We start from the raw sequence: 72,089 nt of genomic DNA on the forward strand, positions 1-72,089 counted from the left end.
GTATAACGTTATATAGTATTACGTTATAACGTATAACGTTATATAGTATTACCTTATAACGTATAACCTTATATAGTATTACGTTATAACGTATAACGTTATATAGTATTACGTTATAACGTATAACGTTATGTAGTATTACCATATAACGTATAACGTTATATAGTATTACGTTATAACGTATAACGTTATATAGTATTACTCTATAACGTACAACGTTATATAGTATTACGTTATGACGTATAACGTTATATAGTATTACATCATAACGTATAACGTTATATAGTAATACGTCATAACGTATAACGCTATATAGTTTTACCATATAACGTAAAACGTTATATAATAATACCATATAACGAATAACGTTATATAGTATTACGTTACAACGTATAACGTTATATAGTATTACGCTATAACGTATGACGTTATATAGTATTACGTTATGACGTATAACGTTATATAGTATTACATCATAACGTATAACGTTATATAGTAATACGTCATAACGTATAACGTTATATAGTATTACCATATAACGTATAACCTTATATAGTATTACGTTATAACGTATAACGTTATATAGTATTACGTTATAACGTATAACCTTATATAGTATTACGTTATAACGTATAACGTTATATAGTATTACCATATAACGTATAACGTTTTGTAGCATTACCATATAACGTATAACCTTATATAGTATTACGTTATAACGTATAACCTTATATAGTATTACGTTATAGCGTATAACGTTATATAGTATTACCATATAACGTATAACGTTATATAGTATTACCATATAACGTATAACCTTATATAGTATTACGCTATAACGTATAACGTTATATAGTATTACGTTATAACGTATAACGTTATGTAGTATTACCATATAACGTATAACGTTATATAGTATTACGTTATAACGTATAACGTTATATAGTATTACCTTATAACGTATAACCTTATATAGTATTACGTTATAACGTATAACGTTATATAGTATTACGTTATAACGTATAACGTTATATAGTATTACTCTATAACGTACAACGTTATATAGTATTACGTTATGACGTATAACGTTATATAGTATTACATCATAACGTATAACGTTATATAGTAATACGTCATAACGTATAACGCTATATAGTTTTACCATATAACGTAAAACGTTATATAATAATACCATATAACGTATAACGTTATATAGTATTACGTTACAACGTATAACGTTATATAGTATTACGCTATAACGTATGACGTTATATAGTATTACGTTATGACGTATAACGTTATATAGTATTACATCATAACGTATAACGTTATATAGTAATACGTCATAACGTATAACGTTATATAGTATTACCATATAACGTATAACCTTATATAGTATTACGTTATAACGTATAACGTTATATAGTATTACCATATAACGTATAACGTTATATAGTATTACCATATAACGTATAACCTTATATAGTATTACGTTATAACGTATAACGTTATATAGTATTACGTTATAACGTATAACGTTATGTAGTATTACCATATAACGTATAACGTTATATAGTATTACGTTATAACGTATAACGTTATATAGTATTACGTTATAACGTATAACGTTATATAGTATTACGTTATAACGTATAGCATTATATAGTATTACCATATAACGTATAACGTTACATAGTACTACGTTATAACGTATAACGTCATATAGTATTACGTTATAACGCATAACGTTATATAGTATTACCATATAACGTATAACGTTATATAGTATTACCATATAACGTATAACGTTATATAGTATTACGTTATAACGTATAACGTTATATAGTATTACGTTATAACGTATAACGTTATATAGTATTACCATATAACGTATAACGTTATATAGTATTACCATATAACGTATAACGTTATATAGTATTACGTTATAACGTATAACGTTATATAGTATTACCATATAACGTATAACGTTATATAGTATTATGTTATAGCGTATAACGTTATATAGTATTACGTTATAACGTATAGCGTTATATAGTATTACCATATAACGTATAACCTTATATAGTACTACGTTATAACGTATAACGTTATATAGTATTACGTTATAACGCATAACGTTATGTAGTATTACCATATAACGTATAACGTTATATAGTATTACGTTATAACGTATAACGTTATATAGTGTTACGATATAACGTATAACGTTATATAGTATTACGTTATAACGTATAACGTTATATAGTATTACGTTATAACGTATAACGTTATATAGTATTACCATATAACGTATAACCTTATATAGTATTACGTTATAACGTATAACGTTATATAGTATTATGTTATAGCGTATAACGTTATATAGTATTACGTTATAACGTATAACGTTATATAGTATTACCTTATAACGTATAACCTTATATAGTATTACGTTATAACGTATAACGTTATATTGTATTACGTTATAACGTATAACGTTATGTAGTATTACCATATAACGTATAACGTTATATAGTATTACGTTATAACGTATAACGTTATATAGTATTACTCTATAACGTACAACGTTATATAGTATTACGTTATGACGTATAACGTTATATAGTATTACATCATAACGTATAACGTTATATAGTAATACGTCATAACGTATAACGCTATATAGTTTTACCATATAACGTAAAACGTTATATAATAATACCATATAACGAATAACGTTATATAGTATTACGTTACAACGTATAACGTTATATAGTATTACGCTATAACGTATGACGTTATATAGTATTACGTTATGACGTATAACGTTATATAGTATTACATCATAACGTATAACGTTATATAGTAATACGTCATAACGTATAACGTTATATAGTATTACCATATAACGTATAACCTTATATAGTATTACGTTATAACGTATAACGTTATATAGTATTACGTTATAACGTATAACCTTATATAGTATTACGTTATAACGTATAACGTTATATAGTATTACCATATAACGTATAACGTTTTGTAGCATTACCATATAACGTATAACGTTATATAGTATTACGTTATAACGTATAACGTTATGTAGTATTACCATATAACGTATAACGTTATATAGTATTACGTTATAACGTATAACGTTATATAGTATTACGTTATAACGTATAACGTTATATAGTATTACGTTATAACGTATAACGTTATATAGTATTACGTTATAACGTATAACGTTATATAGTATTACGTTATAACGTATAGCATTATATAGTATTACCATATAACGTATAACGTTACATAGTACTACGTTATAACGTATAACGTCATATAGTATTACGTTATAACGCATAACGTTATATAGTATTACCATATAACGTATAACGTTATATAGTATTACCATATAACGTATAACGTTATATAGTATTACGTTATAACGTATAACGTTATATAGTATTACGTTATAACGTATAACGTTATATAGTATTACCATATAACGTATAACGTTATATAGTATTACCATATAACGTATAACGTTATATAGTATTACGTTATAACGTATAACGTTATATAGTATTACCATATAACGTATAACGTTATATAGTATTATGTTATAGCGTATAACGTTATATAGTATTACGTTATAACGTATAACGTTATATAGTATTACCATATAACGTATAACCTTATATAGTACTACGTTATAACGTATAACGTTATATAGTATTATGTTATAGCGTATAACGTTATATAGTATTACGTTATAACGTATAACGTTATATAGTATTACCTTATAACGTATAACCTTATATAGTATTACGTTATAACGTATAACGTTATATAGTATTACGTTATAACGTATAACGTTATGTAGTATTACCATATAACGTATAACGTTATATAGTATTACGTTATAACGTATAACGTTATATAGTATTACTCTATAACGTACAACGTTATATAGTATTACGTTATGACGTATAACGTTATATAGTATTACATCATAACGTATAACGTTATATAGTAATACGTCATAACGTATAACGCTATATAGTTTTACCATATAACGTAAAACGTTATATAATAATACCATATAACGAATAACGTTATATAGTATTACGTTACAACGTATAACGTTATATAGTATTACGTTATAACGTATAACGTTATATAGTATTACGTTATAACGTATAACCTTATATAGTATTACGTTATAACGTATAACGTTATATAGTATTACCATATAACGTATAACGTTTTGTAGCATTACCATATAACGTATAACCTTATATAGTATTACGTTATAACGTATAACCTTATATAGTATTACGTTATAGCGTATAACGTTATATAGTATTACCATATAACGTATAACGTTATATAGTATTACCATATAACGTATAACCTTATATAGTATTACGCTATAACGTATAACGTTATATAGTATTACGTTATAACGTATAACGTTATGTAGTATTACCATATAACGTATAACGTTATATAGTATTACGTTATAACGTATAACGTTATATAGTATTACGTTATAACGTATAACGTTATATAGTATTACGTTATAACGTATAGCATTATATAGTATTACCATATAACGTATAACGTTACATAGTACTACGTTATAACGTATAACGTCATATAGTATTACGTTATAACGCATAACGTTATATAGTATTACCATATAACGTATAACGTTATATAGTATTACCATATAACGTATAACGTTATATAGTATTACGTTATAACGTATAACGTTATATAGTATTACGTTATAACGTATAACGTTATATAGTATTACCATATAACGTATAACGTTATATAGTATTACCATATAACGTATAACGTTATATAGTATTACGTTATAACGTATAACGTTATATAGTATTACCATATAACGTATAACGTTATATAGTATTATGTTATAGCGTATAACGTTATATAGTATTACGTTATAACGTATAACGTTATATAGTATTACCATATAACGTATAACCTTATATAGTACTACGTTATAACGTATAACGTTATATAGTATTACGTTATAACGCATAACGTTATGTAGTATTACCATATAACGTATAACGTTATATAGTATTACGTTATAACGTATAACGTTATATAGTGTTACGATATAACGTATAACGTTATATAGTATTACGTTATAACGTATAACGTTATATAGTATTACGTTATAACGTATAACGTTATATAGTATTACCATATAACGTATAACGTTATATAGTATTACCATATAACGTATAACGTTATATAGTATTACGTTATAACGTATAACGTTATATAGTATTACCATATAACGTATAACGTTATATAGTATTATGTTATAGCGTATAACGTTATATAGTATTACGTTATAACGTATAACGTTATATAGTATTACCATATAACGTATAACCTTATATAGTACTACGTTATAACGTATAACCTTATATAGTATTACGTTATAACGTATAACGTTATATAGTATTACGTTATAACGTATAACCTTATATAGTATTACGTTATAACGTATAACGTTATATAGTATTATGTTATAGCGTATAACGTTATATAGTATTACGTTATAACGTATAACGTTATATAGTATTACCATATAACGTATAACCTTATATAGTACTACGTTATAACGTATAACGTTATATAGTATTACGTTATAACGCATAACGTTATGTAGTATTACCATATAACGTATAACGTTATATAGTATTACGTTATAACGCATAACGTTATATAGTGTTACGATATAACGTATAACGTTATATAGTATTACGTTATAACGTATAACGTTATATAGTATTACGTTATAACGTATAACGTTATATAGTATTACCATATAACGTATAACCTTATATAGTATTACGTTATAACGTATAACGTTATATAGTATTATGTTATAGCGTATAACGTTATATAGTATTACGTTATAACGTATAACGTTATATAGTATTACCTTATAACGTATAACCTTATATAGTATTACGTTATAACGTATAACGTTATATAGTATTACGTTATAACGTATAACGTTATGTAGTATTACCATATAACGTATAACGTTATATAGTATTACGTTATAACGTATAACGTTATATAGTATTACTCTATAACGTTCAACGTTATATAGTATTACGTTATGACGTATAACGTTATATAGTATTACATCATAACGTATAACGTTATATAGTAATACGTCATAACGTATAACGCTATATAGTTTTACCATATAACGTAAAACGTTATATAATAATACCATATAACGAATAACGTTATATAGTATTACGTTACAACGTATAACGTTATATAGTATTACGCTATAACGTATGACGTTATATAGTATTACGTTATGACGTATAACGTTATATAGTATTACATCATAACGTATAACGTTATATAGTAATACGTCATAACGTATAACGTTATATAGTATTACCATATAACGTATAACCTTATATAGTATTACGTTATAACGTATAACGTTATATAGTATTACGTTATAACGTATAACCTTATATAGTATTACGTTATAACGTATAACGTTATATAGTATTACCATATAACGTATAACGTTTTGTAGCATTACCATATAACGTATAACCTTATATAGTATTACGTTATAACGTATAACCTTATATAGTATTACGTTATAGCGTATAACGTTATATAGTATTACCATATAACGTATAACGTTATATAGTATTACCATATAACGTATAACCTTATATAGTATTACGCTATAACGTATAACGTTATATAGTATTACGTTATAACGTATAACGTTATGTAGTATTACCATATAACGTATAACGTTATATAGTATTACGTTATAACGTATAACGTTATATAGTATTACGTTATAACGTATAACGTTATATAGTATTACGTTATAACGTATAGCATTATATAGTATTACCATATAACGTATAACGTTACATAGTACTACGTTATAACGTATAACGTCATATAGTATTACGTTATAACGCATAACGTTATATAGTATTACCATATAACGTATAACGTTATATAGTATTACCATATAACGTATAACGTTATATAGTATTACGTTATAACGTATAACGTTATATAGTATTACGTTATAACGTATAACGTTATATAGTATTACCATATAACGTATAACGTTATATAGTATTACCATATAACGTATAACGTTATATAGTATTACGTTATAACGTATAACGTTATATAGTATTACCATATAACGTATAACGTTATATAGTATTATGTTATAGCGTATAACGTTATATAGTATTACGTTATAACGTATAACGTTATATAGTATTACCATATAACGTATAACGTTTTGTAGCATTACCATATAACGTATAACCTTATATAGTATTACGTTATAACGTATAACGTTATGTAGTATTACCATATAACGTATAACGTTATATAGTATTACGTTATAACGTATAACGTTATATAGTATTACGTTATAACGTATAACGTTATATAGTATTACGTTATAACGTATAGCGTTATATAGTATTACCATATAACGTATAACGTTACATAGTACTACGTTATAACGTATAACGTCATATAGTATTACGTTATAACGCATAACGTTATATAGTATTACCATATAACGTATAACGTTATATAGTATTACCATATAACGTATAACGTTTTGTAGCATTACCATATAACGTATAACCTTATATAGTATTACGTTATAACGTATAACCTTATATAGTATTACGTTATAACGTATAACGTTATATAGTATTATGTTATAGCGTATAACGTTATATAGTATTACGTTATAACGTATAACGTTATATAGTATTACCTTATAACGTATAACCTTATATAGTATTACGTTATAACGTATAACGTTATATAGTATTACGTTATAACGTATAACGTTATGTAGTATTACCATATAACGTATAACGTTATATAGTATTACGTTCTAACGTATAACGTTATATAGTATTACTCTATAACGTACAACGTTATATAGTATTACGTTATGACGTATAACGTTATATAGTATTACATCATAACGTATAACGTTATATAGTAATACGTCATAACGTATAACGCTATATAGTTTTACCATATAACGTAAAACGTTATATAATAATACCATATAACGAATAACGTTATATAGTATTACGTTACAACGTATAACGTTATATAGTATTACGCTATAACGTATGACGTTATATAGTATTACGTTATGACGTATAACGTTATATAGTATTACATCATAACGTATAACGTTATATAGTAATACGTCATAACGTATAACGTTATATAGTATTACCATATAACGTATAACCTTATATAGTATTACGTTATAACGTATAACGTTATATAGTATTACGTTATAACGTATAACCTTATATAGTATTACGTTATAACGTATAACGTTATGTAGTATTACCATATAACGTATAACGTTATATAGTATTACGTTATAACGTATAACGTTATATAGTATTACGTTATAACGTATAACGTTATATAGTATTACGTTATAACGTATAGCATTATATAGTATTACCATATAACGTATAACGTTACATAGTACTACGTTATAACGTATAACGTCATATAGTATTACGTTATAACGCATAACGTTATATAGTATTACCATATAACGTATAACGTTATATAGTATTACCATATAACGTATAACGTTATATAGTATTACGTTATAACGTATAACGTTATATAGTATTACGTTATAACGTATAACGTTATATAGTATTACCATATAACGTATAACGTTATATAGTATTACCATATAACGTATAACGTTATATAGTATTACGTTATAACGTATAACGTTATATAGTATTACCATATAACGTATAACGTTATATAGTATTATGTTATAGCGTATAACGTTATATAGTATTACGTTATAACGTATAACGTTATATAGTATTACCATATAACGTATAACCTTATATAGTACTACGTTATAACGTATAACGTTATATAGTATTACGTTATAACGCATAACGTTATGTAGTATTACCATATAACGTATAACGTTATATAGTATTACGTTATAACGTATAACGTTATATAGTGTTACGATATAACGTATAACGTTATATAGTATTACGTTATAACGTATAACGTTATATAGTATTACGTTATAACGTATAACGTTATATAGTATTACCATATAACGTATAACGTTATATAGTATTACCATATAACGTATAACGTTATATAGTATTACGTTATAACGTATAACGTTATATAGTATTACCATATAACGTATAACGTTATATAGTATTATGTTATAGCGTATAACGTTATATAGTATTACGTTATAACGTATAACGTTATATAGTATTACCATATAACGTATAACCTTATATAGTACTACGTTATAACGTATAACCTTATATAGTATTACGTTATAACGTATAACGTTATATAGTATTACGTTATAACGTATAACCTTATATAGTATTACGTTATAACGTATAACGTTATATAGTATTATGTTATAGCGTATAACGTTATATAGTATTACGTTATAACGTATAACGTTATATAGTATTACCATATAACGTATAACCTTATATAGTACTACGTTATAACGTATAACGTTATATAGTATTACGTTATAACGCATAACGTTATGTAGTATTACCATATAACGTATAACGTTATATAGTATTACGTTATAACGTATAACGTTATATAGTGTTACGATATAACGTATAACGTTATATAGTATTACGTTATAACGTATAACGTTATATAGTATTACGTTATAACGTATAACGTTATATAGTATTACCATATAACGTATAACCTTATATAGTATTACGTTATAACGTATAACGTTATATAGTATTATGTTATAGCGTATAACGTTATATAGTATTACGTTATAACGTATAACGTTATATAGTATTACCTTATAACGTATAACCTTATATAGTATTACGTTATAACGTATAACGTTATATAGTATTACGTTATAACGTATAACGTTATGTAGTATTACCATATAACGTATAACGTTATATAGTATTACGTTATAACGTATAACGTTATATAGTATTACTCTATAACGTACAACGTTATATAGTATTACGTTATGACGTATAACGTTATATAGTATTACATCATAACGTATAACGTTATATAGTAATACGTCATAACGTATAGCGCTATATAGTTTTACCATATAACGTAAAACGTTATATAATAATACCATATAACGAATAACGTTATATAGTATTACGTTACAACGTATAACGTTATATAGTATTACGCTATAACGTATGACGTTATATAGTATTACGTTATGACGTATAACGTTATATAGTATTACATCATAACGTATAACGTTATATAGTAATACGTCATAACGTATAACGTTATATAGTATTACCATATAACGTATAACCTTATATAGTATTACGTTATAACGTATAACGTTATATAGTATTACGTTATAACGTATAACCTTATATAGTATTACGTTATAACGTATAACGTTATATAGTATTACCATATAACGTATAACGTTTTGTAGCATTACCATATAACGTATAACCTTATATAGTATTACGTTATAACGTATAACCTTATATAGTATTACGTTATAGCGTATAACGTTATATAGTATTACCATATAACGTATAACGTTATATAGTATTACCATATAACGTATAACCTTATATAGTATTACGTTATAACGTATAACGTTATATAGTATTACGTTATAACGTATAACCTTATATAGTATTACGTTATAACGTATAACGTTTTGTAGCATTACCATATAACGTATAACCTTATATAGTATTACGTTATAACGTATAACGTTATATAGTATTACGTTATAACGTATAACGTTATATAGTATTACCATATAACGTATAACGTTATATAGTATTACCATATAACGTATAACGTTATATAGTATTACGTTATAACGTATAACGTTATATAGTATTACCATATAACGTATAACGTTATATAGTATTATGTTATAGCGTATAACGTTATATAGTATTACGTTATAACGTATAACGTTATATAGTATTACCATATAACGTATAACCTTATATAGTACTACGTTATAACGTATAACGTTATATAGTATTACGTTATAACGCATAACGTTATGTAGTATTACCATATAACGTATAACGTTATATAGTATTACGTTATAACGTATAACGTTATATAGTGTTACGATATAACGTATAACGTTATATAGTATTACGTTATAACGTATAACGTTATATAGTATTACGTTATAACGTATAACGTTATATAGTGTTACGATATAACGTATAACGTTATATAGTATTACGTTATAACGTATAACGTTATATAGTATTACGTTATAACGTATAACGTTATATAGTATTACCATATAACGTATAACGTTATATAGTATTACCATATAACGTATAACGTTATATAGTATTACGTTATAACGTATAACGTTATATAGTATTACCATATAACGTATAACGTTATATAGTATTATGTTATAGCGTATAACGTTATATAGTATTACGTTATAACGTATAACGTTATATAGTATTACCATATAACGTATAACCTTATATAGTACTACGTTATAACGTATAACCTTATATAGTATTACGTTATAACGTATAACGTTATATAGTATTACGTTATAACGTATAACCTTATATAGTATTACGTTATAACGTATAACGTTATATAGTATTATGTTATAGCGTATAACGTTATATAGTATTACGTTATAACGTATAACGTTATATAGTATTACCATATAACGTATAACCTTATATAGTACTACGTTATAACGTATAACGTTATATAGTATTACGTTATAACGCATAACGTTATGTAGTATTACCATATAACGTATAACGTTATATAGTATTACGTTATAACGCATAACGTTATATAGTGTTACGATATAACGTATAACGTTATATAGTATTACGTTATAACGTATAACGTTATATAGTATTACGTTATAACGTATAACGTTATATAGTATTACCATATAACGTATAACCTTATATAGTATTACGTTATAACGTATAACGTTATATAGTATTATGTTATAGCGTATAACGTTATATAGTATTACGTTATAACGTATAACGTTATATAGTATTACCTTATAACGTATAACCTTATATAGTATTACGTTATAACGTATAACGTTATATAGTATTACGTTATAACGTATAACGTTATGTAGTATTACCATATAACGTATAACGTTATATAGTATTACGTTATAACGTATAACGTTATATAGTATTACTCTATAACGTTCAACGTTATATAGTATTACGTTATGACGTATAACGTTATATAGTATTACATCATAACGTATAACGTTATATAGTAATACGTCATAACGTATAACGCTATATAGTTTTACCATATAACGTAAAACGTTATATAATAATACCATATAACGAATAACGTTATATAGTATTACGTTACAACGTATAACGTTATATAGTATTACGCTATAACGTATGACGTTATATAGTATTACGTTATGACGTATAACGTTATATAGTATTACATCATAACGTATAACGTTATATAGTAATACGTCATAACGTATAACGTTATATAGTATTACCATATAACGTATAACCTTATATAGTATTACGTTATAACGTATAACGTTATATAGTATTACGTTATAACGTATAACCTTATATAGTATTACGTTATAACGTATAACGTTATATAGTATTACCATATAACGTATAACGTTTTGTAGCATTACCATATAACGTATAACCTTATATAGTATTACGTTATAACGTATAACCTTATATAGTATTACGTTATAGCGTATAACGTTATATAGTATTACCATATAACGTATAACGTTATATAGTATTACCATATAACGTATAACCTTATATAGTATTACGCTATAACGTATAACGTTATATAGTATTACGTTATAACGTATAACGTTATGTAGTATTACCATATAACGTATAACGTTATATAGTATTACGTTATAACGTATAACGTTATATAGTATTACGTTATAACGTATAACGTTATATAGTATTACGTTATAACGTATAGCATTATATAGTATTACCATATAACGTATAACGTTACATAGTACTACGTTATAACGTATAACGTCATATAGTATTACGTTATAACGCATAACGTTATATAGTATTACCATATAACGTATAACGTTATATAGTATTACCATATAACGTATAACGTTATATAGTATTACGTTATAACGTATAACGTTATATAGTATTACGTTATAACGTATAACGTTATATAGTATTACCATATAACGTATAACGTTATATAGTATTACCATATAACGTATAACGTTATATAGTATTACGTTATAACGTATAACGTTATATAGTATTACCATATAACGTATAACGTTATATAGTATTATGTTATAGCGTATAACGTTATATAGTATTACGTTATAACGTATAACGTTATATAGTATTACCATATAACGTATAACGTTTTGTAGCATTACCATATAACGTATAACCTTATATAGTATTACGTTATAACGTATAACGTTATGTAGTATTACCATATAACGTATAACGTTATATAGTATTACGTTATAACGTATAACGTTATATAGTATTACGTTATAACGTATAACGTTATATAGTATTACGTTATAACGTATAGCGTTATATAGTATTACCATATAACGTATAACGTTACATAGTACTACGTTATAACGTATAACGTCATATAGTATTACGTTATAACGCATAACGTTATATAGTATTACCATATAACGTATAACGTTATATAGTATTACCATATAACGTATAACGTTTTGTAGCATTACCATATAACGTATAACCTTATATAGTATTACGTTATAACGTATAACCTTATATAGTATTACGTTATAACGTATAACGTTATATAGTATTATGTTATAGCGTATAACGTTATATAGTATTACGTTATAACGTATAACGTTATATAGTATTACCCTATAACGTATAACCTTATATAGTATTACGTTATAACGTATAACGTTATATAGTATTACGTTATAACGTATAACGTTATGTAGTATTACCATATAACGTATAACGTTATATAGTATTACGTTCTAACGTATAACGTTATATAGTATTACTCTATAACGTACAACGTTATATAGTATTACGTTATGACGTATAACGTTATATAGTATTACATCATAACGTATAACGTTATATAGTAATACGTCATAACGTATAACGCTATATAGTTTTACCATATAACGTAAAACGTTATATAATAATACCATATAACGAATAACGTTATATAGTATTACGTTACAACGTATAACGTTATATAGTATTACGCTATAACGTATGACGTTATATAGTATTACGTTATGACGTATAACGTTATATAGTATTACATCATAACGTATAACGTTATATAGTAATACGTCATAACGTATAACGTTATATAGTATTACCATATAACGTATAACCTTATATAGTATTACGTTATAACGTATAACGTTATATAGTATTACGTTATAACGTATAACCTTATATAGTATTACGTTATAACGTATAACGTTATGTAGTATTACCATATAACGTATAACGTTATATAGTATTACGTTATAACGTATAACGTTATATAGTATTACGTTATAACGTATAACGTTATATAGTATTACGTTATAACGTATAGCATTATATAGTATTACCATATAACGTATAACGTTACATAGTACTACGTTATAACGTATAACGTCATATAGTATTACGTTATAACGCATAACGTTATATAGTATTACCATATAACGTATAACGTTATATAGTATTACCATATAACGTATAACGTTATATAGTATTACGTTATAACGTATAACGTTATATAGTATTACGTTATAACGTATAACGTTATATAGTATTACCATATAACGTATAACGTTATATAGTATTACCATATAACGTATAACGTTATATAGTATTACGTTATAACGTATAACGTTATATAGTATTACCATATAACGTATAACGTTATATAGTATTATGTTATAGCGTATAACGTTATATAGTATTACGTTATAACGTATAACGTTATATAGTATTACCATATAACGTATAACCTTATATAGTACTACGTTATAACGTATAACGTTATATAGTATTACGTTATAACGCATAACGTTATGTAGTATTACCATATAACGTATAACGTTATATAGTATTACGTTATAACGTATAACGTTATATAGTGTTACGATATAACGTATAACGTTATATAGTATTACGTTATAACGTATAACGTTATATAGTATTACGTTATAACGTATAACGTTATATAGTATTACCATATAACGTATAACGTTATATAGTATTACCATATAACGTATAACGTTATATAGTATTACGTTATAACGTATAACGTTATATAGTATTACCATATAACGTATAACGTTATATAGTATTATGTTATAGCGTATAACGTTATATAGTATTACGTTATAACGTATAACGTTATATAGTATTACCATATAACGTATAACCTTATATAGTACTACGTTATAACGTATAACCTTATATAGTATTACGTTATAACGTATAACGTTATATAGTATTACGTTATAACGTATAACCTTATATAGTATTACGTTATAACGTATAACGTTATATAGTATTATGTTATAGCGTATAACGTTATATAGTATTACGTTATAACGTATAACGTTATATAGTATTACCATATAACGTATAACCTTATATAGTACTACGTTATAACGTATAACGTTATATAGTATTACGTTATAACGCATAACGTTATGTAGTATTACCATATAACGTATAACGTTATATAGTATTACGTTATAACGTATAACGTTATATAGTGTTACGATATAACGTATAACGTTATATAGTATTACGTTATAACGTATAACGTTATATAGTATTACGTTATAACGTATAACGTTATATAGTATTACCATATAACGTATAACCTTATATAGTATTACGTTATAACGTATAACGTTATATAGTATTATGTTATAGCGTATAACGTTATATAGTATTACGTTATAACGTATAACGTTATATAGTATTACCTTATAACGTATAACCTTATATAGTATTACGTTATAACGTATAACGTTATATAGTATTACGTTATAACGTATAACGTTATGTAGTATTACCATATAACGTATAACGTTATATAGTATTACGTTATAACGTATAACGTTATATAGTATTACTCTATAACGTACAACGTTATATAGTATTACGTTATGACGTATAACGTTATATAGTATTACATCATAACGTATAACGTTATATAGTAATACGTCATAACGTATAGCGCTATATAGTTTTACCATATAACGTAAAACGTTATATAATAATACCATATAACGAATAACGTTATATAGTATTACGTTACAACGTATAACGTTATATAGTATTACGCTATAACGTATGACGTTATATAGTATTACGTTATGACGTATAACGTTATATAGTATTACATCATAACGTATAACGTTATATAGTAATACGTCATAACGTATAACGTTATATAGTATTACCATATAACGTATAACCTTATATAGTATTACGTTATAACGTATAACGTTATATAGTATTACGTTATAACGTATAACCTTATATAGTATTACGTTATAACGTATAACGTTATATAGTATTACCATATAACGTATAACGTTTTGTAGCATTACCATATAACGTATAACCTTATATAGTATTACGTTATAACGTATAACCTTATATAGTATTACGTTATAGCGTATAACGTTGTATAGTATTACCATATAACGTATAACGTTATATAGTATTACCATATAACGTATAACCTTATATAGTATTACGTTATAACGTATAACGTTATATAGTATTACGTTATAACGTATAACCTTATATAGTATTACGTTATAACGTATAACGTTTTGTAGCATTACCATATAACGTATAACCTTATATAGTATTACGTTATAACGTATAACGTTATATAGTATTACGTTATAACGTATAACGTTATATAGTATTACCATATAACGTATAACGTTATATAGTATTACCATATAACGTATAACGTTATATAGTATTACGTTATAACGTATAACGTTATATAGTATTACCATATAACGTATAACGTTATATAGTATTATGTTATAGCGTATAACGTTATATAGTATTACGTTATAACGTATAACGTTATATAGTATTACCATATAACGTATAACCTTATATAGTACTACGTTATAACGTATAACGTTATATAGTATTACGTTATAACGCATAACGTTATGTAGTATTACCATATAACGTATAACGTTATATAGTATTACGTTATAACGTATAACGTTATATAGTGTTACGATATAACGTATAACGTTATATAGTATTACGTTATAACGTATAACGTTATATAGTATTACGTTATAACGTATAACGTTATATAGTATTACCATATAACGTATAACGTTATATAGTATTACCATATAACGTATAACGTTATATAGTATTACGTTATAACGTATAACGTTATATAGTATTACCATATAACGTATAACGTTATATAGTATTATGTTATAGCGTATAACGTTATATAGTATTACGTTATAACGTATAACGTTATATAGTATTACCATATAACGTATAACCTTATATAGTACTACGTTATAACGTATAACCTTATATAGTATTACGTTATAACGTATAACGTTATATAGTATTACGTTATAACGTATAACCTTATATAGTATTACGTTATAACGTATAACGTTATATAGTATTACCATATAACGTATAACGTTTTGTAGCATTACCATATAACGTATAACCTTATATAGTATTACGTTATAACGTATAACCTTATATAGTATTACGTTATAACGTATAACGTTATATAGTATTACGTTATAACGTATAACGTTATGTAGTATTACCATATAACGTATAACGTTATATAGTATTACGTTATAACGTATAACGTTATATAGTATTACGTTATAACGTATAACGTTATATAGTATTACGTTATAACGTATAGCGTTATATAGTATTACCATATAACGTATAACGTTACATAGTACTACGTTATAACGTATAACGTCATATAGTATTACGTTATAACGCATAACGTTATATAGTATTACCATATAACGTATAACGTTATATAGTATTACCATATAACGTATAACGTTTTGTAGCATTACCATATAACGTATAACCTTATATAGTATTACGTTATAACGTATAACCTTATATAGTATTACGTTATAACGTATAACGTTATATAGTATTATGTTATAGCGTATAACGTTATATAGTATTACGTTATAACGTATAACGTTATATAGTATTACCTTATAACGTATAACCTTATATAGTATTACGTTATAACGTATAACGTTATATAGTATTACGTTATAACGTATAACGTTATGTAGTATTATCATATAACGTATAACGTTATATAGTATTACGTTCTAACGTATAACGTTATATAGTATTACTCTATAACGTACAACGTTATATAGTATTACGTTATGACGTATAACGTTATATAGTATTACATCATAACGTATAACGTTATATAGTAATACGTCATAACGTATAACGCTATATAGTTTTACCATATAACGTAAAACGTTATATAATAATACCATATAACGAATAACGTTATATAGTATTACGTTACAACGTATAACGTTATATAGTATTACGCTATAACGTATGACGTTATATAGTATTACGTTATGACGTATAACGTTATATAGTATTACATCATAACGTATAACGTTATATAGTAATACGTCATAACGTATAACGTTATATAGTATTACCATATAACGTATAACCTTATATAGTATTACGTTATAACGTATAACGTTATATAGTATTACGTTATAACGTATAACCTTATATAGTATTACGTTATAACGTATAACGTTATATAGTATTACCATATAACGTATAACGTTTTGTAGCATTACCATATAACGTATAACCTTATATAGTATTACGTTATAACGTATAACCTTATATAGTATTACGTTATAGCGTATAACGTTATATAGTATTACCATATAACGTATAACGTTATATAGTATTACCATATAACGTATAACCTTATATAGTATTACGCTATAACGTATAACGTTATATAGTATTACGTTATAACGTATAACGTTATGTAGTATTACCATATAACGTATAACGTTATATAGTATTACGTTATAACGTATAACGTTATATAGTATTACGTTATAACGTATAACGTTATATAGTATTACGTTATAACGTATAGCATTATATAGTATTACCATATAACGTATAACGTTACATAGTACTACGTTATAACGTATAACGTCATATAGTATTACGTTATAACGCATAACGTTATATAGTATTACCATATAACGTATAACGTTATATAGTATTACCATATAACGTATAACGTTATATAGTATTACGTTATAACGTATAACGTTATATAGTATTACGTTATAACGTATAACGTTATATAGTATTACCATATAACGTATAACGTTATATAGTATTACCATATAACGTATAACGTTATATAGTATTACGTTATAACGTATAGCATTATATAGTATTACCATATAACGTATAACGTTACATAGTACTACGTTATAACGTATAACGTCATATAGTATTACGTTATAACGCATAACGTTATATAGTATTACCATATAACGTATAACGTTATATAGTATTACCATATAACGTATAACGTTATATAGTATTACGTTATAACGTATAACGTTATATAGTATTACGTTATAACGTATAACGTTATATAGTATTACCATATAACGTATAACGTTATATAGTATTACCATATAACGTATAACGTTATATAGTATTACGTTATAACGTATAACGTTATATAGTATTACCATATAACGTATAACGTTATATAGTATTATGTTATAGCGTATAACGTTATATAGTATTACGTTATAACGTATAACGTTATATAGTATTACCATATAACGTATAACCTTATATAGTACTACGTTATAACGTATAACGTTATATAGTATTACGTTATAACGCATAACGTTATGTAGTATTACCATATAACGTATAACGTTATATAGTATTACGTTATAACGTATAACGTTATATAGTGTTACGATATAACGTATAACGTTATATAGTATTACGTTATAACGTATAACGTTATATAGTATTACGTTATAACGTATAACGTTATATAGTATTACCATATAACGTATAACGTTATATAGTATTACCATATAACGTATAACGTTATATAGTATTACGTTATAACGTATAACGTTATATAGTATTACCATATAACGTATAACGTTATATAGTATTATGTTATAGCGTATAACGTTATATAGTATTACGTTATAACGTATAACGTTATATAGTATTACCATATAACGTATAACCTTATATAGTACTACGTTATAACGTATAACCTTATATAGTATTACGTTATAACGTATAACGTTATATAGTATTACGTTATAACGTATAACCTTATATAGTATTACGTTATAACGTATAACGTTATATAGTATTACCATATAACGTATAACGTTTTGTAGCATTACCATATAACGTATAACCTTATATAGTATTACGTTATAACGTATAACCTTATATAGTATTACGTTATAACGTATAACGTTATATAGTATTACGTTATAACGTATAACGTTATGTAGTATTACCATATAACGTATAACGTTATATAGTATTACGTTATAACGTATAACGTTATATAGTATTACGTTATAACGTATAACGTTATATAGTATTACGTTATAACGTATAGCGTTATATAGTATTACCATATAACGTATAACGTTACATAGTACTACGTTATAACGTATAACGTCATATAGTATTACGTTATAACGCATAACGTTATATAGTATTACCATATAACGTATAACGTTATATAGTATTACCATATAACGTATAACGTTTTGTAGCATTACCATATAACGTATAACCTTATATAGTATTACGTTATAACGTATAACCTTATATAGTATTACGTTATAACGTATAACGTTATATAGTATTATGTTATAGCGTATAACGTTATATAGTATTACGTTATAACGTATAACGTTATATAGTATTACCTTATAACGTATAACCTTATATAGTATTACGTTATAACGTATAACGTTATATAGTATTACGTTATAACGTATAACGTTATGTAGTATTATCATATAACGTATAACGTTATATAGTATTACGTTCTAACGTATAACGTTATATAGTATTACTCTATAACGTACAACGTTATATAGTATTACGTTATGACGTATAACGTTATATAGTATTACATCATAACGTATAACGTTATATAGTAATACGTCATAACGTATAACGCTATATAGTTTTACCATATAACGTAAAACGTTATATAATAATACCATATAACGAATAACGTTATATAGTATTACGTTACAACGTATAACGTTATATAGTATTACGCTATAACGTATGACGTTATATAGTATTACGTTATGACGTATAACGTTATATAGTATTACATCATAACGTATAACGTTATATAGTAATACGTCATAACGTATAACGTTATATAGTATTACCATATAACGTATAACCTTATATAGTATTACGTTATAACGTATAACGTTATATAGTATTACGTTATAACGTATAACCTTATATAGTATTACGTTATAACGTATAACGTTATATAGTATTACCATATAACGTATAACGTTTTGTAGCATTACCATATAACGTATAACCTTATATAGTATTACGTTATAACGTATAACCTTATATAGTATTACGTTATAGCGTATAACGTTATATAGTATTACCATATAACGTATAACGTTATATAGTATTACCATATAACGTATAACCTTATATAGTATTACGCTATAACGTATAACGTTATATAGTATTACGTTATAACGTATAACGTTATGTAGTATTACCATATAACGTATAACGTTATATAGTATTACGTTATAACGTATAACGTTATATAGTATTACGTTATAACGTATAACGTTATATAGTATTACGTTATAACGTATAGCATTATATAGTATTACCATATAACGTATAACGTTACATAGTACTACGTTATAACGTATAACGTCATATAGTATTACGTTATAACGCATAACGTTATATAGTATTACCATATAACGTATAACGTTATATAGTATTACCATATAACGTATAACGTTATATAGTATTACGTTATAACGTATAACGTTATATAGTATTACGTTATAACGTATAACGTTATATAGTATTACCATATAACGTATAACGTTATATAGTATTACCATATAACGTATAACGTTATATAGTATTACGTTATAACGTATAACGTTATATAGTATTACCATATAACGTATAACGTTATATAGTATTATGTTATAGCGTATAACGTTATATAGTATTACGTTATAACGTATAACGTTATATAGTATTACCATATAACGTATAACCTTATATAGTACTACGTTATAACGTATAACGTTATATAGTATTACGTTATAACGCATAACGTTATGTAGTATTACCATATAACGTATAACGTTATATAGTATTACGTTATAACGTATAACGTTATATAGTGTTACGATATAACGTATAACGTTATATAGTATTACGTTATAACGTATAACGTTATATAGTATTACGTTATAACGTATAACGTTATATAGTATTACCATATAACGTATAACGTTATATAGTATTACCATATAACGTATAACGTTATATAGTATTACGTTATAACGTATAACGTTATATAGTATTACCATATAACGTATAACGTTATATAGTATTATGTTATAGCGTATAACGTTATATAGTATTACGTTATAACGTATAACGTTATATAGTATTACCATATAACGTATAACCTTATATAGTACTACGTTATAACGTATAACCTTATATAGTATTACGTTATAACGTATAACGTTATATAGTATTACGTTATAACGTATAACCTTATATAGTATTACGTTATAACGTATAACGTTATATAGTATTACCATATAACGTATAACGTTTTGTAGCATTACCATATAACGTATAACCTTATATAGTATTACGTTATAACGTATAACCTTATATAGTATTACGTTATAACGTATAACGTTATATAGTATTACGTTATAACGTATAACGTTATGTAGTATTACCATATAACGTATAACGTTATATAGTATTACGTTATAACGTATAACGTTATATAGTATTACGTTATAACGTATAACGTTATATAGTATTACGTTATAACGTATAGCGTTATATAGTATTACCATATAACGTATAACGTTACATAGTACTACGTTATAACGTATAACGTCATATAGTATTACGTTATAACGCATAACGTTATATAGTATTACCATATAACGTATAACGTTATATAGTATTACCATATAACGTATAACGTTATATAGTATTACGTTATAACGTATAACGTTATATAGTATTACGTTATAACGTATAACGTTATATAGTATTACCATATAACGTATAACGTTATATAGTATTACCATATAACGTATAACGTTATATAGTATTACGTTATAACGTATAACGTTATATAGTATTACCATATAACGTATAACGTTATATAGTATTATGTTATAGCGTATAACATTATATAGTATTACGTTATAACGTATAACGTTATATAGTATTACCATATAACGTATAACCTTATATAGTACTACGTTATAACGTATAACGTTATATAGTATTACGTTATAACGCATAACGTTATGTAGTATTACGATATAACGTATAACGTTATATAGTATTACGTTATAACGTATAACGTTATATAGTATTACGTTATAACGTATAACGTTATGTAGTATTACCATATGACGTATAACGTTATATAGTATTATGTTATAGCGTATAACATTATATAGTATTACGTTGTAACGTATAACGTTATATAGTATTACGTTATAACGTATAACGTTATATAGTATTACCATATAACGTATAACCTTATATAGTATTACGTTATAACGTATAACGTTATATAGTATTACGTTATAGCGTATAACGTTATATAGTATTACGTTATAATGTATAACGTTATATAGTATTACCATATAACGTATAACCTTATATAGTATTACGATATAACGTATAACGTTATATAGTATTACGTTATAACGTATAACGTTATGTAGTATTACCATATAACGTATAACGTTATATAGTATTACGTTATAACGTATAACGTTATATAGTATTACGTTATAACGTATAACGTTATATAGTATTACGTTATAACGTATAGCATTATATAGTATTACCATATAACGTATAACGTTACATAGTACTACGTTATAACGTATAACGTCATATAGTATTACGTTATAACGCATAACGTTATATAGTATTACCATATAACGTATAACGTTATATAGTATTACCATATAACGTATAACGTTATATAGTATTACGTTATAACGTATAACGTTATATAGTATTACGTTATAACGTATAACGTTATATAGTATTACCATATAACGTATAACGTTATATAGTATTACGATATAACGTATAACGTTATATAGTATTACGTTATAACGTATAACGTTATGTAGTATTACCATATAACGTATAACGTTATATAGTATTACGTTATAACGTATAACGTTATATAGTATTACGTTATAACGTATAACGTTATATAGTATTACGTTATAACGTATAGCATTATATAGTATTACCATATAACGTATAACGTTACATAGTACTACGTTATAACGTATAACGTCATATAGTATTACGTTATAACGCATAACGTTATATAGTATTACCATATAACGTATAACGTTATATAGTATTACCATATAACGTATAACGTTATATAGTATTACGTTATAACGTATAACGTTATATAGTATTACCATATAACGTATAACGTTATATAGTATTATGTTATAGCGTATAACGTTATATAGTATTACGTTATAACGTATAACGTTATATAGTATTACCATATAACGTATAACCTTATATAGTACTACGTTATAACGTATAACGTTATATAGTATTACGTTATAACGTATAACGTTATGTAGTATTACCATATAACGTATAACGTTATATAGTATTACGTTATAACGTATAACGTTATATAGTGTTACGATATAACGTATAACGTTATATAGTATTACGTTATAACGTATAACGTTATATAGTATTACCATATAACGTATAACGTTATATAGTATTACGTTATAACGTATAACGTTATATAGTATTACGTTATAACGTATAACGTTATATAGTATTACCATATAACGTATAACGTTATATAGTATTACCATATAACGTATAACGTTATATAGTATTACGTTATAACGTATAACGTTATATAGTATTACCATATAACGTATAACGTTATATAGTATTATGTTATAGCGTATAACGTTATATAGTATTACGTTATAACGTATAACGTTATATAGTATTACCATATAACGTATAACCTTATATAGTACTACGTTATAACGTATAACGTTATATAGTATTACGTTATAACGCATAACGTTATGTAGTATTACCATATAACGTATAACGTTATATAGTATTACGTTATAACGTATAACGTTATATAGTGTTACGATATAACGTATAACGTTATATAGTATTACGTTATGACGTATAACGTTATATAGTATTACGTTATAACGTATAACGTTATATAGCATTACCATATAACGTATAACGTTATATAGTATTACCATATAACGTATAACGTTATATAGTATTACGTTATAACGTATAACGTTATATAGTATTACCATATAACGTATAACGTTATATAGTATTATGTTATAGCGTATAACGTTACATAGTACTACGTTATAACGTATAACGTCATATAGTATTACGTTATAACGCATAACGTTATATAGTATTACCATATAACGTATAACGTTATATAGTATTACCATATAACGTATAACGTTTTGTAGCATTACCATATAACGTATAACCTTATATAGTATTACGTTATAACGTATAACCTTATATAGTATTACGTTATAACGTATAACGTTATATAGTATTATGTTATAGCGTATAACGTTATATAGTATTACGTTATAACGTATAACGTTATATAGTATTACCTTATAACGTATAACCTTATATAGTATTACGTAATAACGTATAACGTTATATAGTATTACGTTATAACGTATAACGTTATGTAGTATTACCATATAACGTATAACGTTATATAGTATTACGTTCTAACGTATAACGTTATATAGTATTACTCTATAACGTACAACGTTATATAGTATTACGTTATGACGTATAACGTTATATAGTATTACATCATAACGTATAACGTTATATAGTAATACGTCATAACGTATAACGCTATATAGTTTTACCATATAACGTAAAACGTTATATAATAATACCATATAACGAATAACGTTATATAGTATTACGTTACAACGTATAACGTTATATAGTATTACGCTATAACGTATGACGTTATATAGTATTACGTTATGACGTATAACGTTATATAGTATTACATCATAACGTATAACGTTATATAGTAATACGTCATAACGTATAACGTTATATAGTATTACCATATAACGTATAACCTTATATAGTATTACGTTATAACGTATAACGTTATATAGTATTACGTTATAACGTATAACCTTATATAGTATTACGTTATAACGTATAACGTTATATAGTATTACCATATAACGTATAACGTTTTGTAGCATTACCATATAACGTATAACCTTATATAGTATTACGTTATAACGTATAACCTTATATAGTATTACGTTATAGCGTATAACGTTATATAGTATTACCATATAACGTATAACGTTATATAGTATTACCATATAACGTATAACCTTATATAGTATTACGCTATAACGTATAACGTTATATAGTATTACGTTATAACGTATAACGTTATGTAGTATTACCATATAACGTATAACGTTATATAGTATTACGTTATAACGTATAACGTTATATAGTATTACGTTATAACGTATAACGTTATATAGTATTACGTTATAACGTATAGCATTATATAGTATTACCATATAACGTATAACGTTACATAGTACTACGTTATAACGTATAACGTCATATAGTATTACGTTATAACGCATAACGTTATATAGTATTACCATATAACGTATAACGTTATATAGTATTACCATATAACGTATAACGTTATATAGTATTACGTTATAACGTATAACGTTATATAGTATTACGTTATAACGTATAACGTTATATAGTATTACCATATAACGTATAACGTTATATAGTATTATGTTATAGCGTATAACATTATATAGTATTACGTTATAACGTATAACGTTATATAGTATTACCATATAACGTATAACCTTATATAGTACTACGTTATAACGTATAACGTTATATAGTATTACGTTATAACGCACAACGTTATGTAGTATTACGATATAACGTATAACGTTATATAGTATTACGTTATAACGTATAACGTTATATAGTATTACGTTATAACGTATAACGTTATGTAGTGTTACGATATAACGTATAACGTTATATAGTATTACGTTATAACGTATAACGTTATATAGTATTACGTTATAACGTATAACGTTATATAGTATTACGTTATAACGTATAACGTTATATAGTATTACCATATAACGTATAACCTTATATAGTATTACGTTATAACGTATAACGTTATATAGTATTACGTTATAGCGTATAACGTTATATAGTATTACGTTATAATGTATAACGTTATATAGTATTACCATATAACGTATAACCTTATATAGTATTACGATATAACGTATAACGTTATATAGTATTACGTTATAACGTATAACGTTATGTAGTATTACCATATAACGTATAACGTTATATAGTATTACGTTATAACGTATAACGTTATATAGTATTACGTTATAACGTATAACGTTATATAGTATTACGTTATAACGTATAGCATTATATAGTATTACCATATAACGTATAACGTTACATAGTACTACGTTATAACGTATAACGTCATATAGTATTACGTTATAACGCATAACGTTATATAGTATTACCATATAACGTATAACGTTATATAGTATTACCATATAACGTATAACGTTATATAGTATTACGTTATAACGTATAACGTTATATAGTATTACGTTATAACGTATAACGTTATATAGTATTACCATATAACGTATAACGTTATATAGTATTACGATATAACGTATAACGTTATATAGTATTACGTTATAACGTATAACGTTATGTAGTATTACCATATAACGTATAACGTTATATAGTATTACGTTATAACGTATAACGTTATATAGTATTACGTTATAACGTATAACGTTATATAGTATTACGTTATAACGTATAGCATTATATAGTATTACCATATAACGTATAACGTTACATAGTACTACGTTATAACGTATAACGTCATATAGTATTACGTTATAACGCATAACGTTATATAGTATTACCATATAACGTATAACGTTATATAGTATTACCATATAACGTATAACGTTATATAGTATTACGTTATAACGTATAACGTTATATAGTATTACCATATAACGTATAACGTTATATAGTATTATGTTATAGCGTATAACGTTATATAGTATTACGTTATAACGTATAACGTTATATAGTATTACCATATAACGTATAACCTTATATAGTACTACGTTATAACGTATAACGTTATATAGTATTACGTTATAACGTATAACGTTATGTAGTATTACCATATAACGTATATCGTTATATAGTATTACGTTATAACGTATAACGTTATATAGTGTTACGATATAACGTATAACGTTATATAGTATTACGTTATAACGTATAACGTTATATAGTATTACGTTATAACGTATAACGTTATATAGTATTACCATATAACGTATAACCTTATATAGTATTACGTTATAACGAATAACGTTATATAGTATTATGTTATAGCGTATAACGTTATATAGTATTACGTTATAACGTATAACGTTATATAGTATTACCTTATAACGTATAACCTTATATAGTATTGCGTTATAACGTATAACGTTATATAGTATTACGTTATAACGTATAACGTTATGTAGTATTACCATATAACGTATAACGTTATATAGTATTACGTTATAACGTATAACGTTATATAGTGTTACGATATAACGTATAACGTTATATAGTATTACGTTATAACGTATAACGTTATATAGTATTACGTTATAACGTATAACGTTATATAGTATTACCATATAACGTATAACCTTATATAGTATTACGTTATAACGTATAACGTTATATAGTATTACGTTATAGCGTATAACGTTATATAGTATTACGTTATAACGTATAACGTTATGTAGTATTACCATATAACGTATAACGTTATATAGTATTACGTTATAACGTATAACGTTATATAGTATTACGATATAACGTATAACGTCATATAGTATTACGTTATAACGCATAACGTTATATAGTATTACCATATAACGTATAACGATATATAGTATTACCATATAACGTATAACGTTATATAGTATTACGTTATAACGTATAACGTTATATAGTATTACGTTATAACGTATAACGTTATATAGTATTACCATATAACGTATAACGTTATATAGTATTACCATATAACGTATAACGTTATATAGTATCACGTTATAACGTATAACGTTATATAGTATTACCATATAACGTATAACGTTATATAGTATTATGTTATAGCGTATAACGTTATATAGTATTACGTTATAACGTATAACGTTATATAGTATTACCATATAACGTATAACCTTATATAGTACTACGTTATAACGTTAACGTTATATAGTATTACGTTATAACGTATAACGTTATGTAGTATTACCATATAACGTATAACGTTATATAGTATTACGTTATAACGTATAACGTTATATAGTGTTACGATATAACGTATAACGTTATATAGTATTACGTTATAACGTATAACGTTATATAGTATTACGTTATAACGTATAACGTTATATAGTATTACCATATAACGTATAACCTTATATAGTATTACGTTATAACGTATAACGTTATATAGTATTATGTTATAGCGTATAACGTTATATAGTATTACGTTATAACGTATAACGTTATATAGTATTACCTTATAACGTATAACCTTATATAGTATTACGTTATAACGTATAACGTTATATAGTATTACGTTATAACGTATAACGTTATGTAGTATTACCATATAACGTATAACGTTATATAGTATTACGTTATAACGTATAACGTTATATAGTGTTACGATATAACGTATAACGTTATATAGTATTACGTTATAACGTATAACGTTATATAGTATTACGTTATAACGTATAACGTTATATAGTATTACCATATAACGTATAACCTTATATAGTATTACGTTATAACGTATAACGTTATATAGTATTACGTTATAGCGTATAACGTTATATAGTATTACGTTATAACGTATAACGTTATGTAGTATTACCATATAACGTATAACGTTATATAGTATTACGTTATAACGTATAACGTTATATAGTATTACGATATAACGTATAACATTATATAGTATTACGTTATAACGTATAACGTTATATAGTATTTCGTTATAACGTATAACGTTATATAGTATTACCATATAACGTATAACCTTATATAGTATTACGTTATAACGTATAACGTTATATAGTATTACGTTATAGCGTATAACGTTATATAGTATTACGTTATAACGTATAACGTTATATAGTATTACGTTATAACGTATATCGTCATGTAGTATTACCATATAACGTATAACGTTATATAGTATTACGTTATAACGTATAACGTTATATAGTATTACGATATAACGTATAACGTTATATAGTATTACGTTATAACGTATAACGTTATATAGTATTACGTTATAACGTATAACGTTATATAGTATTACCATATAACGTATAACCTTATATAGTATTACGTTATAACGTATAACGTTATGTAGTATTACGTTATAGCGTGTAACGTTATATAGTATTACGTCATAACGTATAACGTTATATAGTATGACCATATAACGTATAACCTTATATAGTATTACGTTATAACGTATAACGTTATCTAGAATTACGTTATAACGTATAACGTTATGTAGTATTACCATATAACGTATAACGTTATATAGTATTACGATATAACGTATAACGTTATATAGTATTACGTTATAACGTATAACGTTATATAGCATTACGTTATAACGTATAACGTTATATAGTATTACCATATAACGTATAACATTATATAGTATTACGTTATAACGTATAACGTTATATAGTATTACGTTATAGCGTATAACGTTATATAGTATTACGTTATAATTTATAACGTTATATAGTATTACCATATAACGTATAACCTTATATAGTATTACGTTATAACGTATAACGTTATATAGTATTACCATATAACGTATAACCTTATATAGTACTACGTTATAACGTATAACGTTATATAGTATTACGTTATAACGTATAACGTTATGTAGTATTACCATATAACGTATAACGTTATATAGTATTACGTTATAACGTATAACGTTATATAGTGTTACGATATAACGTATAACGTTATATAGTATTACGTTATAACGTATAACGTTATATAGTATTACGTTATAACGTATAACGTTATATAGTATTACCATATAACGTATAACCTTATATAGTATTACGTTATAACGTATAACGTTATATAGTATTATGTTATAGCGTATAACGTTATATAGTATTACGTTATAACGTATAACGTTATATAGTATTACCTTATAACGTATAACCTTATATAGTATTACGTTATAACGTATAACGTTATATAGTATTACGTTATAACGTATAACGTTATGTAGTATTACCATATAACGTATAACGTTATATAGTATTACGTTATAACGTATAACGTTATATAGTGTTACGATATAACGTATAACGTTATATAGTATTACGTTATAACGTATAACGTTATATAGTATTACGTTATAACGTATAACGTTATATAGTATTACCATATAACGTATAACCTTATATAGTATTACGTTATAACGTATAACGTTATATAGTATTACGTTATAGCGTATAACGTTATATAGTATTACGTTATAACGTATAACGTTATGTAGTATTACCATATAACGTATAACGTTATATAGTATTACGTTATAACGTATAACGTTATATAGTATTACGATATAACGTATAACATTATATAGTATTACGTTATAACGTATAACGTTATATAGTATTTCGTTATAACGTATAACGTTATATAGTATTACCATATAACGTATAACCTTATATAGTATTACGTTATAACGTATAACGTTATATAGTATTACGTTATAGCGTATAACGTTATATAGTATTACGTTATAACGTATAACGTTATATAGTATTACGTTATAACGTATATCGTCATGTAGTATTACCATATAACGTATAACGTTATATAGTATTACGTTATAACGTATAACGTTATATAGTATTACGATATAACGTATAACGTTATATAGTATTACGTTATAACGTATAACGTTATATAGTATTACGTTATAACGTATAACGTTATATAGTATTACCATATAACGTATAACCTTATATAGTATTACGTTATAACGTATAACGTTATGTAGTATTACGTTATAGCGTGTAACGTTATATAGTATTACGTCATAACGTATAACGTTATATAGTATGACCATATAACGTATAACCTTATATAGTATTACGTTATAACGTATAACGTTATCTAGAATTACGTTATAACGTATAACGTTATGTAGTATTACCATATAACGTATAACGTTATATAGTATTACGATATAACGTATAACGTTATATAGTATTACGTTATAACGTATAACGTTATATAGCATTACGTTATAACGTATAACGTTATATAGTATTACCATATAACGTATAACATTATATAGTATTACGTTATAACGTATAACGTTATATAGTATTACGTTATAGCGTATAACGTTATATAGTATTACGTTATAATTTATAACGTTATATAGTATTACCATATAACGTATAACCTTATATAGTATTACGTTATAACGTATAACGTTATATAGTATTACGTTGTAACGTATAACGTTATGTAGTATTACCATATAACGTATAACGTTATATAGTATTACGTTATAACGTATAACGTTATATAGTATTACGTCATAACGTATGACGTTATATAGTATTACGTTATAACGTATAGCATTATATAGTATGACCATATAACGTATAACCTTATATAGTATTACGTTATAACGTATAACGTTATCTAGAATTACGTTATAACGTATAACGTTATGTAGTATTACCATATAACGTATAACGTTATATAGTATTACGCTATAACGTTTAACGTTATATAGTATTTCGTTATAACGTATAACGTTATATAGTATTACGTTATAACGTATAGCATTATATAGTATTACCATATAACGTATAACGTTATATAGTATTATGTTATAGAGTATAACGTTATATAGTATTACGTTATAACGTATAACGTTATATAGTATTACCATATAACGTATAACCTTATATAGTACTACGTTATAACGTATAACGTTATATAGTATTACGTTATAACGTATAACGTTATGTAGTATTACCATATAACGTATAACGTTATATAGTATTACGTTATAACGTATAACGTTATATAGTGTTACGATATAACGTATAACGTTATATAGTATTACGTTATAACGTATAACGTTATATAGTATTACGTTATAACGTATAACGTTATATAGTATTACCATATAACGTATAACCTTATATAGTATTACGTTATAACGTATAACGTTATGTAGTATTACGTTATAGCGTGTAACGTTATATAGTATTACGTCATAACGTATAACGTTATATAGTATGACCATATAACGTATAACCTTATATAGTATTACGTTATAACGTATAACGCTATCTAGAATTACGTTATAACGTATAACGTTATGTAGTATTACCATATAACGTATAACGTTATATAGTATTACGTTATAACGTATAACGTTATATAGTATTTCGTTATAACGTATAACGTTATATAGTATTACGTTATAACGTATAGCATTATATAGTATTACCATATAACGTATAACGTTACATAGTACTACGTTATAACGTATAACGTCATATAGTATTACGTTATAACGCATAACGTTATATAGTATTACGTTATAACTTATAACGTTATATAGTATTACCATATAACGTATAACGTTATATAGTATTATGTTATAGCGTATAACGTTATATAGTATTACGTTATAACGTATAACGTTATATAGTATTACCATATAACGTATAACGTTATATAGTATTACGTTATAACGTATAACGTTATATAGTATTACGTTATAACGCATAACGTTATATAGCATTACCATATAACGTATAACCTTATATAGTATTACGTTATAACGTATAACGTTATATAGTATTACGTTATAGCGTATAACGTTATATAGTATTACGTTATAACGTATAACGTTATGTAGTATTACCATATAACGTATAACGTTATATAGTATTACGTTATAACGTATAACGTTATATAGTATTACGATATAACGTATAACGTTATATAGTATTACGTTATAACGTATAACGTTATATAGTATTACGTTATAACGTATAACGTTATATAGTATTACCATATAACGTATAACCTTATATAGTATTACGTTATAACGTATAACGTTATATAGTATTACGTTATAGCGTATAACGTTATATAGTATTACGTTATAATTTATAACGTTATATAGTATTACCATATAACGTATAACCTTATATAGTATTACGTTATAACGTATAACGTTATATAGTATTACGTTGTAACGTATAACGTTATGTAGTATTACCATATAACGTATAACGTTATATAGTATTACGTTATAACGTATAACGTTATATAGTATTACGTTATAACGTATAACGTTATATAGTATTACGTTATAACGTATAGCATTATATAGTATTACCATATAACGTATAACGTTACATAGTACTACGTTATAACGTATAACGTCATATAGTATTACGTTATAACGCATAACGTTATATAGTATTACCATATAACGTATAACGTTATATAGTATTACCATATAACGTATAACGTTATATAGTATTACGTTATAATTTATAACGTTATATAGTTTGACCATATAACGTATAACCTTATATAGTATTACGTTATAACGTATAACGTTATCTAGAATTACGTTATAACGTATAACGTTATGTAGTATTACCATATAACGTATAACGTTATATAGTATTACGTTATAACGTATAACGTTATATAGTATTTCGTTATAACGTATAACGTTATATAGTATTACGTTATAACGTATAGCATTATATAGTATTACCATATAACGTATAACGTTATATAGTATTATGTTATAGAGTATAACGTTATATAGTATTACGTTATAACGTATAACGTTATATAGTATTACCATATAACGTATAACCTTATATAGTACTACGTTATAACGTATAACGTTATATAGTATTACGTTATAACGTATAACGTTATGTAGTATTACCATATAACGTATAACGTTATATAGTATTACGTTATAACGTATAACGTTATATAGTGTTACGATATAACGTATAACGTTATATAGTATTACGTTATAACGTATAACGTTATATAGTATTACGTTATAACGTATAACGTTATATAGTATTACCATATAACGTATAACCTTATATAGTATTACGTTATAACGTATAACGTTATGTAGTATTACGTTATAGCGTGTAACGTTATATAGTATTACGTCATAACGTATAACGTTATATAGTATGACCATATAACGTATAACCTTATATAGTATTACGTTATAACGTATAACGTTATCTAGAATTACGTTATAACGTATAACGTTATGTAGTATTACCACATAACGTATAACGTTATATAGTATTACGTTATAACGTATAACGTTATATAGTATTTCGTTATAACGTATAACGTTATATAGTATTACGTTATAACGTATAGCATTATATAGTATTACCATATAACGTATAACGTTACATAGTACTACGTTATAACGTATATCGTCATATAGTATTACGTTATAACGCATAACGTTATATAGTATTACGTTATAACGTATAACGTTATATAGTATTACCATATAACGTATAACCTTATATAGTACTACGTTATAACGTATAACGTTATATAGTATTACGTTATAACGTATAACGTTATGTAGTATTACCATATAACGTATAACGTTATATAGTATTACGTTATAACGTATAACGTTATATAGTGTTACGATATAACGTATAACGTTATATAGTATTACGTTATAACGTATAACGTTATATAGTATTACGTTATAACGTATAACGTTATATAGTATTACCATATAACGTATAACCTTATATAGTATTACGTTATAACGTATAACGTTATATAGTATTATGTTATAGCGTATAACGTTATATAGTATTACGTTATAACGTATAACGTTATATAGTATTACCTTATAACGTATAACCTTATATAGTATTACGTTATAACGTATAACGTTATGTAGTATTACGTTATAACGTATAACGTTATGTAGTATTACCATATAACGTATAACGTTATATAGTATTACGTTATAACGTATAACGTTATATAGTGTTACGATATAACGTATAACGTTATATAGTATTACGATATAACGTATAACGTTATATAGTATTACGTTATAACGTATAACGTTATATAGTATTACCATATAACGTATAACCTTATATAGTATTACGTTATAACGTATAACGTTATATAGTATTACGTTATAGCGTATAACGTTATATAGTATTACGTTATAACGTATAACGTTATGTAGTATTACCATATAACGTATAACGTTATATAGTATTACGTTATAACGTATAACGTTATATAGTATTACGATATAACGTATAACATTATATAGTATTACGTTATAACGTATAACGTTATATAGTATTACGTTATAACGTATAACGTTATATAGTATTACCATATAACGTATAACCTTATATAGTATTACGTTATAACGTATAACGTTATATAGTATTACGTTATAGCGTATAACGTTATATAGTATTACGTTATAACGTATAACGTTATATAGTATTACGTTATAACGTATATCGTCATGTAGTATTACCATATAACGTATAACGTTATATAGTATTACGTTATCACGTATAACGTTATATAGTATTACGTTATAACGCATAACGTTATATAGCATTACCATATAACGTATAACCTTATATAGTATTACGTTATAACGTATAACGTTATATAGTATTACGTTATAGCGTATAACGTTATATAGTATTACGTTATAACGTATAACGTTATGTAGTATTACCATATAACGTATAACGTTATATAGTATTACGTTATAACGTATAACGTTATACAGTATTACGATATAACGTATAACGTTATATAGTATTACGTTATAACGTATAACGTTATATAGTATTACGTTATAACGTATAACGTTATATAGTATTACCATATAACGTATAACCTTATATAGTATTACGTTATAACGTATAACGTTATATAGTATTACGTTATAGCGTATAACGTTATATAGTATTACGTTATAATTTATAACGTTATATAGTATTACCATATAACGTATAACCTTATATAGTATTACGTTATAACGTATAACGTTATATAGTATTACGTTGTAACGTATAACGTTATGTAGTATTACCATATAACGTATAACGTTATATAGTATTACGTTATAACGTATAACGTTATATAGTATTACGTTATAACGTATAACGTTATATAGTATTACGTTATAACGTATAGCATTATATAGTATTACCATATAACGTATAACGTTACATAGTACTACGTTATAACGTATAACGTCATATAGTATTACGTTATAACGCATAACCTTATATAGTATTACGTTATAACGTATAACGTTATATAGTATTACGTTATAGCGTATAACGTTATATAGTATTACGTTATAATTTATAACGTTATATAGTATTACCATATAACGTATAACCTTATATAGTATTGCGTTATAACGTATAACGTTATATAGTATTACGTTGTAACGTATAACGTTATGTAGTATTACCATATAACGTATAACGTTATATAGTATTACGTTATAACGTATAACGTTATATAGTATTACGTTATAACGTATAACGTTATATAGTATTACGTTATAACGTATAGCATTATATAGTATTACCATATAACGTATAACGTTACATAGTACTACGTTATAACGTATAACGTCATATAGTATTACGTTATAACGCATAACGTTATATAGTATTACCATATAACGTATAACGTTATATAGTATTACCATATAACGTATAACGTTATATAGTATTACGTTATAATTTATAACGCTATCTAGAATTACGTTATAACGTATAACGTTATGTAGTATTACCATATAACGTATAACGTTATATAGTATTACGTTATAACGTATAACGTTATATAGTATTACGTTATAACGTATAACGTTACATAGTATTACGTTATAACGCATAACGTTATATAGCATTACCATATAACGTATAACCTTATATAGTATTACGTTATAACGTATAACGTTATATAGTATTACGTTATAGCGTATAACGTTATATAGTATTACGTTATAACGTATAACGTTATGTAGTATTACCATATAACGTATAACGTTATATAGTATTACGTTATAACGTATAACGTTATACAGTATTACGATATAACGTATAACGTTATATAGTATTACGTTATAACGTATAACGTTATATAGTATTACGTTATAACGTATAACGTTATATAGTATTACCATATAACGTATAACCTTATATAGTATTACGTTATAACGTATAACGTTATATAGTATTACGTTATAGCGTATAACGTTATATAGTATTACGTTATAATTTATAACGTTATATAGTATTACCATATAACGTATAACCTTATATAGTATTACGTTATAACGTATAACGTTATATAGTATTACGTTGTAACGTATAACGTTATGTAGTATTACCATATAACGTATAACGTTATATAGTATTACGTTATAACGTATAACGTTATATAGTATTACGTTATAACGTATAACGTTATATAGTATTACGTTATAACGTATAGCATTATATAGTATTACCATATAACGTATAACGTTACATAGTACTACGTTATAACGTATAACGTCATATAGTATTACGTTATAACGCATAACCTTATATAGTATTACGTTATAACGTATAACGTTATATAGTATTACGTTATAGCGTATAACGTTATATAGTATTACGTTATAATTTATAACGTTATATAGTATTACCATATAACGTATAACCTTATATAGTATTACGTTATAACGTATAACGTTATATAGTATTACGTTGTAACGTATAACGTTATGTAGTATTACCATATAACGTATAACGTTATATAGTATTACGTTATAACGTATAACGTTATATAGTATTACGTTATAACGTATAACGTTATATAGTATTACGTTATAACGTATAGCATTATATAGTATTACCATATAACGTATAACGTTACATAGTACTACGTTATAACGTATAACGTCATATAGTATTACGTTATAACGCATAACGTTATATAGTATTACCATATAACGTATAACGTTATATAGTATTACCATATAACGTATAACGTTATATAGTATTACGTTATAATTTATAACGTTATATAGTATTACCATATAACGTATAACCTTATATAGTATTACGTTATAACGTATAACGTTATATAGTATTACGTTGTAACGTATAACGTTATGTAGTATTACCATATAACGTATAACGTTATATAGTATTACGTTATAACGTATAACGTTATATAGTATTACGTTATAACGTATAACGTTATATAGTATTACGTTATAACGTATAGCATTATATAGTATTACCATATAACGTATAACGTTACATAGTACTACGTTATAACGTATAACGTCATATAGTATTACGTTATAACGCATAACGTTATATAGTATTACCATATAACGTATAACGTTATATAGTATTACCATATAACGTATAACGTTATATAGTATTACGTTATAACGTATAACGTTATATAGTATTACGTTATAACGTATAACGTTATATAGTATTACCATATAACGTATAACCTTATATAGTATTACGTTATAACGTATAACGTTATATAGTATTACGTTGTAACGTATAACGTTATGTAGTATTACCATATAACGTATAACGTTATATAGTATTACGTTATAACGTATAACGTTATATAGTATTACGTTATAACGTATAACGTTATATAGTATTACCATATAACGTATAACGTTATATAGTATTACCATATAACGTATAACGTTATATAGTATTACGTTATAACGTATAACGTTATATAGTATTTCGTTATAACGTATAACGTTATATAGTATTACGTTATAACGTATAGCATTATATAGTATTACCATATAACGTATAACGTTATATAGTATTATGTTATAGAGTATAACGTTATATAGTATTACGTTATAACGTATAACGTTATATAGTATTACCATATAACGTATAACCTTATATAGTACTACGTTATAACGTATAACGTTATATAGTATTACGTTATAACGTATAACGTTATGTAGTATTACCATATAACGTATAACGTTATATAGTATTACGTTATAACGTATAACGTTATATAGTGTTACGATATAACGTATAACGTTATATAGTATTACGTTATAACGTATAACGTTATATAGTATTACGTTATAACGTATAACGTTATATAGTATTACCATATAACGTATTACCTTATATAGTATTACGTTATAACGTATAACGTTATGTAGTATTACGTTATAGCGTGTAACGTTATATAGTATTACGTCATAACGTATAACGTTATATAGTATGACCATATAACGTATAACCTTATATAGTATTACGTTATAACGTATAACGTTATCTAGAATTACGTTATAACGTATAACGTTATGTAGTATTACCATATAACGTATAACGTTATATAGTATTACGTTATAACGTATAACGTTATATAGTATTTCGTTATAACGTATAACGTTATGTAGTATTACGTTATAACGTATAGCATTATATAGTATTACCATATAACGTATAACGTTACATAGTACTACGTTATAACGTATAACGTCATATAGTATTACGTTATAACGCATAACGTTATATAGTATTACGTTATAACGTATAACGTTATATAGTATTACCATATAACGTATAACGTTATATAGTATTATGTTATAGCGTATAACGTTATATAGTATTACGTTATAACGTATAACGTTATATAGTATTACCATATAACGTATAACGTTATATAGTATTACGTTATTACGTATAACGTTATATAGTATTACGTTATAACGTATAACGTTATATAGTATTACGTTATAACGCATAACGTTATATAGCATTACCATATAACGTATAACCTTATATAGTATTACGTTATAACGTATAACGTTATATAGTATTACGTTATAGCGTATAACGTTATATAGTATTACGTTATAACGTATAACGTTATGTAGTATTACCATATAACGTATAACGTTATATAGTATTACGTTATAACGTATAACGTTATATAGTATTACGATATAACGTATAACGTTATATAGTATTACGTTATAACGTATAACGTTATATAGTATTACGTTATAACGTATAACGTTATATAGTATTACCATATAACGTATAACCTTATATAGTATTACGTTATAACGTATAACGTTATATAGTATTACGTTATAGCGTATAACGTTATATAGTATTACGTTATAATGTATAACGTTATATAGTATTACCATATAACGTATAACCTTGTATAGTATTACGTTATAACGTATAACGTTATATAGTATTACGTTATAACGTATAACGTTATGTAGTATTACCATATAACGTATAACGTTATATAGTATTACGTTATAACGTATAACGTTATATAGTATTACGATATAACGTATAACGTTATATAGTATTACGTTATAACGTATAACGTTATATAGTATTACGTTATAACGTATAACGTTATATAGTATTACCATATAACGTATAACCTTATATAGTATTACGTTATAACGTATAACGTTATATAGTATTACCATATAACGTATAACGTTATATATTATTACCATATAACGTATAACGTTATATAGTATTACGTTATAACGTATAACGTTATATAGTATTACGTTATAACGTATAACGTTATATAGTATTACGATATAACGTATAACGTTATATAGTATTACGTTATAACGTATAACGTTATATAGTATTACCATATAACGTATAACGTTATATAGTATTATGTTATAGCGTATAACGTTATATAGTATTACGTTATAACGTATAACGTTATATAGTATTACCATATAACGTATAACGTTATATAGTATTATGTTATAGCGTATAACGTTATATAGTATTACGTTATAACGTATAACGTTATATAGTATTACCATATAACGTATAACCTTATATAGTACTACGTTATAACGTATAACGTTATATAGTATTACGTTATACCGTATAACGTTATGTAGTATTACCATATAACGTATAACCTTATGTAGTATTACGTTATAACGTATAACGTTATGTAGTATTACGTTATAGCGTGTAACGTTATATAGTATTACGTTATAGCGTATAACGTTATATAGTATTACGTTATAACGTATAACGTTATATAGTATTACGTTATAACGTATATCGTCATGTAGTATTACCATATAACGTATAACGTTATATAGTATTACGTTATAACGTATAACGTTATATAGTATTACGTTATAACGTATAACGTTATATAGTATTACGTTATAACGTATAACGTTATATAGTATTACCATATAACGTATAACGTTATATAGTATTACCATATAACGTATAACGTTATATAGTATTACCATATAACGTATAACGTTATATAGTGTTACGATACAACGTATAACGTTATATAGTATTACGTTATAACGTATAACGTTATATAGTATTACGTTATAACGTATAACGTTATATAGTATTACCATATAACGTATAACCTTATATAGTATTACGTTATAACGTATAACGTTATATAGTATTACGTTATAGCGTATAACGTTATATAGTATTACGTTATAACGTATAACGTTATGTAGTATTACCATATAACGTATAACATTATATAGTATTACGTTATAACGTATAACGTTATATAGTATTACGATATAACGTATAACATTATATAGTATTACTTTATAACGTATAACGTTATATATTATTACGTTATAACGTATAACGTTATATAGTATTACCATATAACGTATAACCTTATATAGTATTACGTTATAACGTATAACGTTATATAGTATTACGTTATAGCGTATAACGTTATATAGTATTACGTTATAACGTATAACGTTATATAGTATTACGTTATAACGTATATCGTCATGTAGTATTACCATATAACGTATAACGTTATATAGTATTACGTTATAACGTATAACGTTATATAGTATTACGTTATAACGTATAACGTTATATAGTATTACGATATAACGTATAACATTATATAGTATTACGTTATAACGTATAACGTTATATAGTATTACCATGTAACGTATAACCTTATATAGTATTACGTTATAACGTATAACGTTATATAGTATTACGTTATAGCGTATAACGTTATATAGTATTACGTTATAACGTATAACGTTATGTAGTATTACCATATAACGTATAACATTATATAGTATTACGTTATAACGTATAACGTTATATAGTATTACGATATAACGTATAACATTATATAGTATTACGTTATAACGTATAACGTTATATAGTATTACGTTATAACGTATAACGTTATATAGTATTACCATATAACGTATAACCTTATATAGTATTACGTTATAACGTATAACGTTATATAGTATTACGTTATAGCGTATAACGTTATATAGTATTACGTTATAACGTATAACGTTATATAGTATTACGTTATAACGTATATCGTCATGTAGTATTACCATATAACGTATAACGTTATATAGTATTACGTTATAACGTATAACGTTATATAGTATTACGTTATAACGTATAACGTTATATAGTATTACGATATAACGTATAACATTATATAGTATTACGTTATAACGTATAACGTTATATAGTATTACGTTATAACGTATAACGTTATATAGTATTACCATATAACGTATAACCTTATATATTATTACGTTATAACGTATAACGTTATGTAGTATTAGCATATAACGTATAACGTTACATAGTATTACGATATAACGTATAACGTTATATAGTATTACGTTATAACGTATAACGTTATATAGTATTACCATATAACGTATAACCTTATATAGTATTACGTTATAACGTATAACGTTATATAGTATTACGTTATAGCGTATAACGTTATATAGTATTACGTTATAATGTATAACGTTATATAGTATTACCATATAACGTATAACCTTATATAGTATTACGTTATAACGTATAACGTTATATAGTATTACGTTATAACGTATAACGTTATGTAGTATTACCATATAACGTATAACGTTATATAGTATTACGTTATAACGTATAACGTTATATAGTATTACGTTATAACGTATAACGTTATATAGTATTACGTTATAACGTATAGCATTATATAGTATTACCATATAACGTATAACGTTACATAGTACTACGTTATAACGTATAACGTCATATAGTATTACGTTATAACGCATAACGTTATATAGTATTACCATATAACGTATAACGTTATATAGTATTACCATATAACGTATAACGTTATATAGTATTACGTTATAACGTATAACGTTATATAGTATTACCATATAACGTATAACGTTATATAGTATTATGTTATAGCGTATAACGTTATATAGTATTACGTTATAACGTATAACGTTATATAGTGTTACGATATAACGTATAACGTTATATAGTATTACGTTATAACGTATAACGTTATATAGTATTACGTTATAACGTATAACGTTATATAGTATTACCATATAACGTATAACCTTATATAGTATTACGTTATAACGTATAACGTTATATAGTATTACGTTATAGCGTATAACGTTATATAGTATTACGTTATAACGTATAACGTTATGTAGTATTACCATATAACGTATAACATTATATTGTATTACGTTATAACGTATAACGTTATATAGTATTACGATATAACGTATAACATTATATAGTATTACGTTATAACGTATAACGTTATATAGTATTACGTTATAACTTATAACGTTATATAGTATTACCATATAACGTATAACCTTATATAGTATTACGTTATAACGTATAACGTTATATAGTATTACGTTATAGCGTATAACGTTATATAGTATTACGTTATAACGTATAACGTTATATAGTATTACGTTATAACGTATATCGTCATGTAGTATTACCATATAACGTATAACGTTATATAGTATTACGTTATAACGTATAACGTTATATAGTATTACGATATAACGTATAACGTTATATAGTATTACGTTATAACGTATAACGTTATATAGTATTACGTTATAACGTATAACTTTATATAGTATTACCATATAACGTATAACCTTATATAGTATTACGTTATAACGTATAACGTTATGTAGTATTACGTTATAGCGTGTAACGTTATATAGTATTACGTCATAACGTATAACGTTATATAGTATGACCATATAACGTATAACCTTATATAGTATTACGTTATAACGTATAACGTTATCTAGAATTACGTTATAACGTATAACGTTATGTAGTATTACCATATAACGTATAACGTTATATAGTATTACGTTATAACGTATAACGTTATATAGTATTTCGTTATAACGTATAACGTTATATAGTATTACGTTATAACGTATAGCATTATATAGTATTACCATATAACGTATAACGTTACATAGTACTATGTTATAACGTATAACGTCATATAGTATTACGTTGTAACGCATAACGTTATATAGTATTACCATATAACGTATAACGTTATATAGTATTACGTTATAACGTATAACGTTATATAGTATTACGTTATAACGTATACCGTTATATAGTATTACGTCATAACGTATAACGTTATATAGTATTACCATATAACGTATAACCTTATATAGTATTACGTTATAACGTATAACGTTATATAGTATTACCATATAACGTATAACGTTATATAGTATTACGTTATAACGTATAACGTTATATAGTATTACGTTATAGCGTATAACGTTATATAGTATTACGTTTTAACGTATAACGTTATATAGTATTACCATATAACGTATAACCTTATATAGTATTACGTTATAACGTATAACGTTATATAGTATTATGTTATAGCGTATAACGTTATATAGTATTACGTTATAACGTATAACGTTATATAGTATTACCATATAACGTATAACCTTATATAGTATTACGTTATAACGTATAACGTTATATAGTATTACGTTATAACGTATAACGTTATGTAGTATTACCATATAACGTATAACGTTATATAGTATTACGTTATAACGTATAACGTTATATAGTGTAACGATATAACGTATAACGTTATATAGTATTACGTTATAACGTATAACGTTATATAGTATTACGTTATAGCGTATAACGTTATATAGTATTACCATATAACGTATAACCTTATATAGTATTACGTTATAACGTATAACGTTATATTGTATTACGTTATAGCGTATAACGTTATATAGTATTACGTTATAACGTATAACATTATATAGTATTACGTTATAACGTATAACGTTATATAGTATTACGTTATAACGTATAACGTTATGTAGTATTATCATATAACGTATAACGTTATATAGTATTACGTTATAACGTATAACGTTATATAGTATTACGTTATAACGTATAACGTTATATAGTATTACGTTATAACGTATAACGTTATATAGTATTACCATATAACGTATAACGTTATATAGTATTACCATATAACGTATAACGTTATATAGCATTACCATATAACGTATAACGTTATATAGTATTACGTTATAGCGTATAACGTTATATAGTATTACGTTATAACGTATAACGTTATATAGTATTACGTTGTAACGTATAACGTTATATAGTATTACCATATAACGTATAACGTTATATAGTATAACGTTATAACGTATAACGTTATATAGTATTACCATATAACGTATAACCTTATATAGTATTACGTTATAACGTATAACGTTATATAGTATTACGTTATAACGTATAACCATATATAGTATTACGTTATAACGTATAACGTTATATAGTATTACCATATAACGTATAACGTTTTGTAGCATTACCATATAACGTATAACCTTATATTTTATTACGTTATAACGTATAACCTTATATAGTATTACGTTATAACGTATAACGCTATATAGTATTACCATATAACGTATAACGTTATATAGTATTACGTTATAACGTATAACGTTATATAGTATTACCATATAACGTATAACCTTATATAGTATTACGTTATAACGTATAACGTTATATAGTATTACCATATAACGTATAACCTTATATAGTATTACGTTATAACGTATAACGTTATATAGTATTACGTTATAACGTATAACCTTATATAGTATTACCATATAACGTATAACGTTATATAGTATTACGTTATAACGTATAACGTTATATAGTATTACGTTATAACGTATAACGTTACATAGTATTACCATATAACGTATAACGTTATATAGTATTATGTAATAGCGTATAACGTTATATAGTATTACGTTATAACGTATAACGTTATATAGTATTACCATATAACGTATAACCTTATATAGTACTACGTTATAACGTATAACGTTATATAGTATTACGTTATAACGTATAACGTTATGTAGTATTACCATATAACGTATAACGTTATATAGTATTACGTTATAACGTATAACGTTATATAGTGTTACGATATAACGTATAACGTTATATAGTATTACGTTATAACGTATAACGTTACATAGTATTACGTTATAACGTATAACGTTATATAGTATTACCATATAACGTATAACCTTATATAGTATTACGTTATAACGTATAACGTTATATAGTATTACGCTATAGCGTATAACGTTATATAGTATTACGTTATAACGTATAACGTTATGTAGTATTACCATATAACGTATAACGTTATATAGTATTACGTTATAACGTATAACGTTATATAGTATTACGATATAACGTATAACGTTATATAGTATTACGTCATAACGTATAACCTTATATAGTATTACGTTATAACGTATAACGTTATATAGTATTACCATATAACGTATAACGTTATATAGTATTACGTTATAACGTATAACCTTATATAGTATTACGTTATAACGTATAACGTTATATAGTATTACCATATAACGTATAACGTTTTGTAGCATTACCATATAACTTATAACCTTATATAGTATTACGTTATAACGTATAACCTTATATAGTATTACGTTATAACGTATAACGTTATATAGTATTACCATATAACGTATAACGTTATATAGTATTACGTTATAACGTATAACGTTATATAGTATTACGTTATAACGTATAACGTTATATAGTATTACCATATAACGTATAACGTCATATAGTATTATGTTATAGCGTATAACGTTATATAGTATTACGTTATAACGTATAACGTTATATAGTATTACCATATAACGTATAACCTTATATAGTACTACGTTATAACGTATAACGTTATGTAGTATTACCATATAACGTATAACGTTATATAGTATTACGTTATAACGTATAACGTTATATAGTATTACCATATAACGTATAACCTTATATAGTATTACGTTATAACGTATAACGTTATATAGTATTACGCTATAGCGTATAACGTTATATAGTATTACGTTATAACGTATAACGTTATGTAGTATTACCATATAACGTATAACGTTATATAGTATTACGTTATAACGTATAACGTTATATAGTATTACGATATAACGTATAACGTTATATAGTATTACGTTATAACGTATAACGTTATATAGTATTACGTTATAACGTATAACGTTATATAGTATTACCATATAACGTATAACCTTATATAGTATTACGTTATAACGTATAACGTTATATAGTATTACGTTATAGCGTATAACGTTATATAGTATTACGTTATAATGTATAACGTTATATAGTATTACCATATAACGTATAACCTTATATAGTATTACGTTATAACGTATAACCTTATATAGTATTACGTTATAACGTATAACGTTATGCAGTATTACCATATAACGTATAACGTTATATAGTATTACGTTATAACGTATAACGTTATATAGTATTACGTTATAACGTATAACGTTATATAGTATTACCATATAACGTATAACGTTATATAGTATTATGTTATAGCGTATAACGTTATATAGTATTACGTTATAACGTATAACGTTATATAGTGTTACGATATAACGTATAACGTTATATAGTATTACGTTATAACGTATAACGTTATATAGTATTACGTTATAACGTATAACGTTATATAGTATTACCATATAACGTATAACCTTATATAGTATTACGTTATAACGTATAACGTTATATAGTATTACGTTATAGCGTATAACGTTATATAGTATTACGTTATAACGTATAACGTTATGTAGTATTACCATATAACGTATAACATTATATTGTATTACGTTATAACGTATAACGTTATATAGTATTACGATATAACGTATAACATTATATAGTATTACGTTATAACGTATAACGTTATATAGTATTACGTTATAACGTATAACGTTATGTAGTATTATCATATAACGTATAACGTTATATAGTATTACGTTATAACGTATAACGTTATATAGTATTACGTTATAACGTATAACGTTATATAGTATTACGTTATAACGTATAACGTTATATAGTATTACCATATAACGTATAACGTTATATAGTATTACCATATAACGTATAACGTTATATAGCATTACCATATAACGTATAACGTTATATAGTATTACGTTATAGCGTATAACGTTATATAGTATTACGTTATAACGTATAACGTTATATAGTATTACGTTGTAACGTATAACGTTATATAGTATTACGTTATAGCGTATAACGTTATATAGTATTACCATATAACGTATAACCTTATATAGTATTACGTTATAACGTATAACGTTATATTGTATTACGTTATAGCGTATAACGTTATATAGTATTACGTTATAACGTATAACATTATATAGTATTACGTTATAACGTATAACGTTATATAGTATTACGTTATAACGTATAACGTTATGTAGTATTACCATATAACGTATAACGTTATATAGTATTACGTTATAACGTATAACGTTATATAGTATTACGTTATAACGTATAACGTTATATAGTATTACGTTATAACGTATAACGTTATATAGTATTACGTTATAGCGTATAACGTTATATAGTATTACCATATAACGTATAACCTTATATAGTATTACGTTATAACGTATAACGTTATATTGTATTACGTTATAGCGTATAACGTTATATAGTATTACGTTATAACGTATAACATTATATAGTATTACGTTATAACGTATAACGTTATATAGTATTACGTTATAACGTATAACGTTATGTAGTATTATCATATAACGTATAACGTTATATAGTATTACGTTATAACGTATAACGTTATATAGTATTACGTTATAACGTATAACGTTATATAGTATTACGTTATAACGTATAACGTTATATAGTATTACCATATAACGTATAACGTTATATAGTATTACCATATAACGTATAACGTTATATAGCATTACCATATAACGTATAACGTTATATAGTATTACGTTATAGCGTATAACGTTATATAGTATTACGTTATAACGTATAACGTTATATAGTATTACGTTGTAACGTATAACGTTATATAGTATTACCATATAACGTATAACGTTATATAGTATAACGTTATAACGTATAACGTTATATAGTATTACCATATAACGTATAACCTTATATAGTATTACGTTATAACGTATAACGTTATATAGTATTACGTTATAACGTATAACCATATATAGTATTACGTTATAACGTATAACGTTATATAGTATTACCATATAACGTATAACGTTTTGTAGCATTACCATATAACGTATAACCTTATATTTTATTACGTTATAACGTATAACCTTATATAGTATTACGTTATAACGTATAACGCTATATAGTATTACCATATAACGTATAACGTTATATAGTATTACGTTATAACGTATAACGTTATATAGTATTACCATATAACGTATAACCTTATATAGTATTACGTTATAACGTATAACGTTATATAGTATTACCATATAACGTATAACCTTATATAGTATTACGTTATAACGTATAACGTTATATAGTATTACGTTATAACGTATAACCTTATATAGTATTACCATATAACGTATAACGTTATATAGTATTACGTTATAACGTATAACGTTATATAGTATTACGTTATAACGTATAACGTTACATAGTATTACCATATAACGTATAACGTTATATAGTATTATGTAATAGCGTATAACGTTATATAGTATTACGTTATAACGTATAACGTTATATAGTATTACCATATAACGTATAACCTTATATAGTACTACGTTATAACGTATAACGTTATATAGTATTACGTTATAACGTATAACGTTATGTAGTATTACCATATAACGTATAACGTTATATAGTATTACGTTATAACGTATAACGTTATATAGTGTTACGATATAACGTATAACGTTATATAGTATTACGTTATAACGTATAACGTTACATAGTATTACGTTATAACGTATAACGTTATATAGTATTACCATATAACGTATAACCTTATATAGTATTACGTTATAACGTATAACGTTATATAGTATTACGCTATAGCGTATAACGTTATATAGTATTACGTTATAACGTATAACGTTATGTAGTATTACCATATAACGTATAACGTTATATAGTATTACGTTATAACGTATAACGTTATATAGTATTACGATATAACGTATAACGTTATATAGTATTACGTCATAACGTATAACCTTATATAGTATTACGTTATAACGTATAACGTTATATAGTATTACCATATAACGTATAACGTTATATAGTATTACGTTATAACGTATAACCTTATATAGTATTACGTTATAACGTATAACGTTATATAGTATTACCATATAACGTATAACGTTTTGTAGCATTACCATATAACTTATAACCTTATATAGTATTACGTTATAACGTATAACCTTATATAGTATTACGTTATAACGTATAACGTTATATAGTATTACCATATAACGTATAACGTTATATAGTATTACGTTATAACGTATAACGTTATATAGTATTACGTTATAACGTATAACGTTATATAGTATTACCATATAACGTATAACGTCATATAGTATTATGTTATAGCGTATAACGTTATATAGTATTACGTTATAACGTATAACGTTATATAGTATTACCATATAACGTATAACCTTATATAGTACTACGTTATAACGTATAACGTTATGTAGTATTACCATATAACGTATAACGTTATATAGTATTACGTTATAACGTATAACGTTATATAGTATTACCATATAACGTATAACCTTATATAGTATTACGTTATAACGTATAACGTTATATAGTATTACGCTATAGCGTATAACGTTATATAGTATTACGTTATAACGTATAACGTTATGTAGTATTACCATATAACGTATAACGTTATATAGTATTACGTTATAACGTATAACGTTATATAGTATTACGATATAACGTATAACGTTATATAGTATTACGTTATAACGTATAACGTTATATAGTATTACGTTATAACGTATAACGTTATATAGTATTACCATATAACGTATAACCTTATATAGTATTACGTTATAACGTATAACGTTATATAGTATTACGTTATAGCGTATAACGTTATATAGTATTACGTTATAATGTATAACGTTATATAGTATTACCATATAACGTATAACCTTATATAGTATTACGTTATAACGTATAACCTTATATAGTATTACGTTATAACGTATAACGTTATGCAGTATTACCATATAACGTATAACGTTATATAGTATTACGTTATAACGTATAACGATATATAGTATTACGTTATAACGTATAACGTTATATAGTATTACGTTATAACGTATAGCATTATATAGTATTACCATATAACGTATAACGTTACATAGTACTACGTTATAACGTATAACGTTATATAGTATTACGTTATAACGTATAACGTTATGTAGTATTACGCTATAACGTATAACGTTATATAGTGTTACGATATAACGTATAACGTTATATAGTATTACGTTATAACGTATAACGTTACATAGAATTACGTTATAACGTATAACGTTATATAGTATTACCATATAACGTATAACCTTATATAGTATTACGTTATAACGTATAACGTTATATAGTATTACGTTATAGCGTATAACGTTATATAGTATTACGTTATAACGTATAACGTTATGTAGTATTACCATATAACGTATAACGTTATATAGTATTACGATATAACGTATAACGTTATATAGTATTACGTTATAACGTATAACGTTATATAGTATTACGTTATATCGTATAACGTTATATAGTATTACCATATAACGTATAACCTTATATAGTATTACGTTATAACGTATAACGTTATATAGTATTACGTTATAGCTTATAACGTTATATAGTATTACGTTATAATGTATAACGTTATATAGTATTACCATATAACGTATAACCTTATATAGTATTACGTTATAACGTATAACGTTATATAGTATTACGTTATAACGTATAACGTTATGTAGTATTACCATATAACGTATAACGTTATATAGTATTACGTTATAACGTATAACGTTATATAGAATTACGTTATAACGTATAACGTTATATAGTAATACGTTATAACGCATAACGTTATATAGTATTACCATATAACGTATAACCTTATATAGTATTACGTTATAACGTATAACGTTATATAGTATTACCATATAACGTATAACGTTATATAGTATTACGTTATAACGTATAACGTTATATAGTACTACGTTATAACGTATAACGTTATATAGTATTACGTTATAACGTATAACGTTATATAGTATTACCATATAACGTATAACGTTATATAGTATTACGTTATGACGTATAACGTTATGTAGTAATACGTTATAACGTATAACGTTAGGTAGTATTACCATATAACGTATAACTTTATATAGTATTACGTTATAACGTATAACGTTATATAGAATTACGTTATAACGTATAACGTTATATAGTATTACGTTATAACGCATAACGTTATATAGTATTACCATATAACGTATAACGTTATATAGTATTACGTTATAACGTATAACGTTATATAGTATTACGTTATAACGTATACCGTTATATAGTATTACGTTATAACGTATAACGTTATATAGTATTACCATATAACTTATAACCTTATATAGTATTACGTTATAACGTATAACGTTATATAGTATTACCATATAACGTATAACGTTATATAGTATTACGTTATAACGTATAACGTTATATAGTACTACGTTATAACGTATAACGTTATATAGTATTACGTTATAACGTATAACGTTATATAGTATTACGTTATAGCTTATAACGTTATATAGTATTACGTTATAATGTATAACGTTATATAGTATTACCATATAACGTATAACCTTATATAGTATTACGTTATAACGTATAACGTTATATAGTATTACCATATAACGTATAACGTTATATAGTATTACGTTATAACGTATAACGTTATATAGTACTACGTTATAACGTATAACGTTATATAGTATTACGTTATGACGTATAACGTTATGTAGTAATACGTTATAACGTATAACGTTATATAGTATTACGTTATAACGTATAACGTTATATAGTATTACGTTATGACGTATAACGTTATATAGTAATACGTTATAACGTATAACGTTATATAGTATTACGTTATAACGTATAACGTTATATAGTATTACCATATAACGCACAACGTTATATAGTATTACCATATAACGTATAACATTATATAGTATTACGTTCTAACGTACAACGTTATATTGTATTACGTCATAACGTATGACGTTATGTTGTATTACGTCATAACATATAACGTTATATAGTATTACGTTATGACGTATAACGTTATATAGTGTTACCATATAACGTATAACGTTATATAGTATTACGTTATGACGTATAACGTTATATAGTATTACGTTATAACGTATAACGTTATATAGTATTACGTTATAACTTATAACGTTATATAATATTACCATATAACGTATAACGTTATATAGTATTACGTTATAACGTATAACGTTATATGGTATTACGTTATAACGTATAACGTTATATAGTATTACGTTATAACGTATAACGTTATATAGCATTACCATATAACGTATAACGTTATATAGTTTTACGTTATAACGTATAACGTTATATAGTATTACGTTATAACGTATAACGTTATATAGTATTACCATATAACGTATAACGTTATATAGTATTACCATATAACGTATAACGTTACACAGTATTACGTTATAATGTATAACGTTATATAGTATTACGTTATGACGTATAACGTTATATAGTATTACCATATAACGTATAACATTATATAGTATTACGTTCTAACGTACAACGTTATATTGTATTACGTCATAACGTATGACGTTATGTTGTATTACGTCATAACGTATGACGTTATGTAGTATTACCATATAACGTATAACGTTATATAGTATTACGTTATAACGTATAACGTTATATAGTGTTACGATATAACGTATAACGTTATATAGTATTACGTTATAACGTATAACGTTACATAGTATTACGTTATAACGTATAACGTTATATAGTATTACCATATAACGTATAACCTTATATAGTATTACGTTATAACGTATAACGTTATATAGTATTACGCTATAGCGTATAACGTTATATAGTATTACGTTATAACGTATAACGTTATGTAGTATTACCATATAACGTATAACGTTATATAGTATTACGTTATAACGTATAACGTTATATAGTATTACGATATAACGTATAACGTTATATAGTATTACGTCATAACGTATAACCTTATATAGTATTACGTTATAACGTATAACGTTATATAGTATTACCATATAACGTATAACGTTATATAGTATTACGTTATAACGTATAACCTTATATAGTATTACGTTATAACGTATAACGTTATATAGTATTACCATATAACGTATAACGTTTTGTAGCATTACCATATAACGTATAACGTTATATAGTATTATGTTATAGCGTATAACGTTATATAGTATTACGTTATAACGTATAACGTTATATAGTGTTACGATATAACGTATAACGTTATATAGTATTACGTTATAACGTATAACGTTATATAGTATTACGTTATAACGTATAACGTTTTATAGTATTACCATATAACGTATAACCTTATATAGTATTACGTTATAACGTATAACGTTATATAGTATTACGTTATAGCGTATAACGTTATATAGTATTACGTTATAACGTATAACGTTATGTAGTATTACCATATAACGTATAACATTATATTGTATTACGTTATAACGTATAACGTTATATAGTATTACGATATAACGTATAACATTATATAGTATTACGTTATAACGTATAACGTTATATAGTATTACGTTATAACTTATAACGTTATATAGTATTACCATATAACGTATAACCTTATATAGTATTACGTTATAACGTATAACGTTATATAGTATTACGTTATAGCGTATAACGTTATATAGTATTACGTTATAACGTATAACGTTATATAGTATTACGTTATAACGTATATCGTCATGTAGTATTACCATATAACCTATAACGTTATATAGTATTACGTTATAACGTATAACGTTATATAGTATTACGATATAACGTATAACGTTATATAGTATTACGTTATAACGTATAACGTTATGTAGTATTACGTTATAACGTATAACTTTATATAGTATTACCATATAACGTATAACCTTATATAGTATTACGTTATAACGTATAACGTTATGTAGTATTACGTTATAGCGTGTAACGTTATATAGTATTACGTCATAACGTATAACGTTATATAGTATGACCATATAACGTATAACCTTATATAGTATTACGTTATAACGTATAACGTTATCTAGAATTACGTTATAACGTATAACGTTATGTAGTATTACCATATAACGTATAACGTTATATAGTATTACGTTATAACGTATAACGTTATATAGTATTTCGTTATAACGTATAACGTTATATAGTATTACGTTATAACGTATAGCATTATATAGTATTACCATATAACGTATAACGTTACATAGTACTATGTTATAACGTATAACGTCATATAGTATTACGTTGTAACGCATAACGTTATATAGTATTACCATATAACGTATAACGTTATATAGTATTACGTTATAACGTATAACGTTATATAGTATTACGTTATAACGTATACCGTTATATAGTATTACGTCATAACGTATAACGTTATATAGTATTACCATATAACGTATAACCTTATATAGTATTACGTTATAACGTATAACGTTATATAGTATTACCATATAACGTATAACGTTATATAGTATTACGTTATAACGTATAACGTTATATAGTATTACGTTATAGCGTATAACGTTATATAGTATTACGTTATAACGTATAACGTTATATAGTATTACCATATAACGTATAACCTTATATAGTATTACGTTATAACGTATAACGTTATATAGTATTACGTTATAACGTATAACGTTATGTAGTATTACCATATAACGTATAACGTTATATAGTATTACGTTATAACGTATAACGTTATATAGTGTAACGATATAACGTATAACGTTATATAGTATTACGTTATAGCGTATAACGTTATATAGTATTACGTTATAACGTATAACGTTATGTAGTATTACCATATAACGTATAACGTTATATAGTATTACGTTATAACGTATAACGTTATATAGTATTACGATATAACGTATAACGTTATATAGTATTACGTTATAACGTATAACGTTATATAGTATTACGTTATAACGTATAACGTTATATAGTATTACCATATAACGTATAACCTTATATAGTATTACGTTATAACGTATAACGTTATATAGTATTACGTTATAGCGTATAACGTTATATAGTATTACGTTATAATGTATAACGTTATATAGTATTACCATATAACGTATAACCTTATATAGTATTACGTTATAACGTATAACCTTATATAGTATTACGTTATAACGTATAACGTTATGCAGTATTACCATATAACGTATAACGTTATATAGTATTACGTTATAACGTATAACGATATATAGTATTACGTTATAACGTATAACGTTATATAGTATTACGTTATAACGTATAACGTTATATAGTATTACGTTATAGCGTATAACGTTATATAGTATTACGTTATAATGTATAACGTTATATAGTATTACCATATAACGTATAACCTTATATAGTATTACGTTATAACGTATAACCTTATATAGTATTACGTTATAACGTATAACGTTATGCAGTATTACCATATAACGTATAACGTTATATAGTATTACGTTATAACGTATAACGATATATAGTATTACGTTATAACGTATAACGTTATGTAGTATTACGTTATAACGTATAACTTTATATAGTATTACCATATAACGTATAACCTTATATAGTATTACGTTATAACGTATAACGTTATGTAGTATTACGTTATAGCGTGTAACGTTATATAGTATTACGTCATAACGTATAACGTTATATAGTATGACCATATAACGTATAACCTTATATAGTATTACGTTATAACGTATAACGTTATCTAGAATTACGTTATAACGTATAACGTTATGTAGTATTACCATATAACGTATAACGTTATATAGTATTACGTTATAACGTATAACGTTATATAGTATTTCGTTATAACGTATAACGTTATATAGTATTACGTTATAACGTATAGCATTATATAGTATTACCATATAACGTATAACGTTACATAGTACTATGTTATAACGTATAACGTCATATAGTATTACGTTGTAACGCATAACGTTATATAGTATTACCATATAACGTATAACGTTATATAGTATTACGTTATAACGTATAACGTTATATAGTATTACGTTATAACGTATACCGTTATATAGTATTACGTCATAACGTATAACGTTATATAGTATTACCATATAACGTATAACCTTATATAGTATTACGTTATAACGTATAACGTTATATAGTATTACCATATAACGTATAACGTTATATAGTATTACGTTATAACGTATAACGTTATATAGTATTACGTTATAGCGTATAACGTTATATAGTATTACGTTTTAACGTATAACGTTATATAGTATTACCATATAACGTATAACCTTATATAGTATTACCATATAACGTATAACCTTATATAGTATTACGTTATAACGTATAACGTTATATAGTATTATGTTATAGCGTATAACGTTATATAGTATTACGTTATAACGTATAACGTTATATAGTATTACCATATAACGTATAACCTTATATAGTATTACGTTATAACGTATAACGTTATATAGTATTACGTTATAACGTATAACGTTATGTAGTATTACCATATAACGTATAACGTTATATAGTATTACGTTATAACGTATAACGTTATATAGTGTAACGATATAACGTATAACGTTATATAGTATTACGTTATAGCGTATAACGTTATATAGTATTACGTTATAACGTATAACGTTATGTAGTATTACCATATAACGTATAACGTTATATAGTATTACGTTATAACGTATAACGTTATATAGTATTACGATATAACGTATAACGTTATATAGTATTACGTTATAACGTATAACGTTATATAGTATTACGTTATAACGTATAACGTTATATAGTATTACCATATAACGTATAACCTTATATAGTATTACGTTATAACGTATAACGTTATATAGTATTACGTTATAGCGTATAACGTTATATAGTATTACGTTATAATGTATAACGTTATATAGTATTACCATATAACGTATAACCTTATATAGTATTACGTTATAACGTATAACCTTATATAGTATTACGTTATAACGTATAACGTTATGCAGTATTACCATATAACGTATAACGTTATATAGTATTACGTTATAACGTATAACGATATATAGTATTACGTTATAACGTATAACGTTATATAGTATTACGTTATAACGTATAACGTTATATAGTATTACGTTATAGCGTATAACGTTATATAGTATTACGTTATAATGTATAACGTTATATAGTATTACCATATAACGTATAACCTTATATAGTATTACGTTATAACGTATAACCTTATATAGTATTACGTTATAACGTATAACGTTATGCAGTATTACCATATAACGTATAACGTTATATAGTATTACGTTATAACGTATAACGATATATAGTATTACGTTATAACGTATAACGTTATATAGTATTACGTTATAACGTATAGCATTATATAGTATTACCATATACCGTATAACGTTACATAGTACTACGTTATAACGTATAACGTTATATAGTATTACGTTATAACGTATAACGTTATGTAGTATTACGCTATAACGTATAACGTTATATAGTGTTACGATATAACGTATAACGTTATATAGTATTACGTTATAACGTATAACGTTATATAGAATTACGTTATAACGTATAACGTTATATAGTATTACGTTATAACGCATAACGTTATATAGTATTACCATATAACGTATAACGTTATATAGTATTACGTTATAACGTATAACGTTATATAGTATTACGTTATAACGTATACCGTTATATAGTATTACGTTATAACGTATAACGTTATATAGTATTACCATATAACGTATAACCTTATATAGTATTACGTTATAACGTATAACGTTATATAGTATTACCATATAACGTATAACGTTATATAGTATTACGTTATAACGTATAACGTTATATAGTACTACGTTATAACGTATAACGTTATATAGTATTACGTTATAACGTATAACGTTATATAGTATTACCATATAACGTATAACGTTATATAGTATTACGTTATGACGTATAACGTTATGTAGTAATACGTTATAACGTATAACGTTATGTAGTATTACCATATAACGTATAACGTTATATAGTATTACGTTATAACGTATAACGTTATATAGAATTACGTTATAACGTATAACGTTATATAGTATTACGTTATAACGCATAACGTTATATAGTATTACCATATAACGTATAACGTTATATAGTATTACGTTATAACGTATAACGTTATATAGTATTACGTTATAACGTATACCGTTATATAGTATTACGTTATAACGTATAACGTTATATAGTATTACCATATAACGTATAACCTTATATAGTATTACGTTATAACGTATAACGTTATATAGTATTACCATATAACGTATAACGTTATATAGTATTACGTTATAACGTATAACGTTATATAGTACTACGTTATAACGTATAACGTTATATAGTATTACGTTATAACGTATAACGTTATATAGTATTACGTTATAGCTTATAACGTTATATAGTATTACGTTATAATGTATAACGTTATATAGTATTACCATATAACGTATAACCTTATATAGTATTACGTTATAACGTATAACGTTATATAGTGTTACGATATAACGTATAACGTTATATAGTATTACGTTATAACGTATAACGTTACATAGTATTACGTTATAACGTATAACGTTATATAGTATTACCATATAACGTATAACCTTATATAGTATTACGTTATAACGTATAACGTTATATAGTATTACGTTATAACGTATAACGTTATATAGTATTACGTTATAACGTATAACGTTATATAGTATTACCATATAACGTATAACGTTATATAGTATTACCATATAACGTATAACGTTACACAGTATTACGTTATAATGTATAACGTTATATAGTATTACGTTATGACGTATAACGTTATATAGTGTTACCATATAACGTATAACGTTATATAGTATTACGTTATGACGTATAACGTTATATAGTATTACGTTATAACGTATAACGTTATATAGTATTACGTTATAACTTATAACGTTATATAATATTACCATATAACGTATAACGTTATATAGTATTACGTTATAACGTATAACGTTATATGGTATTACGTTATAACGTATAACGTTATATAGTATTACGTTATAACGTATAACGTTATATAGCATTACCATATAACGTATAACGTTATATAGTATTACGTTATAACGTATAACGTTATATAGTATTACGTTATAACGTATAACGTTATATAGTATTACCATATAACGTATAACGTTATATAGTATTACCATATAACGTATAACGTTACACAGTATTACGTTATAATGTATAACGTTATATAGTATTACGTTATGACGTATAACGTTATATAGTATTACCATATAACGTATAACATTATATAGTATTACGTTCTAACGTACAACGTTATATTGTATTACGTCATAACGTATGACGTTATGTTGTATTACGTCATAACGTATGACGTTATGTAGTATTACCATATAACGTATAACGTTATATAGTATTACGTTATAACGTATAACGTTATATAGTGTTACGATATAACGTATAACGTTATATAGTATTACGTTATAACGTATAACGTTACATAGTATTACGTTATAACGTATAACGTTATATAGTATTACCATATAACGTATAACCTTATATAGTATTACGTTATAACGTATAACGTTATATAGTATTACGCTATAGCGTATAACGTTATATAGTATTACGTTATAACGTATAACGTTATGTAGTATTACCATATAACGTATAACGTTATATAGTATTACGTTATAACGTATAACGTTATATAGTATTACGTTATAACGTATAACGTTATATAGTATTACGATATAACGTATAACGTTATATAGTATTACGTCATAACGTATAACCTTATATAGTATTACGTTATAACGTATAACGTTATATAGTATTACCATATAACGTATAACGTTATATAGTATTACGTTATAACGTATAACCTTATATAGTATTACGTTATAACGTATAACGTTATATAGTATTACCATATAACGTATAACGTTTTGTAGCATTACCATATAACGTATAACGTTATATAGTATTATGTTATAGCGTATAACGTTATATAGTATTACGTTATAACGTATAACGTTATATAGTGTTACGATATAACGTATAACGTTATATAGTATTACGTTATAACGTATAACGTTATATAGTATTACGTTATAACGTATAACGTTATATAGTATTACCATATAACGTATAACCTTATATAGTATTACGTTATAACGTATAACGTTATATAGTATTACGTTATAGCGTATAACGTTATATAGTATTACGTTATAACGTATAACGTTATGTAGTATTACCATATAACGTATAACATTATATTGTATTACGTTATAACGTATAACGTTATATAGTATTACGATATAACGTATAACATTATATAGTATTACGTTATAACGTATAACGTTATATAGTATTACGTTATAACTTATAACGTTATATAGTATTACCATATAACGTATAACCTTATATAGTATTACGTTATAACGTATAACGTTATATAGTATTACGTTATAGCGTATAACGTTATATAGTATTACGTTATAACGTATAACGTTATATAGTATTACGTTATAACGTATATCGTCATGTAGTATTACCATATAACGTATAACGTTATATAGTATTACGTTATAACGTATAACGTTATATAGTATTACGATATAACGTATAACGTTATATAGTATTACGTTATAACGTATAACGTTATATAGTATTACGTCATAACGTATAACGTTATATAGTATGACCATATAACGTATAACCTTATATAGTATTACGTTATAACGTATAACGTTATCTAGAATTACGTTATAACGTATAACGTTATGTAGTATTACCATATAACGTATAACGTTATATAGTATTACGTTATAACGTATAACGTTATATAGTATTTCGTTATAACGTATAACGTTATATAGTATTACGTTATAACGTATAGCATTATATAGTATTACCATATAACGTATAACGTTACATAGTACTATGTTATAACGTATAACGTCATATAGTATTACGTTGTAACGCATAACGTTATATAGTATTACCATATAACGTATAACGTTATATAGTATTACGTTATAACGTATAACGTTATATAGTATTACGTTATAACGTATACCGTTATATAGTATTACGTCATAACGTATAACGTTATATAGTATTACCATATAACGTATAACCTTATATAGTATTACGTTATAACGTATAACGTTATATAGTATTACCATATAACGTATAACGTTATATAGTATTACGTTATAACGTATAACGTTATATAGTATTACGTTATAGCGTATAACGTTATATAGTATTACGTTTTAACGTATAACGTTATATAGTATTACCATATAACGTATAACGTTATATAGTATTACCATATAACGTATAACCTTATATAGTATTACGTTATAACGTATAACGTTATATAGTATTATGTTATAGCGTATAACGTTATATAGTATTACGTTATAACGTATAACGTTATATAGTATTACCATATAACGTATAACCTTATATAGTATTACGTTATAACGTATAACGTTATATAGTATTACGTTATAACGTATAACGTTATGTAGTATTACCATATAACGTATAACGTTATATAGTATTACGTTATAACGTATAACGTTATATAGTGTAACGATATAACGTATAACGTTATATAGTATTACGTTATAACGTATAACGTTATATAGTATTACGTTATAGCGTATAACGTTATATAGTATTACCATATAACGTATAACCTTATATAGTATTACGTTATAACGTATAACGTTATATTGTATTACGTTATAGCGTATAACGTTATATAGTATTACGTTATAACGTATAACATTATATAGTATTACGTTATAACGTATAACGTTATATAGTATTACGTTATAACGTATAACGTTATGTAGTATTATCATATAACGTATAACGTTATATAGTATTACGTTATAACGTATAACGTTATATAGTATTACGTTATAACGTATAACGTTATATAGTATTACGTTATAACGTATAACGTTATATAGTATTACCATATAACGTATAACGTTATATAGTATTACCATATAACGTATAACGTTATATAGCATTACCATATAACGTATAACGTTATATAGTATTACGTTATAGCGTATAACGTTATATAGTATTACGTTATAACGTATAACGTTATATAGTATTACGTTGTAACGTATAACGTTATATAGTATTACCATATAACGTATAACGTTATATAGTATAACGTTATAACGTATAACGTTATATAGTATTACCATATAACGTATAACCTTATATAGTATTACGTTATAACGTATAACGTTATATAGTATTACGTTATAACGTATAACCATATATAGTATTACGTTATAACGTATAACGTTATATAGTATTACCATATAACGTATAACGTTTTGTAGCATTACCATATAACGTATAACCTTATATTTTATTACGTTATAACGTATAACCTTATATAGTATTACGTTATAACGTATAACGTTATATAGTATTACCATATAACGTATAACGTTATATAGTATTACGTTATAACGTATAACGTTATATAGTATTACCATATAACGTATAACCTTATATAGTATTACGTTATAACGTATAACGTTATATAGTATTACCATATAACGTATAACGTTATATAGTATTACGTTATAACGTATAACGTTATATAGTATTACCATATAACGTATAACCTTATATAGTATTACGTTATAACGTATAACGTTATATAGTATTACGTTATAACGTATAACCTTATATAGTATTACCATATAACGTATAACGTTATATAGTATTACGTTATAACGTATAACGTTATATAGTATTACGTTATAACGTATAACGTTACATAGTATTACCATATAACGTATAACGTTATATAGTATTATGTAATAGCGTATAACGTTATATAGTATTACGTTATAACGTATAACGTTATATAGTATTACCATATAACGTATAACCTTATATAGTACTACGTTATAACGTATAACGTTATATAGTATTACGTTATAACGTATAACGTTATGTAGTATTACCATATAACGTATAACGTTATATAGTGTTACGATATAACGTATAACGTTATATAGTATTACGTTATAACGTATAACGTTACATAGTATTACGTTATAACGTATAACGTTATATAGTATTACCATATAACGTATAACCTTATATAGTATTACGTTATAACGTATAACGTTATATAGTATTACGCTATAGCGTATAACGTTATATAGTATTACGTTATAACGTATAACGTTATGTAGTATTACCATATAACGTATAACGTTATATAGTATTACGTTATAACGTATAACGTTATATAGTATTACGATATAACGTATAACGTTATATAGTATTACGTCATAACGTATAACCTTATATAGTATTACGTTATAACGTATAACGTTATATAGTATTACCATATAACGTATAACGTTATATAGTATTACGTTATAACGTATAACCTTATATAGTATTACGTTATAACGTATAACGTTATATAGTATTACCATATAACGTATAACGTTTTGTAGCATTACCATATAACGTATAACGTTATATAGTATTATGTTATAGCGTATAACGTTATATAGTATTACGTTATAACGTATAACGTTATATAGTGTTACGATATAACGTATAACGTTATATAGTATTACGTTATAACGTATAACGTTATATAGTATTACGTTATAACGTATAACGTTATATAGTATTACCATATAACGTATAACCTTATATAGTATTACGTTATAACGTATAACGTTATATAGTATTACGTTATAGCGTATAACGTTATATAGTATTACGTTATAACGTATAACGTTATGTAGTATTACCATATAACGTATAACATTATATTGTATTACGTTATAACGTATAACGTTATATAGTATTACGATATAACGTATAACATTATATAGTATTACGTTATAACGTATAACGTTATATAGTATTACGTTATAACTTATAACGTTATATAGTATTACCATATAACGTATAACCTTATATAGTATTACGTTATAACGTATAACGTTATATAGTATTACGTTATAGCGTATAACGTTATATAGTATTACGTTATAACGTATAACGTTATATAGTATTACGTTATAACGTATATCGTCATGTAGTATTACCATATAACGTATAACGTTATATGGTATTACGTTATAACGTATAACGTTATATAGTATTACGATATAACGTATAACGTTATATAGTATTACGTTATAACGTATAACGTTATATAGTATTACGTCATAACGTATAACGTTATATAGTATGATCATATAACGTATAACCTTATATAGTATTACGTTATAACGTATAACGTTATCTAGAATTACGTTATAACGTATAACGTTATGTAGTATTACCATATAACGTATAACGTTATATAGTATTACGTTATAACGTATAACGTTATATAGTATTTCGTTATAACGTATAACGTTATATAGTATTACGTTATAACGTATAGCATTATATAGTATTACCATATAACGTATAACGTTACATAGTACCATGTTATAACGTATAACGTCATATAGTATTACGTTGTAACGCATAACGTTATATAGTATTACCATATAACGTATAACGTTATATAGTATTACGTTATAACGTATAACGTTATATAGTATTACGTTATAACGTATACCGTTATATAGTATTACGTCATAACGTATAACGTTATATAGTATTACCATATAACGTATAACCTTATATAGTATTACGTTATAACGTATAACGTTATATAGTATTACCATATAACGTATAACGTTATATAGTATTACGTTATAACGTATAACGTTATATAGTATTACGTTATAGCGTATAACGTTATATAGTATTACGTTTTAACGTATAACGTTATATAGTATTACCATATAACGTATAACGTTATATAGTATTACCATATAACGTATAACCTTATATAGTATTACGTTATACCGTATAACGTTATATAGTATTATGTTATAGCGTATAACGTTATATAGTATTACGTTATAACGTATAACGTTATATAGTATTACCATATAACGTATAACCTTATATAGTATTACGTTATAACGTATAACGTTATATAGTATTACGTTATAACGTATAACGTTATGTAGTATTACCATATAACGTATAACGTTATATAGTATTACGTTATAACGTATAACGTTATATAGTGTAACGATATAACGTATAACGTTATATAGTATTACGTTATAACGTATAACGTTATATAGTATTACGTTATAGCGTATAACGTTATATAGTATTACCATATAACGTATAACCTTATATAGTATTACGTTATAACGTATAACGTTATATTGTATTACGTTATAGCGTATAACGTTATATAGTATTACGTTATAACGTATAACATTATATAGTATTACGTTATAACGTATAACGTTATATAGTATTACGTTATAACGTATAACGTTATGTAGTATTATCATATAACGTATAACGTTATATAGTATTACGTTATAACGTATAACGTTATATAGTATTACGTTATAACGTATAACGTTATATAGTATTACGTTATAACGTATAACGTTATATAGTATTACCATATAACGTATAACGTTATATAGTATTACCATATAACGTATAACGTTATATAGCATTACCATATAACGTATAACGTTATATAGTATTACGTTATAGAATATAACGTTATATAGTATTACGTTATAACGTATAACGTTATATAGTATTACGTTGTAACGTATAACGTTATATAGTATTACCATATAACGTATAACGTTATATAGTATAACGTTATAACGTATAACGTTATATAGTATTACCATATAACGTATAACCTTATATAGTATTACGTTATAACGTATAACGTTATATAGTATTACGTTATAACGTATAACCATATATAGTATTACGTTATAACGTATAACGTTATATAGTATTACCATATAACGTATAACGTTTTGTAGCATTACCATATAACGTATAACCTTATATTTTATTACGTTATAACGTATAACCTTATATAGTATTACGTTATAACGTATAACGCTATATAGTATTACCATATAACGTATAACGTTATATAGTATTACGTTATAACGTATAACGTTATATAGTATTACCATATAACGTATAACCTTATATAGTATTACGTTATAACGTATAACGTTATATAGTATTACCATATAACGTATAACGTTATATAGTATTACGTTATAACGTATAACGTTATATAGTATTACCATATAACGTATAACCTTATATAGTATTACGTTATAACGTATAACGTTATATAGTATTACGTTATAACGTATAACCTTATATAGTATTACCATATAACGTATAACGTTATATAGTATTACGTTATAACGTATAACGTTATATAGTATTACGTTATAACGTATAACGTTACATAGTATTACCATATAACGTATAACGTTATATAGTATTATGTAATAGCGTATAACGTTATATAGTATTACGTTATAACGTATAACGTTATATAGTATTACCATATAACGTATAACCTTATATAGTACTACGTTATAACGTATAACGTTATATAGTATTACGTTATAACGTATAACGTTATGTAGTATTACCATATAACGTATAACGTTATATAGTGTTACGATATAACGTATAACGTTATATAGTATTACGTTATAACGTATAACGTTACATAGTATTACGTTATAACGTATAACGTTATATAGTATTACCATATAACGTATAACCTTATATAGTATTACGTTATAACGTATAACGTTATATAGTATTACGCTATAGCGTATAACGTTATATAGTATTACGTTATAACGTATAACGTTATGTAGTATTACCATATAACGTATAACGTTATATAGTATTACGTTATAACGTATAACGTTATATAGTATTATGATATAACGTATAACGTTATATAGTATTACGTCATAACGTATAACCTTATATAGTATTACGTTATAACGTATAACGTTATATAGTATTACCATATAACGTATAACGTTATATAGTATTACGTTATAACGTATAACCTTATATAGTATTACGTTATAACGTATAACGTTATATAGTATTACCATATAACGTATAACGTTTTGTAGCATTACCATATAACGTATAACCTTATATAGTATTACGTTATAACGTATAACCTTATATAGTATTACGTTATAACGTATAACGTTATATAGTATTACCATATAACGTATAACGTTATATAGTATTACGTTATAACGTATAACGTTATATAGTATTACGTTATAACGTATAACGTTATATAGTATTACCATATAACGTATAACGTCATATAGTATTATGTTATAGCGTATAACGTTATATAGTATTACGTTATAACGTATAACGTTATATAGTATTACCATATAACGTATAACCTTATATAGTACTACGTTATAACGTATAACGTTATGTAGTATTACCATATAACGTATAACGTTATATAGTATTACGTTATAACGTATAACGTTATATAGTGTTACGATATAACGTATAACGTTATATAGTATTACGTTATAACGTATAACGTTACATAGTATTACGTTATAACGTATAACGTTATATAGTATTACCATATAACGTATAACCTTATATAGTATTACGTTATAACGTATAACGTTATATAGTATTACGCTATAGCGTATAACGTTATATAGTATTACGTTATAACGTATAACGTTATGTAGTATTACCATATAACGTATAACGTTATATAGTATTACGTTATAACGTATAACGTTATATAGTATTACGATATAACGTATAACGTTATATAGTATTACGTTATAACGTATAACGTTATATAGTATTACGTTATAATGTATAACGTTATATAGTATTACCATATAACGTATAACCTTATATAGTATTACGTTATAACGTATAACCTTATATAGTATTACGTTATAACGTATAACGTTATGCAGTATTACCATATAACGTATAACGTTATATAGTATTACGTTATAACGTATAACGATATATAGTATTACGTTATAACGTATAACGTTATGTAGTATTACCATATAACGTATAACGTTATATAGTATTACGTTATAACGTATAACGTTATATAGTATTACGATATAACGTATAACGTTATATAGTATTACGTTATAACGTATAACGTTATATAGTATTACGTTATAATGTATAACGTTATATAGTATTACCATATAACGTATAACCTTATATAGTATTACGTTATAACGTATAACCTTATATAGTATTACGTTATAAC

This window comes from Bombus flavifrons, chromosome 4 (assembly GCF_040668555.2).
Source record: "Bombus flavifrons isolate JBK064 chromosome 4, iyBomFlav1_principal, whole genome shotgun sequence".
In the NCBI taxonomy this organism is placed as follows: domain Eukaryota; kingdom Metazoa; phylum Arthropoda; class Insecta; order Hymenoptera; family Apidae; genus Bombus; species Bombus flavifrons.